The sequence below is a fragment of the Lactuca virosa genome, chromosome 9, assembly GCF_052849685.1.
Source record: "Lactuca virosa cultivar CGN04683 chromosome 9, Lactuca_virosa_CGN04683_v6, whole genome shotgun sequence".
Lineage (NCBI taxonomy): Eukaryota > Viridiplantae > Streptophyta > Magnoliopsida > Asterales > Asteraceae > Lactuca > Lactuca virosa.
In genome coordinates, this window is record NC_136434.1 from 284,679,338 (window position 1) to 284,751,426 (window position 72,089).

General features: G+C 36.3%; 1 long non-coding RNA gene across 7 annotated transcripts; it reads right to left on the minus strand.

Moving 5' to 3' along the window:
- Window positions 1-12,995: 12,995 nt before the first annotated feature.
- LOC145141284 (uncharacterized) lies at window positions 12,996-39,996 on the minus strand. Of its 7 annotated transcripts, none has more exons than XR_013722572.1 (3): window positions 39,511-39,996; window positions 39,319-39,435; window positions 12,996-13,014 (listed from the first exon to the last, which is right to left on the minus strand). It is a non-coding gene; the product is annotated as an uncharacterized LOC145141284 (long non-coding RNA). The 7 variants fall into 7 exon arrangements; XR_013722568.1 differs by lacking the exon at window positions 12,996-13,014 and adding an exon at window positions 28,383-28,507 and having other exon boundaries at window positions 39,511-39,995; XR_013722569.1 differs by lacking the exon at window positions 12,996-13,014 and adding an exon at window positions 31,658-31,869.
- Window positions 39,997-72,089: the final 32,093 nt, after the last annotated feature.

A 72,089-nucleotide genomic window follows, 5' to 3' on the forward strand; every position in this document is an offset into this window, starting at 1 on the left:
GGTAATCATACAGATTTACTTGTCTATCATATAACTAGCATAACATCATCCAATATACCAGGATAGATAATCCAGTGGGTCGACATTTGTGCCTTCGATCCACAAGTACAGTGAGGAAAACTCACCTGAACTATTCAATAGAAGCCCAACAGCTACCTCAGCAATAGAACATCCAACCCAAGCTTCCTAAAGCCAAACCGAAACCAATCTTTAGCCAAATGCTCAATTCCACTCAAGTTTGACCAAGAGTCAAACTTGTTAAAAATCAATGGTCAAAATCAAAGTTAAAATTGCCAATAAGCAGCCTTCCACGTCGTGGCCTTTCTTGGCCATGTCGCGGGCATAAAATGCCAAAACTGTCGCTAATTCTCCAATCGCCACGTCGTGACAGCCTAAGGCCACATCGTGGGGACTAGTCTGAACAGAGCAAAGGAGCTTAATTCATTTTGTGCAATTTCAAGAGCTCCAAAGCTCACATCTGATCCTTTCCAATGTCTTAGTGGATAAAGTTTCTAACATTATCCATGAGGAAGGTCCAAACCACCAAGATCTAGACTTCAAGTATCAAAGGGACCCAAAAATGTATCTTTCTAAACTTAATCCATTAAGTCAAAGTCTCTAAACTTCATATCTGAATAACCATGATGTATAGATGGATAAAGTTTCCAAAGTTATCCACAATAATGTCTCATGCTCTCAAGATCTAAACTTTATTACCCCAAAATAACCTAAATGGATAAGATAAATTGAATGGATGAAAGGGAAGGCAAAAGATCAAAACTTTCCTAGTCTAAGAGGTCCAAGAAAACATTCTAAACTGATTATAAGGGTGTTCGAGTCCAGATCTGAAACATAAAATACTCTCGGGACCTTGGAGAGTAATAAAGTTGCAAACTTTATTCCTACCTCTCACTAAAAACTCATTAAAATGGACAAAAACACCAAATACACTTAGATCCAAGTTGAATATGCAATAAAGCTTGGAACATTATAACTTAGAAAGGTCTAGAAGGTAGATGAAAGTTGAGATCTCTAATTGCCGAGCTTTAAGGATTAGACTTGCATGAAAACATTTCTCCAAAACCACCAAAAACTCTAAAAATGGATGAGAGATGAGAAGGGAGGCTTAGATCTTGAAAATGGAGGCTAGGATTTCTCCCAAGAGGTTCTAGATACGGTGGAGGCTAAGTAAATACCCAAAAACATGAATCCTTACCTTTAAATACATTAAAACCCCTAAAAACTTTGTGGGCTTTGTGATGCACAGTTCTCATGTCGTGAGAATGTATTCTCACCTCGTCAGTGCTCTCATGTCGTTAGAATTACTTTTTACCTTGTGAGAACAGGTTTTCACCCAATTTCACTCCAACTTCAAACAATCATAACTTCTTCGTTTCAACTCCGTTTTCAGCGATATTTATATCCATGGAAAGGTATTAATGAGCCCTATACCTCCATCTAGTTAATTTTGGCTTAACACATGTCGAACTAAAAACCATAATTCAAGAAAGAAGTGTAAAACATCACTTTTCCCATTTTACTCTTTGACTCCAAGACACAAACCAAGGCTTTAATGACTTATCTAACATTGTCATCATCTACTAAGGTCTGAACCCTATTCCCTTGAAGCCCAAAAACTTTACTTGATCAATTTATTGTCCACAATCCTGAAATAAGAAACTTCTCGAAATAGGATATTATAACTCTCCCCCACTTAAACTGGATTTCGTCCTCGAAATCTGTCTTGGTTAGAATCACTGAATTTAATGTCAACATATTACACAAGCTCTCTCTAAACCATTCGAAATCAAGACATCTATATAGAGAAGTTGACAGATCACTTGGAAACCCACAACTGCTAACAAACAACCCACTAACTTAAAAATACTCAACCGCAACCATAACTATAAGACCCAACTTATAGAAAAAACCACTCATATTGGGAACTCTCAAAACTACAACCAAAAATTAATTCCATCAATATACTTCCCAGAACCAAGAACCCATCAATCTAAACTTTAGAAACCATACCCTAAGACTGATGATCATCCATATATCGTACCTACCCCTAGTCCCTGACTGGGAACACCACCAAATCATGCAGAAAGAATACTTAAAAGACACCGATCATGAATTTCCAACAAATCCTCAAATCCAGAAATTGTGCCCAAAAACCTTAAAATTAGACGAAAACATGTCACACACAACCAACGAATGAGATAGGTGGTTATACTCTTTCTCCAAATCAAAGTCTACTAACCAAATAAGAACCATACCCATAAATTTGGAGCAAGTTTTCTCATGCTATCTTACTCAGTCCGCATACACCCCCAAGGGAAAAACATAACCAACCCTAGATCTACTATATTCCTTCTTCCTCACAACCTTACCTAAAGGGAGAGGTACCAGTATATCTAACCGAAATGATGAACCTCAATCGCTGACAAAAAGGTCCTTATGAATGGCCCAAACAAAGATCCCACACCTTAATTGAACTGAACAGATCCTACCAATACGTAACTAACTCGATAAATCTTCCAAAGTTATCCAGAAATGATGTTAAAACCCCGGGTTTGCTATGAAAAATACTTCCATAATCAATATTTAAGGGTACCCATACCCAAAAATTAAAAGGTATAATGTACAGATTTTAACAATGGTTGACGCATCCATGGACTTTCACTGATACAACTCGAAACTTCTGAATAAACTCAGCTATTGATCATGAACGATTGAACAACGATCGAGAATTCATTGAAAACTAATATGACCCAATACACAACTGAACAGAACCCATGCAGGACTAAACATACCCAACTCTGAAGCTGATTTACCAATCAACAACTACCCCACCTAGACTAAAGATAACAATCTATACAGTGAGCTGACAAATCCCTCGACAACCGATACTCAACTTGAGCGACCCAAATGCCTCTAGCTTTATTCATAAACACTTTTTGAAAGGAACCACATGCTACAATGAGCTCCTTGTCCAATAGCTTCCTGCTACGAAGACAACTCGTTCATTCCTGAGCACGTATATCTGATAGCAACTTGCTCTGCAATCCCGTATTGACCAAATATTTGAACCAAAGACTCCCATACCCGAACCGCAAATTCCTATGACCCATTCTTCTGATACCATAAGTTCGAATAGATCGATGATCCTCCAACCAGAATACCCAATTCTCCCCCACTTAGGGTACAAACTACCACCAATTGCATTGCAAGCAGACCAAAATTAAAACCGGCTCAACTAGATGCATAACATCCCTAACCCTTGGATTATATAACACAGCACAAGATGATCTTCCAGATAAATACCAAGAAAAATCAAAAAGATTCTAAATCTCAGATAGAGACCTCGGAAACTTCCAGTCATAACAACCTCTAACATCAAGAATCTCATACAGATGCACAAGGAATAATTCTGACAGTCCATTCATAGCACCGATTATCTATCTAGAAACAAATGGATTATCACTTACCTCAACCACAAATCCCCAACCATCAATTCATTGTGATGATCATTCATATATACAAGAGGCATCAGTCTCATAGTCGGGATACATCAGAGACAACAAAAATTGTCCTCCCGATTCACTTCCCTGATCACTTGAAACCACCGAACAACACCTGACCTGCCTATATCCAAAGAAAGCATACCCTTGATCTCAAATCAAGGCAACCATACCACAAGAATCCTCTTGTGCATTCCCACACTACCATACAGCCACCAAAAACCGCAACCATTTAGCCACATGTTGGGTCTACATCCTAACTCTGGAAATCACATGTCTAATCTCTCTTTCGTCCAAACCCAGAAGGCTAGAAGAGCATAACCCCCACCATAGATAGTGACATTCCAATCCATCTGCTAATTATTTAGCCTCCGGCTACGATCCACGAGCCGATCATAACAGTTGCTTCTTTGTTGAATCCTACGACTCAACTGGCACTACCTAGAGCAAGGCCCTCAAGACCTCAAGATCAACTAAATCACCTTGGTATGTATCGTTCAAATCTAAACTGACATATCCACTGAGGCCCAAAAAATCACTAGGCCCACCCTCAGCCTGAACAACAATAACCAAAAGATCGATAGATACGAAAACACTGCCACGAATCATGGTATCAAACCATGCTATCTACCCTCAAGCAGCTCCTTAGAATCCTCGTGACTTCCATTGATTTGAGTACGGATCTTGTGGTTCTAGTATTATTTTCCCACTACTACATTCCACACCAATCCATACATTCCTCAAGAATCACCCCGAGTCCTCTAAGTCACCTACTCATAATAATACTCCCAATTCTCGCTAAACAACGCAACACCTGCACTAGAGCACTTCATAGGCTCTACTAGGATCCCTACCTCACCCTACCATCAGCTGCTGAAAAACCCCTAATAATGTTATCTAACCAATTCATGAATACAATTACATGCAACAAAACTTAAATTATCTTTCGACTAAAAGACCCAACACTACAATGGTTAGACTCAGATGAGAGCTGCGTAATAGGGTCGAATCAATCATTCTAAAATTATTTAAACTTTACAGCATGTAAGTTAACATATTCATTTAATAGTTAACTCATATCAATATGAGTCCTACAAAGCACAAAGCAAGCAACATTCGAGCAGTGAAACCGACGGGTCACTAAGACGCCATAAAATGAGGCAGATCCTTACACGCAATTCCTGAAAACTAGGCCCAAGCATCTAGGATACACATACATCCTATTTCTAATCTCTCAAGAGTGGCTAATCATCCCTCAAGTTGTCCTATTACCACCACACATACTCATGGAAGTTCCACCAACCCTGCATCCACTCTTGCATGCTAATAGTACATAACATTGGATTCTATAGACAGTCGAATACTTGATTCTACCCTAAGCTCACAACCAGACTAGGAACAACAAATTAGGCCAAATAAACCTTCTCAAGCTATAAAATCCTAGTTATGTAAATATATGATGCACACACTAAGCAACTACAGTAATGATGTCAGTTCCATCTAACATACAAGAAATTCACCTAGGCTATCAGGCATCACATATCAGGCAACTATATCATGCAATTCCTGAGGATCCCTAGCCTACAAACTAGCATGCAATTCTATCATAATCATCATAAGCAAATAAAAATGTGGGTATCTTAGGGTATAGTTTCTTGCTTCGGCTGATCGTACACATCCTTCTTTGGTTACATTCAAAAACATTTTTGAAAACAATTTTGAAAGCTTTTACAGATCCTAAGTTTGAGTCTGGATTCACACGAATGCTCATCCAATTCACTCAAACCAGGGCTTAGATACCAACTTGTAACATCCCAATAATCAAGGTAAAATTTTCAATTTTAAAACCAACCCAAAAAGCATAAATGTTTACAAAATATAATTCCCAATTTGTCGAAATAAAAAATCAGAGTTTTCCCAAGAAAAAATATCATAAAATCCGAAGGATGTGCATGATCACATCTTCGTCTCTCTCCCATCATCTAATGTACCTGAAACCATGAAACCAAACTGTAAGCCAAAGCTTACTGAGTTCCCCCAAAGTACCACACATAATAATACAAATAACAACATGTATATATGAGCCTTACGCATGACTACACTGCCTCAGCGGGCCTACAGCCTATCTGGACCGCTCTCCAAGCCTTCGACCTAACTTGACCACCTCACAGGGGCTACACCCTACGCGGACCGCTCTCCGGGCTTTCGGTCTGAATTGACTTCCTCACAAGGCCTACAGTCTATGCGGACCGCCTGGGGTATCTTGGTCTTCAGCATAAAGCAAGACTGCCTCAACCCAACAATAACAATAACATGTCGACATATATAGTAACATTCAATGGCCAACAATTGCAGCTAATCACAAATATGTACCAATTTATCACATATCCAGTAAACACAGGTTATCATATAGATCTACCAATCTATCACATATCCAATAAACACAGGTAATCATACAGATCTACCACTCTATCATATGACTAACATAACATCATCTAATATACTAGGATACATAATCCAGTGGGCCGACATTTGCGCCTTCGACCTACAAGTACAATAAGGAAAACTCACATGTATTATTCAATAGAAGCCCAATTACTACCTCAGCAACAGAAAATCCAACCTAAGCTTCCTAAAGCAAAACCGAAACCAATCCTTAGCCACATGCTCTATTCTACTCAAGTTTGACCAAGAGTCAAACTTATAAAAAGTCAAAGGTCAAAGTAAAAGTCAACATTGCCAATCAGCATCCTTCCATGTCGTGGGCACAAAATGCCAAAATAGTCGCTAATTCCCCGGTCACCACTTCATGGCAGCCAAAGACCACGCTGTAGGGACTAGTCTGAATAGATCAAATGAGCTTAATTGATTTTCTTCCAATTTCAAGAGCTCCAAAGCTCAGATCTGATCCTTTCCAAGGTCTTAAAGGATAAAGTTTCTAACTTTATCCATTAGGAAGGTCCAAACCACCAAGATCTAGACTTTAAGTCTCGAAGGGACCCAAAAATGCATCTTTCTCAACTTAATCCATTAAGTCCAAGTCTCCAACCATCATATCTAAATCAACATGATGTATAGATGGATAAAATTTCCAACTTTATCCGTAATAATGTCTCAATCTTTCAAGATCTAAACTTTATTACCCAAAAATAACCTAAATGGCCAAGTTAACTTGCATAGCTGAAAGGGAAGACAAAAGATCAAAACTTTCTTAGTCTAAGAGGTCCAAGAAAACATTCTAAACCGATCAAAAGGGTGTTAGAGTCCAGATCTGAAACGTACAATACTCTTGGGATGTTGGAGAGTAATAAAGTTGCAAACTTTATTCCCAACTCTCACTAAAAATTCATTAAAATGGACCAAAACACCAAATACACTTAGATCCAAGTTGAATATGTAATAAAGCTTGGAACTTTATAACTTACAAAGGTCTAGAAGGTAGATGAAAGTTGAGATCTCCAATTTCCAAGCTTCAAGGATCTATATTGCTTGAAAACATTGCTTCAAAACGACCAAAAACTCTAAAAATTGATGAGAGAGGAGAGGGATGCTTAAATCTTGAAAATGGAGGCTAGGGTTTCTCCCAAGTGGTTCTAGATATGATGTAGGCTAAGAAAATACCCTAAAATATGAATCCTTACCTTTAAATACCTTGAAAATCCTAAAATTTCATGGGCTTTGGGCTGCATAGTTCTCATGTTGTGAGAATATATTCTCACCTCGTGAGCACTCTCACGTCGTGAGAATTACTTCTCACCTCGTGAGAACGGTTTTCACCTAATTTCACTCCAACTTCAAACAATCATAACTTCTTTGTTTCAACTTCGTTTTCGGCGATCTTTATATCTACGGAAAGGTATCGACGAGCCCCATACTTCCATATAGTTAATTTTGGCTTAACACATGTCAAAATAAAAACCATAATTCATGAAAGAAGTCTAAAACATCATTTTTCTCATTTTACCCTTTGACTCCAAGACACTGACCAAGGCTGTAATCACTTATCCAACATTGTCATCATCCAATAAGGTCTAAACCTCATTCCCATAAAGCCCAAGACCTTTACTTGATCCATTTATTCTCCACAATACCGAAATAAGAAACTTCTCGAAACAGGATGTTACACCGGTAATAGAGAGAGAAAGACAAGATGTTAGAGAGAAAATGTGTAGCATCCCTTCTAAGCCTTTTCTACATTATTAAAGTGTGAAATTGACTTTTAGAAGATATTTTGGGAATCAGTCAAATTCAACGTAGTTTTGTGATGTAAATACCATTTCTCGATTCTCGTGTTAATAAATCCCGACAAATAAACTTTTTTTGAAAGTGCCTGCCTATCGTCCTGGTCGCGGTGATTCCAAAAATTCAATCAAAATTCAATTCTGATATACAGAACTCCGGGAAATAGCGTTTAAAGTTTCGTGATTAATTGGATCCGATTCGACATATTTTACGAATTCAATATTACGCGAGATTAAAAATGTCATAAAAATGAAATCAAATAATAGACCATAGTTTGAGTTCAAAAACATGCTCAAAAACAATTTGCAAGGTTCATAGATATTGAAAACGAAGCAGTGCAGAGTTTGTTTCAGGAAAATCAAATAAATACTGATTTTATAACTTGAAAGGGGCATAACTTCCTCATACGATCTTTGTCTTGGGCGTTCTTTATATCCATGGTATCACGTGAACATAATCTATTCAAATTACTTATCAATAGATCTCAAGTATACATAATGCGGAAATTTTATTTTTTGGAATTAATTAATACTTACTTTGTGAATTGTTTTCCAATTGTCAACAACTATCGACTTTGAGAAAATTTTAAGGTATTTCGTATGCAATTTCCATTATAATAACTTCAATTGCACTCAAGAACAAAGAATACTACACAATAGGTCCTTTTACACATGTGTTTGCGGTGGTTTGAGCGACGAACTTTGACCTATTTTTACTAATTGTTACATGTTGTTTATCGGCGCGTAAACACTGTTCACCAAATCGAAAATTAAAAACTTATTTTTTTTCTGTTTTGAGTGTGCATTGGTCACTGTTTGCATAAACAAAAAATTGATAAAGATTTAAATGTTAAACCATAAATAAGAAACGAATTTCTATCACGCAAATAAATGGTTTTTCAAATATTGGTTATCTCTTTATTTCTTATGTTTATTTTTCAATTGAATATGATCTTGTATGACATAATTGTTTAGCTGATCTCTTGCATGTGAGATAATACAAACAGTTGTATGTAAATTTGCTTTCAATTTTTTGGTTATTATCTTTGATTTATAATCTAAAAATTGTAGTCCAAGTTCAAAGTAATTGTTATATTGAATCGCATGGATCCATCAACACCTTGCATCGAATTGACCTATGATGTGTTGAATGTTTGTTTTGGGTTGTAATTTTGTGACTTGCATGTCACTTGGTTTTTCCTATTATGTAATATATATTTTCTTTCAAAATGTATTGTAATAGTTTGCTAGGAAAATGTATTAAAATAATAAAAATTCTAATAAATGAAGACCGAAGACACAAGCTAAGGGTTATTGGGAATTGGAGTCTCGAGGAGTTCAGCTAGGCATCAAGAGTTGGTTACTTAATGAGTGGGATCTTTCAAGTGTCCTTTATTTGTCCTTAGTTTGACCAAGTTTTTCCTATGATGGCTTATGGGAAAACACATAGGATTGAGGCAGGTTTTATCATTATGTGTTTGTTTTAATGTTTCTTTATTTTATGGTTGATTAAAACTGGAAACTCGATATTGTTAAAAGTTAACAAAAGAACAATAAGCTTTTATAAGAGTTTACGAAATTGGCTTTAACTGAATGGTTTTCAAAATAAATTGTTGAAATGTTTTAACTAAACACATGAAAATAAAAAAAACGTTATTATAAACCATAAAGCTCATGTTATTCATGGAACACACACATCTCTTTATTGTATGTCAGCGTGGGTAAGTGTTTGTAGCCAATATATCGATTGGACTGTAGTTGAGGGGACGTGATACTCGCGATAAATCAAGCATAACTTAGTTCATGGATTATGCGTTTTTGCATCTCTTTATCCATTTCATGAACAAAGATGAGCATGGAATGGATTAAACATGATATTAACATAAGTCAATAAATCCCAACAAATCTAAGAGTTTGATAGAGACTGAAACTGCTAAATAATATTTCCTACCTAAATAGCTCATTGGTCTGATTACAACAAACCTATTCACATCTTGGAGTGAAATATGGATCCTAGCCTTAATTAAATAATTTTAAATTGGGTAATTGTATTTTAAGGAATTAATAGAACTAACTAAAACTCTATTTTATTTAGATGGCTCAAAACTCAAATAAAACAACAAACTTCTCTCTGCTCCAAATCCCCATGAGGGATAAGCTGACAAGACCAAACTACTTAAAGGATCCATGCTCTAAGAATCATTATCAGATACAAGAAAAACGAGTATGTCTTGGATGAAGCTCCCCCCGAGGTTATTGCTACTAGATCTTCAAAGGCCGTTAGAGACAACTATGAAAAACATCTGAAAGAGTTAAATAAAGTTACCTGTCTGATGTTTATCTGAAAGAGTTAAATAAATTTTCCTGTCTGATGTTCACAACCATGATTCCATAACTCCAAAAGAGTTTTGAGAATCTTAGGGCATTTTACATAGCGAATCAGCTCAAGGAAATATTCCAAGAGCAAGCCAAATAAGAACGAATTGACACTGTTAAGTCCCTTTTAGGATACAAGTTGCAGGAAGGAACTTATGTTAGTTTTCACGTTCTAAAATGAAGTTGCATATTGACATACTAGAACATCTTGGTGTTCAACTTCCTCAGGAATTGGCTACAAATTTTATCCTTAACTCGTTGAGTAGTTCGTGTCATCAGTTCATCTTGAACTATAATATAAATAATTTGGAAAAATACCACAATAGAGTTGCAATATACGCTAATGACCATCGAGGATAACATCGTTAGGCCTCATAAATCCAATTCTATAGCTCCCTTTTTAGCTATTAGGGATGTTGGTGTTAAAAAAATGAAGGCCAACTATTCCAAGGGAAAAGGAAAGGGTAAAATTGAAATGTCCAACTCTAACCCTAAGAAGAAGGCAGATTTTGGCATAGCAACCACAATTAACCATGACAAGGCCATATTCTTCTACTTCCAACATAAGGTACATTAGAAACATAGCTATCCAAAGTACCTGGAGCCACTTAAGAAGAATAAGGCCAAAGGGTGTGCCACATCAGGTATTTTTTTGATTGAAATTCATATTACTTTTATTTCTACATAAATGTTGATTGAAACACATCCAAAGACATTTTGGATAAATCATTTTGTCGCATTGTATTGTTCTCCATATAAACAAGAAACACATCTCCAAGCTCCCATCAGAAGGGATCTTGGAATCATTCGAATTAAATTCTGATTATGTATGCGAGTTTTGATTACTTGGCAAGATGACAAAGGATTTAGTCACATGAACTTATGAAAGAGACAAAGAATTATTGCACCTCATACATACTAATGTATATAGACCATTCAGATAAGCTTCAAGACATGGTTAAAGATATCTTCTTACATTTATTGATGATTTTAGGATATATGGTTATGTTTATCTAATTAAGCATAAGTTTGAAATCTTTGGGATGTTCAAGACATTCCAAAATGAAGTAGAGAATCAAATGGGTAAAAGGATTAAGATCCTCTGATCTTACAAAGGTGAATAATATCTTAATTAATAATTCTATGATAATCTAAGGAATTGTGAAATTGCTTAACATTTGAATCCTCCTGCGACACCGCATCATAATGGTGTAGCAGAGAGGAGAAATCAAAATTTTTTGATATGATTCGATCCATGATGATTCACGCTACACTTTCGATCAATTTTTGGGGTTACTCCTTAGAGATTTCTACTCATGTCTAAAACCTGTACCAACTAAGAAGGTTTCCGAGACATCTATAAAATTTGAAATGGAATTCCACCTTCATTATGAGATATAAAAGTATAGGACTGTGAGGCTCACTTTCGTTGTGAAGCACTCAAAAATTTTGAACCAATATCAAGAAGTTTTACTTCATTGGGTATACTTATAATTCTTTGGGTATTTGTTATAAACCTTATGATAACAAAGTGTTTGTTACTCGATGGGTAGTCTTCCGAGAAAGGGAGCTGATATCCAAAGAGGCTAGTGAGAGCCAGATTGATCTTGAAGAAATTCAAGATTCAATCAACATGGGACTTGAAGTTGGGACTAGAACTCAACCAAAGGTTGGAAGACCTATGTAGGAATCTAACATACCTCCACCTCATCCTCATAAATCTGGTAGGGAACGTCATGCACCTGAGTTTTATGGTTTACACATTATTAAGGGTGATTACTCAATGGTTGTCGAAGATGAGCCGACCAACTATCAGGAAGCTTCGAAAGGCCCAGAGGCTGATTAATGGAAGGAGGAAATAAGGAGCAAGATTTAGTCCATGCAAGTTAATCTAGTTTGGAACTTGGTTGAAAATACACATGACCTTAAAGTCATTGGCTGTAAATGGGTCTTCAAGAAGAAGACAGATATGGATGGGAATATGCATACATTCAAAGCTTGACTAGTTGCGAAGGGTTATACTTAGAATCAAGGAATTGACTATAGGGAAAACTTCTTTTTAATAACAATGATGAAATCTATTAGGATATTATTTGCCATAGAAACATGATTATGAAATATGGCAAATAGATGTGAAAACCTCTTTCCATAATGGAAAACTCACAAAGGATATGTGTATATCATCAAGGGTTTTGTATGCTCCAAGTATCTAAATTAAGTTTGCAAGCATGATAAGTCCATTTATGGACTTAAACAAGCATCTTCTAGCTAGAACCTTTACTTTAATGAGAAAGTCAAAGAGTTTGGATTTTCAAGAAGCGAATATGAGACATGCATGTATGTTAGAGATAGTGGGAGTGCGAATGTCTTCCTTTTTATCTATGTTGATGGCATAATACTACTAGGAAACAATTTCCCAAATTTGTAATGTGTAAAAGCTTTGCTTGAGAACTGTTTCTCTATGAAATACTTAGGAGAGGGAGCATACATAATAGGTACAAATATCTATAGAGATAGATCTAGGTAACTCATTGGATTGAGCCAGAGTGCATACATGGATAAAGTCTAGAAGAAATTTAAGATGCATGATTCTAATTAAGGGCTCGTGCCTGTGCAACATGGCATGACAATGATTAGGCCTTAAAAGGTTTTGAAAATATCTAATAACATATAGTAGCGAAAGTATATAACAAATTTTCTAGTCAAATGTTCAACTAAACCTACAAGGATCCTACTGTTTATATTGTTTTTGCAACTACTAGATAAAAAACACATACCTCTTTGTTGACCATTGATCTTCTAGCTTGTGATCTTGTTCTTGCCACATTGCTTGGATGCCAAGGATCCAAAGGAGAATCCATGTAATGAAATTGAACCTAAGAAATCCAAATGAGAAAAACAAAAAACCCTAAGATAAGGGAGAGGAAAAACGCCAAAACCACTAACCCTATAAGGGTTAGGTTTTCGTGTAACTTAGGGATAGGTAATGATGCCGAATTTAACTTGGGGAATGAGCAGTTAGGGTTTGATCCAAAAATTTCTATTTATAGGCTCCTAGTTGCTTAATACTAAAGCAACTATCGTATTTTTGAATTCACCCATGGACTGTTTCTATTAACTATAGATTTTAATTAAAAAACATCCAATCCCTATAATTAATTTACATATAATTAATTACAAATTAGCTTCTGATTAATTTATCATAAGATAACAAATTAATAAACTAGTGTCTCTTAAATTCCTTTGGTCATTCAATTGCTCAATTTGGTTTTAGGGGTAACCCAAAAGGACCCTGTTATTATAAGAAATATTACCAATAGTTATTACCTTGGACTCTATCTCTAATAGTTTCCCACTTGGACATGTCATCAACTATACGAGGTCTATGAAATATAGAGAGTGTATCATCCAATGCAACTGTCGAACTCTAATCGAATTAGGAAACAACCCTTAGATAAGAGATAAAATATTCCTTTGTTCTATATGTTATCTATATGAACTTGAGATATGGACAATGTTGGAGTAGACCAATACATAACAAATTTTTAAAGCAAAAATTGCATGTATCCATGTTTGAAGAATACGAGATATTATCTTCTTATAATTACTTATGATTTTATCCATAAAGTAATCGTTAAGTGTGAGTTATTACAATACTTAAATCTCTATTAATTACTCGTGAGTGTTAGTAGCAGTCTTTATGCTATATCCAATCACCACGGACAACCTACTAATACTGTATGACAGTCTTAAATCACTACTTACTTCTAAGAGTATGACCAATTGTGGAGGTTTGAGTAAATTAATGCTCGGGCAGTGGGTTCCAAACATGCAAAATGAAACACAATAATAAATTAATGAAAATGGTAGCAATCCAACATATTATTCAGTCACCACAAAATAGTCACCAAATCAGATACAAATTATATTGTATAAGTTTCAAATTATCAAAGTAACAACTAAAACATTTATGCCATATCACTTGCAAATCCAAAGCCTATCAACCTTTTATTATCACCATGCTTAGTCTGCAACAATGGCGTCGTTAAAGGATTAGCCAAATTATCCTCCAATGATAATCTACTCACTGTGATGTCTCCTTCGTCAACTACCTTTCAAACATAGTGGTACTTTCTGAGTATATGTCTTGAATTCCCATGATCCTTAGGTTCTTTAGTCTAAATGACTACACCCTCGTTATCACAGAAGATTTTATGGGGTTCATTGATGCTAGGAAGAACACCACGATCACCTATGACATTCTTCAACCATGTAGCCTCTTTTGCAGCTTCACTAGTTTCTATATACTCGGATTTTCATGTGGAGTCTACCACCATTTTCTACTTGGAACTTTTCCAATCCACCATTCCTCCATTAATAGAGAACACCCATCCTTATTGTGAACAAAAGTCGTCGTTGTCTATTTGGAAAACCGAATCACTGTAACATGTTACTCTTAGCTCTTATATGCCTCCATAGACTAAGAACATATCTCTTGTTCTCCTTAGATACTTAAGAATGTTATTAAATTCCATCCAATGCCTTTCGTCATGGTTGTGTTGATAAAGACTCACCATGATCAAAGCATATGATACATCAGGTCAAGTACATGTCATGGCATACATGATTGATCCTATAGCACAAACATATGGTACCCGACTCATTCAATCTTGGTCTTCACTAATACCAGGACATTGATATTTACTCAATTTAATTCCATGTTTCATAGGTAGAAACCCTTTCTTGTGGTCATGCATCTTGAATTTCTTGAAAATTTTATACAAGTATGTACTTTGGCTAAGTCCAATTAGATGCTTTGATGTAACATCCCGATTCCCAGGTATGATAATTTTTGTTAAAAAGGCAATTTTCCCTTGGAACTCGTTGAGTTGATGGCCTCAACTCGACGTGTGGAAAGTCTTTGAGTCGCAGATCTTTTTGGACCAACTCGATGAGTTGGTGAGGAAAACTCAACGAGTTGGTGGCTGATTAAGAAACCCTAATTTTTAGGGTGTTGCACCCTATTTAAAGGCCTTAAACCCTTTGGGTGGCCTCCTTACTCGTCTTCCCTGTCCACAAAATCCTAACTCGTGCATTCTCTTCCATATTTGTGTGTGTGTGAGAGCTTGAAGAGTGTTTTCTTGGTGTTATTTTGAAAAAGCTTGAAGGTTGAAGTGGTTTGTGTGGAAAGGAGGCTATAGATCCAGAATCTTCTCTCTTGTTGCAGTCATTTGGAGGTATAAAGTCGACACCTTGCTTATCTATAGCTTAGATCTCATTCCTTGAAAGTTTATTGTCATATTGGCTCATTTTGGGTTTGTTCTTTGTTTGAGCTTGTCATGAAGTTATAACTTCAGATCTGGACGTTTTGTGGCCTCCTTGGACTTAAAGTTGCAAGCTTTATTGAGTTCTAGGCCTCTTTCATGCTTTAGGTCCCTTATTAAGCCTTCTTGGAGTGTTTTAGCATCCTAGTGCCATGCATGGACGTAAAGTTATCAACTTTACGTGGTTTTCCAGCTCTTGGGTATCAGATCTACATTCTTGAGCATTAGAAGGGATGAAAAAGGACTGAATGAGTTAAGCTGGGAAAACTCGACGAGTTGGTTCAGGTTTTCCCGCTTTTCTGGATACTATAGGAACTCGACGAGTTGTCCTGATAACTCGGCGAGTTGGCTCGGGTTTTCCCCGTTTCTCTGAGTAATGTAGTAACTCGACGAGTTGGTATGTGCACTCGACGAGTTGGGTCAACATGGACTGTTGACTTTGACTTTGACCATGGTTGACCAAGTTTGACTTTTAAGGGTATTTTGGGAATTTTGAGGTCTTGATGGGTTGGTCATGATGGTTGTAGGCCTTGATTTGGGAGCTGATATTTGGAGTTAGATCTTATCAGTTCAGCTACTTGTGAGGTGAGTCTTCCTCACTATACTTTCGGGTCGAAGGCACCAAGGTCGGCCCATTAGTTTGATAACCTGATATTGCTGATATTTTGGGTATGTTATAGTTATGCATGGTAGTCTTGCTATGCTAGTCTGGTAGATCTGTAGGACTACCTGTGAATTGCATGTTTATCAGTTTATGATATTATCTGTTATATGTCGACATATTGTGTGGGTTGGGTTGAGGTTATACTGCTTTGTGATGTAGCCAGCAAACCCTGGAGTATGCCAGATATGAACTGAGGGCCAGGGAGGGCATGCCAGACTCATACTGAGGATTCATAAGAATTCCAGATACGGGCTGAGGGCCGGGACGGGCATGCCAGACTTGTACTGAGGGCTTAGCAGTATTCAATCTGTTGATTGGCCAGGCCGAGGAGCAAGCCAGACATAAGCTATGTGCATGTGATGCAATCCATACTTATGTTGTGGGCTCAGGGGTAATCCAGTCTGTAAAGTTGGGGATCCATTGCATGTTGTTATTATATTGTGTTATTTATGTATTGGTATTTTGGGGGAAACTCGCTAAGCTTTGGGCTTACAGTTGTTGGATTATGTTTCAGGTACTTCTGAGGATCGCGGGAAGGTGATGGCGTGATCGTGCACCTCCTCATGTTTTTATGTCACGATTTCGGGATTTCGCTGATATGAATCTTATTTTGGAAATAGTTTGTAAACAATGATGATTTTGAATGTTTTTAAAAGGTTAAATTTTTCCATAATTCTATGGGTGTTACAAGTTGGTACCAGAGCCTTGGTTTGAGTGAATTGGAGGAACACTCGTGTGAATCCAGTCTCAAACTAAGGAAAAGATTTTCAAAATGATTTTCAAAATACTAAAGGAGGATACGATATGTACGATCAGTCGGAGCCAGTAAGTAAACCCCAAAATACCATACTATTGTTTGACATTGTGATATGTTAGAACAACATGCTAGTGATAGGCTAGGTATTTTCAGGAATTGCATGATTGAATTGCCTGATTATATGATGCCTGATAGCCTAGGGCCTTTCTTTTATGAAATTGACGTCATTACTATAGTTGCTTCGTGTATGCATCATGGTTATATATAACTAAGATCTTATAGCCTGAGAATGTTTGTTTTGGCCTTATTTCCTGTTCTTGTTTGATGAAGGGCTTAGGGTAGGATTAGATATTCGAATGTCTATAGGGTCCAGTGTTATGTATGGCTAGCATACACGAGTATTGCAAGGTTGGTGGAAGTTTCATGGATGAGTCATGAGGGGTCAGTCGGCCAATAGTGAGATGTTTAGCTTTTCCTCTAGGAGTGATGACTGCATGTTCGTTTATGCTTATGAGTATTGTTAGGGTGTTGTGATGATCCTTGAGACAAACATGGATAGGTGTGGAAGGTAGTATGGGCCTGTACTACTGAAAGCACAGGACCCGTATACGTAGCAAGGAAGTCACAACCCCTAAGGCTTCGTTGGGAGTTGGTTCCCCGTTATTTATGTGGATTATCTGATATCTTCCTGGTGTATTTTCACTATGGTGAAATACGATGCGAGTTGAGATTGGATCAGAGTCGGGATCAGGGACTGGCAGTCAGATGAGGTCAGAGGAGTTGGACGCCAGGATCAGGAGGATCCTCCACGAGGAGGTTGTGACCATCGTACAGGGTCCGATTCCGGAGATGTTTGGGTATATCAAGACCACTATGATGGAGCTTTTTGAAGAGAGATATGCAACCATTGTCGATATTGTTGCTGTTGCAGCCTCCGCAACTGTAGCCGCTGGAGGTGGTCGACCAGGCCGGGTCTTAATACTTTATGTTGATTTTATCTCATTTAGTGAACAAAAGAAGCTTAATTAGTTTTAAAATTTCATTTTCAGCAATAAAGACATGCTTGGAAGGAAAAGGAAGCGGAATTGGCAATTGGAAGCTTGGATCTTGGATTTTGAAGAAAGAAGGATGTTGCTGGACAGCTTGACCCCTTGTCAGTGTTTCGGCCATATCTCATGAACCGTAACTCCGATTGACGAGATTCAAAGTGTTCTGAAAACTAGACACAATTTCGAACGACTTTTGTGTTTTGACAAAATGCTGATTCCAAACGGAATCGACGAGTTGGCCATAAAATCGACGAGTTGATCAGAAAGTTCACGATTCTCGACGCTGACTTGCCGTACACGAGATTTTAATGACCAACTCGACGAGTTGGGTCACAAACTCGTTGATTTGGCTCTGTTTTCATAATTTATATATAGAAACTCTTCTTATTCGAAACCTAATGAATTGGGGGAAGCTTTAGACGATTTTTGGAGGCCAGAAGGGTTCTTGGAGCTCTGGTTTTTCGAGAATTCAAACTAGAAGTCAAGTTAGAAGAGATCAAAGGCAATAAACACTATACTTTTTCTTAATATTTTGCATAAACTATGTTTACATCATTATTTCATTTTTGGATTGTTAATTGCTGTAGACATGAGCTAAAAACTCTTTGCTTCTGTTTAGGGTAGACAAACTTATAACTATGGTTTGAATTTTATGGCTTGGATTATTTAATTTGGTGAATTTTGTTTTTTTAAGATTGATAAAGATCCTCATGTGTTTACAATAACTATTTTCTGTTAATTATCAAGTCTATTAAGTTGCATGAACATCTCTTAATTGTTTGTCTCATATAATTTATGTGAAAACAATATTATATGCCTAGGAATAGTGAACATGAAACTAGGGGTTAATTAGAAAATAGGTAAGTCAATGTGTGAGCTTGTGTGACGAACAACCATACAAGAAGTTAATTGAATTAGTAATTTAATTAGCTAACTACAAGTCTTACTTAACCCGAATTGAACAACTAGGAAACTCGTTAGTTTAATCAATTGGCCACTAACATATTAATCAATTGAATTAACTAGTTTGCTAAGGATTAGTAATAGTGAACATGAATCTAATCAAATTAGAAATCGGTAGCCAATGACATATTAATCCATAGCATTTTCCATGAAATCAACCATAGGAATAAGTGAGTCGAACCTAAACAGAAGTCTCTTTTATCATTGAATCTAGTTACCTTCTATTCTATTTAGTTGTTTAGTTGTCTTTTGTTTTAGTGTTATTTGCTTACTTAAGTTTTCTAGTCTTGCAAAACTAGAGAGAAACCCCCATTTTAATTAATTGTTTTATTTAGATAATATTAGTATTAATTTTAGCTGTTACCGTTCCCTGTGTTCGATACCCTACTTGCTTAAACTAAACTGCTATCGATAGGTACACTGCATGCGTGTGTTTGTTTTTATTTGAGTTTGTTAGGATTAAAACTAGTTTGTTTAACACACATCAGAGAGATGTTTCGTACTCACTACATTCCTTGGGTTGAGCGTGAGAGGTTGGCTTAGGAGTTTTTGGATTTGAGGCAGAGATCGGAGTCGGTGACAGAGATCACCCGGATGTTTACTGAGAGGGCCATATTTTCCCATGAGTTTGCTTTAGAGTAGGCTCAGATGACTCGTTACTTGAGCATGCTCAAGACGGATATTCGACATTTTGTTTCTATCCAGCGGTGTGATACTTTGTTGGAGTTACAGGAGGTCGCTAGACGGTGTGAGCTTGAGATAGAGCTTCAGTTGAGAGAACAGAGGCAGGCCCCGATGCAGTCGCAGCCTGTGCCAAAGCGGTTTAAGACCGTTGATGACAGATCCGGGAGCCAAAAGGGTCGCACTTGTAGCAAGTGCGACAAGGCGCATGAGGGTACTTGTCGGTCATCTTCTGGGTGCCATAATTATGGCCGACAGGGTCACATGGTGAGGGATTCCCGCCAGCAGGCTCCAGCACTCGGTTCCAGGATTTTCTATCATTGCGACCAAGTTGGCCATGTGAAGGCCAACTATCCATTGCTCGCTGCCAGGCCGGCGCAGGCTCCAACGTCGACTACATTCAGGATCATTGACGGGAGTCAGGGCCGAGGGCTCGAGGTAGCGCTTTCCAGCTTACTGCCGAGGAGGCCAGGGCAGCACTATATGTTGTGACTGGTATGTTTATATCCCTTATCTTATTGATTATGTTTGTTTTATGCTCATATGTTTGTACCTTTGTTCGATACATTCTTAGTGAACTCCTTGCCTGATCTTATGTTGTTCGAGTCGGGTGCGAGTCGGTCCTTTGTCTCCCAGTCTTTTAGTAGAGAGTTTGCTTTTCCCTTAGGGGAGTTGGAGTGTCCGTTGTGAGTTTCTATCGCCAACGAACGCGTGGTTTTAGTTGTTTCGGTTTATCAGGGTTGTATTCTGAAGATTTTTGGAGTATCTTTCCAGATCAATTTTATTCATATTCCTATGGGAGATGTCTGTGTGATAGTGGGTATGGATTAGCTGAGCCATTTCGGTGCCATGATCAACTGCGAGGGTCAGCGGGTGGTAGTTCGAACCCCAAATGGGGGAGAACTAGTTATTTATGGAGAAGGCACCAGGCTGGGTTCAGGGTTTTGTTCGGCAGCCAGGGCTCGGCAGTATATTCAGCATGGGTGTGCAGGTTATTTGGCTTATGTGGTGGATACACGGGTTGGGGATCAGGTATCAGTTATTGATGTTTTGATTGTCAGGGAGTTCGTTGATGTATTCCTGGAGGAGTTACCCGGTGTGCCTCCTGAGAGGCAGGTCGAGTTTAGGATGGACCTTGTGTCAGGTGCGACCCCTATTGCCAAGGCGCCTTACCGATTGGCAACGCCTGAGATGCAGGAGCTGTCATCTCAGCTGCAGGAGCTGCTAGGCAAGCAATTCATCTGTTTGAGCAGTTCCCCGTTGGGAGCTTCAATTTTATTTATCAGGAAGAAGGATGGTTCGCACCGGATGTACATCAATTATAGGGAGCTGAACAAGTTATCGGTGATGAACCGTTATCTCCTTCCGCAGATTAACGATCTCTTTGATCAGTTGCAGGGAGCATCTTGGTTCTCCAAGATAGATCTGAGGTCTGGGTACGATCAGGTCAGGGTGAGGGAGGAAGACGTGTAGAAGACCACGTTTCAGACACGTTATAGGCATTACGAGTTTGTGGTGATTCCGTTTGGGCTCACCAATGCGCCGACACTATTTATGGATTTGATGAATCGGGTATGCAGGCCGATGCTCGATCACTCAGATATTGTGTTCATTGATGATATCTTGGTATATTCCAAGACCAGGGAGCATCATGAGGAGCATTTCGTGAGCTCCTGGGGGTTTTGAAGCGGGAACGGATTTTTGCTAAGTTCTCGAAGTACGAGTTTTGGTTGCGAGAGGTTCAGTTCCTTGGACACCTCGTTAACCAAGATAGGATTTTGGTCGATCTGGACAAAATCGAGGCGGTGATGTAGTGGGAGTTTCCGAAGTCTCCCTCAGATAACAGGAGTTTCCTGGGTTTGGCAGGGTACTACCGGAGATTTATTCAAGATTTCTCCAAGATTGCAGTACCCCTCACTCGTCTGACGAGGAAGGGGTGGATTTTTGGTGGGGCCCTAAACAGCAGTCGGCATTTGAGACCATTCAGCATAGACTTTGCGAGGCCCCAGTCTTGACCCTCCCGGAGGAATTGAGGATTTTGTGGTTTTCTGTGATGCATCCATCACCGGCTTGGGGGCAGTTCTCATGCAGAGAGGAAAAGTGATAGCTTATGCTTTGCGATAGCTGAAGCCGCATGAGACGAGATATCCCACGCATGATCTTGAGTTGGGAGCGGTGGTTATAGCTCTCAAGATTTGGAGGCATTATCTTTATGGGGTCCGCTGTACTATCTATACGCATCACAAGAGTTTGAGGCATATTATGGATCATCCGAACCTGAACATGAGGCAGCACATGTGGCTGGACGTGGTCAAGGATTATGACTGCGAGATCCTTTACCATACGGGTAAAGCGAACGTGGTGGTGGATGCCCTGAGCTGCAAGTCAGCTGGACCTTCTGTTGAGGTGGCATGTATGAGGATATATATGGGTTCTCCACTTGTGGGTTTGATTAGGGATGCTCAGTTTGAGGGTGTTCGAGAGGAGAATTGGAAGATTGATAGGATCAGGGGTGAGATCACCAGATTTGTGCCGGATAGTCGTGGTTTGTTGACCCGTTGCAGTCGAGTGTGGGTTCTTGTGTCTGGTGGGGTCAGACAGATTGTGTTAGAGGAGGCTCATAAGTCTCATTTTTCTATTCACCCGGGGGCCACCAAGATGTATCGGGATCTGAGATTGAGTTACCGGTGTCCGTCCATGAAGAGAGAGATCACTTGGTATGTTGAGAGGTGCTTGACCTGCAGGATGGTCAAGGTCGAGCATTAGAGGCCGCATGGCAAGCTGCAGCCTCTGGAGGTTCCCATGCGGAAATGGGAGAAGATTTCGATGGATTTCATCACTAAGTTTCCGAAGATGGCGAAGGGTTTTGATGTTATTTGGGTCATCGTGGATCGATTGACCAAGAGTGCCCATTTTCTGGCAATTTAGGAGAGCTCGTCGGCCGAGAAGTTGGCTGATGTGTATATTCGCGAGATCGTTGCTCGCCATGGGGTTCTAGTCTCTATTGTTTCAGACAGTGATGTTCGGTTCACCTCTCGTTTCTGGCAGAAGTTCCATGAGGAACAGGGCACGAGGCTGCATTTCAGCACAACATATCATCTGCAGACAAACGGCCAGAGCGAGCAAACCATTCAGACTCTCAAGGATATGTTGCGAGCCTACGTCATTGATTTTGGTGGGAGCTGGGACTCCTACCTACCTCTTGTTGAGTTCTCCTACAACAACAGTTTCCACTCCAGTGTTAGTGCTCTGCCTTTTGAGCTGTTGTATGGGCGGAGGTGTCGTACCCCAGTCTGTTGGACGAGGTTGGCCACAGGGGCATGGGTTGGATCAAGGTGGTTCTGTAGACTACAGAGATGATTCAACAGATCAGGCAGAGATTGCAGACTGCTAAGAGTCGGTAGAAGAGTTATGCCGACCGGCGCCGATCTGAGTTGGAGTTTCAAGTCGGTGACATGGTGTTGCTGAAGGTCTCACCGTGGAAGGGTGTGATTCACTTCAAGAAAAGGGGGAAAGTAGGCCCTCGATATATTGGACCATTCCGGATTATTGCCAGGGTTGGCAAGGTTGCGTATAGATTGGATCTTCCGAAGGAGCTTAGTCAGATTCATAGCACTTTCCACGTTTCGCAGTTGCGAAAGTGCATACTGGACGAGGATGCAGTGGTATCTTTGGATGACATTCAGGTTAATGAGCGTTTGAACTATGTTGAGAGGCCGATGGCTATTTTGGAAAGGAAGTTAAAGGTTTTGCCTAACAAGGAGATACCTTTGGTAAAGGTACAATGGCCGCATCGGAAGGGATCTGAGTGGACCTGGGATCCGGAGGCTGAGATGCGGGAGCATTATCCGGATCTGTTCACCACAGCCGGCTTCTAGGACGACGCTTAGTTCAAGTGGGAGATAGTTGTTACATCCTGATTCCCAGGTATGAGAATTTTTGGTAAAAAGGAATTTTTCCCTTGGAACTCGTCGAGTTGATGGCCTCAACTCGACGTGTTGAAAGTCTTTGGGCCGCGGATCTTTTTGGATCAACTCGACGAGTTGGTGGCTGATTAAGAAACCCTAATTTTTAGGGTGTTGCACCCTATTGAAAGGCCTTAAACCCTTTAGGTGGCCTCGTTAACCGTCTTCCCTGTCCACAAAATCCTAAGTCGTGCATTCTCTTCCATATTTGTATGTGAGAGAGCTTGAATAGTGTTTTCTTGGAGTTGTTTTGAAGAAGCTTGAAGGTTGAAGTGGTTTGTGTGGAAAGGAGGCTATAGATCCAGAATCTTCTCTCTTGTTGTAGTCATTTGGAGGTATAAAGTCGACACCTTGCTTATCTATAGCTTAGATCTCATTCCTTGAAAGTTTATTGTCATATTAGCTCATTTTTAGGTTTGTTCTTGGTTTGAGCATGTCATGAAGTTATAACTTCAGATCTGGACGTTTTATGGCCTCCTTGGACTTAAAGTTGCAAGCTTTATTGAGTTCTAGGCCTCTTTCATGCTTTAGGTCCCTTATTAAGCCTTCTTGGACTGTTTTAGCATCCTAGTGCCATGCATGGACGTAAAGTTATCAACTTTACGTGGTTTTCCAGCTCTTGGGTATCAGATCTACTTTCTTGAGCATTAGAATGGATGAAAACGACTGAATGAGTTAAGCTGGACGAGTTGTCCTGACAACTCAACGAGTTGGTTCGGGTTTTCCCGCTTTTCTGGATACTATAGGAACTAGACGAGTTGTCCTGATAACTCAGCAACTTGGCTTGGGTTTTCCCCATTTCTCTAAGGACTGTAGTAACTCGACGAGTTGGCATGTGCACTCAACGAGTTGGGTTAACATGGACTGTTGACCATGGGCGGAAGCAAGATTTCACAGTTAGGGTTGCACGGGAAAGTTAGGGGTTGCACGATAATAGAAAAAATAAAAATTTTGAAAAATTTTCCACTGCGGTCGGAGAAGTCAGGGGTTGTCGGTGCCACCAGTGACCCCCCCTAAATCCACCCCTGCTGTTGACCTTGAATGTTGACTTTGACTTTGACCATGATTGACCAAGTTTGACTTTTGAGGGTATTTTGGGAATTTTGAGGTCTTGATGGGTTGGTCATGATGGTTGTAGGCCTTGATTCGGGAGCTGAGATTCGGAGTTAGATCTTATCAGTTCAGCTGCTTGTGAGGTGAGTCTTCCTTACTATACTTTCGGGTCGAAGGCACCAAGGCCGACCCATTGGTTTGATATCCTGATATTGCTAATATGTTGAGTATGTTATAGTTATGTATGCTAGTCTTGCTATGCTAGTCTGGTAGATCTGTAGGACTACCTGTGAATTGCTTGTTTATCTGTTTATGATATTATCTGTTATATGTCGACATATTGTGTGGGTTGGGTTGAGGTTGTACTGCTTTGTGTTGTAGCCAACAAACCTTGTAGTATGCCATATATGAGCTGAGGGCCAGGGAGGGCATGCCAGACTCATACCGAGGAATCATGGGCATTCCAGATACAAGCTGAGGGTCGGGTCGGGCATGCCGGACTCGTACTGAGGGCTTAGTGGTATTCAGTATGTTGACTAACCAAGTCGGGGAGCAAGCCAGACATAAGTTGTGGGCCTGTGAGACAATCCAGACTTATGTTATGGGCTCAGAGGTAATCCAGTCTGTAAAGTTGTGGACCTATTGCATGCTGTTATTATATTGTGTTATTTGTTATGTATTGGTATTTTGGGGGAAAGTCACTAAGCTTTGGGCTTATAGTTGTTGGATTGTGTTTCCGGTACTTCTGAGGATCGCGGGAAGGCGAAGGAATGATCATGCACGTCCTCATGTTTTTATTTCATGATTTTGGGATTTTTCTGATATGAATCTTATTTTGGAAACATTTTGTAAACAATGATGATTTTGAATGTTTTTAAAACTTTAAATTTTTCATGAATTGTATGGGTGTACATTTGATCTATCTCTATAGATTCTTATACTATGTATATATGTTGCATCTGTTAACTCCTTCACATAGAAACGTTTCCTTAGTCAAGTATTCATACTTTGCAACACTAGGATACTGTTTCCTATAAATAGTATGTCATCAACATACAAAACTAGGAAGACTACAACACTCCCACTAACTTTGACATATACGCAAGACTCATCTTCGCTTCTTGAAAATCCAAACTCTTTTTCCTTTTTGTGAAAACAAAGATTCTAGTTTCGAGATGCTTGTAGCAAGCCTCCATGTGCTCTCCTGCACTCTTCGCAGAAATACAGGAATCATACGACTTCGCACCATCAGATGAATCATCATTCTCAGAGTTATCTTCTTGATCACCAGACTTTATGCTTCACACCATTAAGCACTTACTCTCATTCACACCCGCATCACAATCATTCACTACAAAACAATTACCATTAGTAGTTCTGAGAACCTCCTCGTCTTCAAAATGGTTGACCAGACCTCAATATTTCCATCATCACTAATGTTTTCTTCAACAACCAATGATTTCCCTTGGATTTTCAACTTTTTCAAAATTTCAATTTTCTAAGCATACTAAGCTTCATCCCTTACTTTCTCATTCTTCTCGTTTTACTGTTGCAACATACATTCTCTCGCAAAGTGATTTTTCCCATTTCAGTAGTTGCAATCGAAGCATGAATCTCCTAATAATGTCGTTTCCTTTTTCTCATCTTCTTGTTTATAGTTCTTGATTTCTTAACTTATTTTTCTTCTCAAAATAAAACTTCCTTCTTTGTATCTGTTCCATCCACTTTCAGTCCTTGCAGAGTTGTTACTTCTAAACTTTGATAAATTCTTTTTGAAAACTTATTTTGATTACTGACCAGTAGAGCTTTCTCTTCACTTGTGAATTCATTATCTGTAGCATCTAAGTCGGAATCATCAACAACTGCCTTTGATTTCTTTCCTTTCACACTTCCTTATTTTTCAACTAATGCCAGAGGTCTTGCATTAGGAATTGATTTCACATCTTCCATGACTTCAGCTTCATGCGACTTCAAAATGTCCATTACTTGATCCATACTATAAATTTTGAATTGTTCACGTGCTTTCTCAATAGAAACTATCATTTTCCATTCTGAACATAAAGCACTCATGAAGGTTACTCTCTTCTCGATCTTCTCTCTTTTCAAACAGTTTTTCAATATGCTGCTCAACAAATGATTGAATCTCTCAACAACTTGATCAATAGATTCTTCAACCTTTTGTTTGCATGATCCAAATTCTAAAATTAAAGTAGCATGAACTGAATAACTCTGATCAACATGACTGCAGTATAGTTCCTTCAATTGTGTCCAAAATCATGTGCTGAATCTAGTGAACTGAGTAGCCTGAACGTGTTTGGAGTTAGGGCAAAACAAAAATATCTTTTTGCTTTGAGATCATTTAGAAGTTATCTTTCTCTTTCTGTGTAACTTCATGTTTTTCAAGTATTTCAATGAGTTTTATTTGATGATAAACATACTCAATTGTTTTTGAAAATTGTTGTGGTCCTCCTGTATTTCCACATGTATGATCCATGTTCTTCAATTCCAGTAATGTAATCTTCAAAATGTAAAGCCCATACCTCGTAGTCTTCTGGAAAGATAATAGGAATTCGAGTAGTAGATCCAATGTTGCTTCGTAAATTAAATGTAATAGTGTGTGAATCGTCTTTTGACATGTTTTCCAATGAAAAATTTGAGTAAGAATCAAATCAATGAGCAAAAACGGATTTCAATTCGAAACGAGTAATCTGAAAAAGAGCTCAGAGAAACACTTGCTCTAATACCACTTGTAGGATCATTAAGAATGTAAAAGATAGAAATCAAGATTGCAAAGACGAAATTGAATGAACACAACAAGGTAAATAAGATTTGGATTTGATTAGAAAGTAAAAGAAGTTTGATTATAGTTTCCATAAGAACCTCTCCAAAAGATACTCTCTATCTAACTAACAACACTTATATATAGGACAATACAAAGGGAGTTGGTTAGGATATGACTAATGAGGTCACGACACCTAACCTAATAGAGACTGTCATAACTAACCGACCAAAGCTAAGAATCCTAAGCATACAAACTACAAAATCAAACTAATACATTTCACATAATGTGAAGACATAAGATATAACATTGCGAGACCTTTCACATACAAACTCAAACACAATATTACAAATTGCGAAACCTAACAGAAAAGGCTTAAAAATCTTCAAAATTTTGATAGTAACACGTTTGGAATATCACAGGAATGATTCTATTTTCTTATATGCCCCCCCCGGCACACACACACACACACACACACACACACACATATATATATATATATATATATATATATATAGGGAAATGATCAAATGAGAACACCTAAAAGGATGAGAACGCGAAAACAGTTGTGAACCAATCATTATATAAAGGCATAAAATGAATTTTACAATATAATTAATTATTGATAATTTATGGATAATTAATTAATTCCTAAAATCGTGGGATTTATCGGATTAATAGATTTTTTACCCAAATATTAGGAATTTATATAATCTATTTTAATTAACAAAATCAATAAAATGATTTTAAAAAACGTTTTTACCATAATTAAAAAAAACGGTTTTTTTTTGTTTTAAGTTTATTTTTACCAACCACATCAAAATTATTGACGAATTAATCATTTTATCCGAATATTTGTAATCATACCTGAATAAAACATATTTGTAATCATATATTGTCACACCTCCAAACCGGAATGGCGGAAACGTTCGGGGGCGGAGGACGTCATGTTTAGTATCACAAGACATGCATCATAGTAATCAAGTAACTAACAACCATTGCATTAATATTTAAAGTGTTTACAAAGTATGTGATTCACATAAGATAGACTCCAAAAGTAAATAACAAAATAAGACATGAAGCTACTATGCTCCATCTTCTGAATCCCAGTGCGCGTACCTGTCTACTAGACTCCTGAGAATACAAGTTATTTTGAAAGAGTAGATCAACATTTAAGCTGGTGAGTTCATAAGTATTTTAGTGATGTAAAGTAAGTTGAAAGTTCTTTTAGAAAAGTTCGTCTGTTCCTCCAGAAGATCCTATATCTTCTGATGTGATGAAAGATAAGTAAAAATGGCTCTACAATCCCTTCTATGAGTAGTAAATGGATACAAGTTATATAAAACCTAGAGTAAACAGACAATCGATTGTGTGAATCTGCCCTAAGCCCACAACCAAACAAGGAACTGGAAATGAGGCGGAAGTCACACATCCCATTGTTTGTTAGATCTTCGTTGTATATAACCCTGGCGCATTCATTTGGTACTCATGGAGTTAACTGTAATAGTTCCTTTATATTTGATGAAAACATTCTTTAAGAAAAACCCTTATTTCCTTTAGTAAAAATGGTAACCACAATAGTTCCTTCTATAATCACTTAGTTTATACTGGCTATATATAATCTAATATCGAACGGATAGTTAATTGTGTGAATCTGCCCTAAGCCCACAACCAAACAAGGAACAGGAACTAAGGAGGAAAGCACACATCCAACTACCTATCATATATTAATTATATATAACCCTGATGTATAAACTAAGGTATTATGGAATTAACCACTAAAGGTCCTTTAAGTTATACCGGTTTAATAAAATGGATTAAACCCTTTATTGGTAAGTTTCTAGTTTAGTTTACTCAATGTTCTATCTGAAAAGTATGTTTTTGTACTAGAAAATGGTGTATTAAATTTGTATATTATAACCTGTTCCATACATGGTACTCCTTATGATTACTTGGTGTATACGGAATATATATATAGCTAAGGTCGATTAGATAGTAGACTGGGTGAATCTGCTCTAAGCCCACAACCAAACAAGGAACAGGAAATGAAGCGGAAAGCACACATTCTACTGTCTACCGGACCCGATTAATATATATCCCTGATGTATCTACCGAGGAATCATAAAGTTAGCATTATAGGCCCCCTTCTAACTGAATGTTCATGTTACTAGCAAGTTATGTAGCGTTGTTCTATTGTTTGGACGATTACTAGGAGTAATGAAATCCTGCACTCTTAACGCCTCAGTCGATACCGTTGTGAGTTTTGTATATATTTACTTGTTTTATTTATTATTGTCCGGTACTTTGTAGAAGTACCCGATATATAACTCCGGTACTTTGTAGATGTACCCCATATATATATATATATATATATATATATATATATATATATATATATATATATATATATATATATATATATATATATATATATAAATCATGGCATTTTGTAGATGCACCATATATATATATATATATATATATATATATATATATATATAACCTTATACCATGTTTATTATCATCTTTTGTTTAGAACAATGAGTTAATGATACGTTACCTTCCTAGGTTACTGGGAATTTATAGTATAAGTATGTAAATCATGATTTGTTCTTCTGTTATAGTTATAGTATGCTCCTCCCTGTACTAGTTATAGTATGTTCCTCCCTGTACTAGTTATAGTATGTTCCTCCCTGTACTAGCTATAGTATGTTCCTCCCTGTACTAGCTATAGTATGAACTGAACCCCTAAACTATACCTATTATAGTTTACTAATATGTTTACTTGAACTGATACTGACTTGAAGAAAAGACTCATTTATCTACTGAGTTATGATTGTACTTTATAAACAGAGTTTTATAAACAACAAAGAGACATAACTTTAAAAGAGTTTTTGAAATGATTTGATTTCTTATAAAAGCATAAGAAATCCTTTAATGTGATGGTTATCACAAATAACATTTACACAATTATCATTGTGTTCAACTTGTATTCCCCCCCTTAAAAGCATTTAAAACATTTAAAAGATTGATTATAGGGGTATGAACTCACCTTATATGGGTGATTCAACTGAAGGTTCGCGTAAGGATGAGAACTTCCACGAATGAATTCCTGAGACACAAACGAGTCCTAAATGACATATAATGGCATGTATAGGCATGTAATTAGTGTTTATAACAACTAACATGCAAGGAAATAACCTTAGGGACTAGGAAACACTTGGAATGAAGTGTTACAATCACATGTGACTGATCAAAGGGAGTTTACGGCCAAAGGAAAGTGTTCACGTCCCATTGGAGTTCACGGCCCAACATGATGAGTTCATGAAGGGTTCACGACCCTATGAAGGGTTCACGGCCGTGAACACCTCAAACTCATGAAGATGGTGATGAATTTATGAAGAATCAAGGCTAGGATCTAGTAGTCTTTCAAGTATAACAAGGTACATGATGAAACACTTACGAGTTGGGATTCCTTGGGAGTTCACGGCCACCAAGAACAAGTGTGTGTTCTTGGTGAAAGATGATGATCTTGAAGATCTAGACAAAAGTGGTGAATTCGTGGATGAATCATAGGGTTGTACTAGATCAAGAAGGATATCAAGGAACAAAAGGAAGAATCACTTACGATTTGGACGAGAAATGGAGTAATTCCTGATGATACTTGAGAGAGAATGGAAGTTTCTGAGTTGGGTTTGTGAAGAATGATGAAGAAATGAGGGAAATCTACACATATGGAGGATAGATCACGGCCAGAAGAGAGTTCACGGCCGTGAACTAGGTTTGCGGCCGTGAACCTCAAGTGTTTGGTTCTCTGGTTCGGGTGCAACCTTCTGATCTCGAGCCAATACTTCCTTACACTCAATCATTAAGTGTACTACGCTTAGAACTCATTAGAATGACCCTTAACAAGGCTAGAAGGCAATGGAATTAAGTCTGACTTTTGGTTGATTGGCTGGATTTACAAGATAAAAAATTTCGGGTTCTCACATATATGAATCTGATAATAATCTTGAATGAATAGATGAATTAAGTTATATTCATAAATGAATAAAACTCAAATAAATGAACACGTCTAAATGTGGATTGCTTATGAATAGAAAACATTGCATACACTTATGAAAACACTCGAATACAAATTTAATCGCCAATGAGTACACTTCAATTAGTAATGAATATACATCTAATCTTATGAAAAAATTTGAATACACATTTAGTCATAAATGAAAATATCTGAATATGAATTGCTTATGAATAGAAAACATTGTTAAGAGATAAAGAACTTCTAATATGGTATCATCAAAGTAAAAATTTAGAATAGTTACACAAAGCCAAATCTATGTTCTTGCTCTTTTGTTGGTCCTGTATGAAATATGAAAGAAAAGACATAGCCAAACTCTATTCAACACAATTTTTTTCATAGAAGCATGAGACATGTGGTAGACTTCTCTTCATTCGATTCTTCAAGAATATTACTCGAAAAAGCCTAATCAGACCTGCATTGATTGAAACAGGTGGAAGGGGGTTGTAATTTTTTTTTTCTATCATAAACCAATAAAGTGGGAAAGCCAACGTGGCATTTGATTTCTTCTAGAATAAACACACAAAATCGAAACGGGTGGCGACATTGGATAAAGAAAGATAGATCAGAGCGGTATTGATTTATTCAACTTGGAGTGCTGCGATTTTTTTTGGGTCATACATACACACATGTAATCCAATGAAAAAAACAACATCCACTCTTTTTCTCCTTCTGTGAAGATAATAACGACCGTGGTATACTTGGATTTTGAAGTAGGAACAAGGAGAGAGTGCTGAATTTTGAATGTTGCTCCTTACTTGGATGAAACAAAATGAGAAATCACCTCCAGAGACTAGTGGTGGTTCAGAAATTCATGGTAGCACGTTGGTGATTGAAGGTTCATCTGGTTCCCCAATACCCACCGACGAGGGTTTTGGTGGGTCTTTTGGAAATGACAATCCTCTACTTCTTAATCTCTTCGGATCCAAGGAAGGGGTACCTTGGGCGGTTAATAAGATTACACTACCAGATTTTTCTGGTTTTGACCCCCAAGGTTGGATCCAGAAAGCTACGACTATGGTATTGGCAAGAGATGGTTATGATGACGCTGAATGATGATGGTGGCGGTGGTGTTGCTGGCGGGTTCGACTATCAAGATGGCAGTGGTGGTGCGTTGTGTCTTGTGTGGCGGCTAGGTTGAAGAAAACTCAAAATGTCGGGAATGGAGAGATGAGAGGGAAGAGGCGTATGTTTTTTAGTGTTGGCTTCCATCGATTAGGGTTTAAAGGAATCGTGAAATAGATGTGTGTGTGTGTGTGTGTGTGAGAGAGAGAGAGAGAGAGAGATTTTAGGAGCTGATAAATATAAGATAAAACCTAATGACTGTATTACCCTTTTAGTTAATTAAGAAGTTACAGTTTAATCCTATAACTTTCAGAATTTATATAAATGGCTTGTTAATATTAACATTTGATTTCAAAATTTATAGAGCTTAGAACTGTTCTCGCGTTCTCTCGCGTTCTCAACCTTTTAGGTGTTCTCATTTGATCATACTCCTATATATTCGGATAAAATGATTAATTCGTCAATATTTTTGATGTGGTTGGTAAAAATAAACTTAAAACAAAAAAAAACGTTTTTTTTTTAATTATGGTAAAAACGGTTTTTTAAAATCTTTTTATTGATTTTGTTAATTAAAATAGATTATATAAATTCCTAATATTTGGGTAAAAAAAATTTATTAATCAGATTAAATCCCATGATTTTTGGAATTAATTAATTAGCCATAAATTATCCACAATTAATTATATTATAAAATTCCTTTTATGCCCTTATATGCTAATTGGTTCACAACTGTTCTCGTGTTCTCAACCTTTTAGGTGTTCTCATTTGATCATTTCCCTATATATATATATATATATATATATATATATATATATATATATATATATATATATAGAGAGAGAGAGAGAGAGAGGGGGGGGGAGGAGTTCAATTGAGAAAAAAAAGTTGAGAATGAGGAAATCATTCTCAGCCAATCATTTAATCTAAGCATAAAAAGACACGGTGGCAAACTTCATCCAGTGTTAATCATTTAATCTAAATTTCTCCTCCAACCTTCAACAATCATCCAAATTTCTTCAATTAAACCATCATCAACGTCATCCAGTGTTAATCAATCATCGATCTTCGTCAATAACACGTTTATTAACACCATTCAATAGTTGACAACAAAAATTCGTTTTTGGTTCTTTTAATCCAACCTTCAATTGTGCTTGAATACGATCATATCTTCAACATCTACGATTAATTATACTCCCAGCATCATTAGATCAACGTCATCGATAATCAACAAAAAATTCACTTCATATCATTCATTCAACATCGATCATCAAATAAAACTTCAAAATTAAGGTTAGAAAAAGATTAAATCGTTTTTTTTTTTTTGAAAAATTTCATATAATTCTCTATCAATCTACTATTTTATAAGATTTAAATTGTCAAAGTATCATGTTTTTAACATTTTTAAAAAGTTAACTTGTATGCACTCCAACTGTTTGATGAAATGCATAAACTAAATTACCATGTTATATTCACATATGAATATGTTTTCTCACCTGAATCAGTATATATGATTATAAAAACACAAAACAAATATGCAAGTCTGTATGTTATTTATATGTGAATAACATATAAAAATTATATATATTTGTGAAAACACTTTGTAATATTCATATGTGAATATATTGTGTAATATTCATAACTGAATATATCATCTAATATTCACAAGTGAATATACTATGTAATATTCACATGTGATATACCATGTAATACTATGTAATATTCACATATGAAAATATCATATAATATTCATAAGTAAATATACCATCTAATATTCACAAGTGAATATACTATGTAATATTCACAAGTGAATGCATCGTCTAATATTTAAATATGAATATACTATGTTTATTATATGCTATATTCATATATGAATGATACTTAAATTTTAAAAAAAAAATAATCATACTTTTTATTCATAAATGAATAACGAATGTACTGTAGTAAAAACCTGATGCATTTTTATTCACTTATTAATAACGATAGCTGGGAATATAAAAAAAATAAATTTTTTATTTTATCTTAAAACTATATCAATATGGATGTCTATTTGTAGAGAATAAAAATTCATTAATTTTGGTATATTTAAAATCATCTTTCGATAAAAATGACTTCTTAAAAATTAAAAAAAAACAAAAAAAACTATGTTTTTGTATATATATTAAGGTAATGATTATCATAGTTTAAGGAAACATATTTTGTTGGAAAACACATGTTTATTCTTTTCTCATTTTCGCTGGTAGAACAGAGGCTTTTGCGGCAAAAATAAATGAGTGACTAAGAATGATTCTCTCAATCTCAATCTCTTTTATTTTCTCAATTGAACTTTTATATATATATATATATATATATATATATATATATATATATATATATATATATATATATATATATATAGAAAAGTTCAATAGAAAACCATTATTAATCAAAGAACCAAGAAACCAATGCGTCAGAATTTAAAGCGATCAACGGCAAAAGGAATGGTTGTAAAATTTTATAATTAACGCACATGTATCGGATTATAACAAAATCCATTTCCTTATTTTCATTTAAAGTTTTTTTTAGGCCAAGTTTTTTATCGAAAAAAAAAACCGAATATACCGTTGTTCACGATTTTCGTCCTCTTTCTATAGAGATCCATGATGATATATAAAAAACGAACTTTTTTTTCGAAAAAAACCCACTTAATTTTCTTAGTTTTTTCAATATTTAAGTTTATTTTTATCAAAAAAGAACTAATTATACCAATAATATTAATTTTTTGTACTCTATTAATAAACATCAACACCGATTAAAAAAAAAACTCGAACAGTGTAGATTCACACTGTGAATCTAAACTGTAAATATTTCAATTTTTAACATTCACAATATGAAAAATCTCGAACAGTTCAGATTCACATTGTGAATCTGAATTACTATTATGCACACTGTGAATCTGAGAATGTTCACAAAAAAAAAAAAAAAAAAAACCTCGATCAGTGTTGATTCATACTGTGAATCTAAACTATAAATATTTCAAATTTTAACATTCACAATGTGAAAAACCTCTGATCAGTTCAGATTCACACTGTGAATCTGACTTATTATTATGCACACTGTGAATCTGAGGAGGTTCACAATGTGAATCTGAACAGGTTCACAATATGAATCTGAACTGAAATATCGTTTTTTTTTTGTTTTTTTTTTAAACATGAATATGAATCTATGTTTAAAAAGTACAAAAAATATTAATTTTGATATATTTATTAATTTTTTTCTATAAAAAATAGAACTTAACTTTTTTCATCAAAGAAAATGAAGTGAGTTTTTTTCGAAAAAAAAAGTTCGTTTTTTATATATCATCATGGATCTCTATGGAAAGAGGATGAAAAATCGTGAACAACTATATATTTCGGTTTTTTTTTTTGATAAAAAACATAACCTAAAAAAAATTTTAAACGAAAAAAAGTGGTGAGTTTTTTTTTGTAAATGGTGGATTTTTTGATATAATACGGTGTGTGTGCGTCCAATGTAAAAGTGTACATCTATTTCCTTGGCCGTTGATCGTTATGATTTCCGACGCTCACGATTGGTTCCTTGGTTCCTTGGTTAATTATGGTTCTCTATTGAACATCACTTTATATATATATATATATATATATATATATATATATATATATATATATATATATATATATATATATATATATATATAGGTTTAGGTTCTATGGAAAACAAAAAACTTTAAAAAAACCCTAAAAATCATAAAAATGCATAAAAAAAATAGTTAGAGATCACAAAACTTTTTTTTTTCAGCGAATTTCTTTAAAAACCTGCGATTTTTTCATAAAAAATGTCAAAAAAAAGTTTTTTGATCTCTAGGTATTTTTTTTATGCATTTTTATGATTTTTAGGGTTTTTTTTGTTTTTCAAATAACCATTCCCTATATATATATATATATATATATATATATATATATATATATATATATATATATATATATATATAACCCTTCCTGTCATATTTTTTATATTTAAATATATTTTACATATGTGATTTCCTTTTGCTTTATTTGGTTCTTATCATTTGAAAAGCTAAAATTTAAAGGTTTAAATTTGTTAGGTGGACACGCTCACACGCATGGGATCCATGTCATGTATTCAATGTATTTAATAAGAAAAATTAAATATCTTTTTTTTTCTTAGCAATGTAAAATAATAATAAATATTTTAAAATACTATTAATTTTATAAAATATGGTATTTGTCAATTGTCATCGTTTTATATTAACTGGAAAATAAGTAATAAGAAAAAGTAAAAAAGTATTTAATTTCTCTTTAACAAAATAAATTACTATTTATGTTTTTTTTTTAAACAGCTATATTTTTATTAATCTGACCCCAGCAAGCAAGGAGCTAAACAGGGGCCACCAAAAACATTACAGTTTATTGAAAGCAATACAATTATAGAGATGTAAGAGGAGAAACATTCAGTTACAGATTCCATTTTTACCCCTTACTTTGCATTACTATTTATGTATGCTTACTATTTTTCATCAATGAATAACGGGCTAAAAATGTTGACTATAAATGAAGAATTTAATATCATACTAAAAAATGATTCGGTGTTATTAAACTATAAATGAATAATTTTTTTTAACGGTAAAAACTAATAACTTCTAAACTACTTCTATTCATCTACATTTGAACCCTCAACCAGGAAAAAAAAAAAAAAAAAAAAAAAAAAAAAAAAAAAAGAACTCAAGGAAGAAATTAACACGTTCATGAATCAATTCGATATGCAAAATCATCGACTATTGTGGTGTGATAATTTTCTTTAAGTATTTTCTACGCATTAACCCATTAACTAATTACGCTCTACATAAATATCAAGGGAAATTAAATAATCTAACCATATTTTAGAGTTTTTTTTTTTTAATAGTAACCATAATTTTTTTTAAACTAATCATTTTCTTCGAAAAGATTAATCCCGAACATATCAAAACGGATAAAGCTCTCCAAATGTTATATATATATATATATATATATATATATATATATATATATATATATATATATATATATATATATATATATATACTAGCCGTTACCCGCGCAAAGCGGCGGACGGCGAATAGTTTTTTTTTTCGGTAATTAGATTCTGAACAATAATTAGTGTCAATTCAACGATTAGTTTGTTTAGGAAACATGTAATATAAAAATAAGACACAATGTATTCATAAACTGCACTGCAACGGGAGGTGAATAGTTTTCTTTTGCAAGCAATCAGAGGATAGCTATTCCATCGTTAGTCGACCCATTCCAGTCTCGCCCCCTTTGAAAATTAGGTTTATCCCCGGTTAGTCCCCAGCTCATCCCCAAGGCTACGATATATAACTACTAAGTTATAGTACATAAGGTTTTATCTTATCTTGATTTTTATAAGTCAATCAAACACTATATAATATTTTTCATTAAGATCTTTGTTTGACCTTTGGGTTAAAATGGAAGTACGTTGTTTTGGGTAACAAATAAAAGTAAGTTGGCGTTTTAGGTTAATACTGAAATAGATAATTATCGACAAACATTATTAATGCAATTGGATTAGCCAACTCTTATTTTGGTTTTTCAGTTGATCACTATATGCTATAAATTAATATGTTTCTTTCATGAGCTCTCTTGTATATTTGGATAAATGAGAGTTAGGATCTTTGTGCAATTCTTATATATTAGATTGAGTAGGAAAAAAAACTCAATTAAACTTTTATTTAGTGTCCTGTTATACACATTAATCTCATATATTTTTATTTTTAGAAATTATTTATATGGCCAATTTTGTCAATTTTGTCATTAATCATATCTTTTATAGTATATCATTTACGGTAGACAAAAACTATTCTTAAAAAAATGCCTCTATTCAATTACTACTTATTTAAAATGTTTAGAAGATTTTTATTATCTGAATATATCTAATAAGGATATATGTTTTATCGAGGTATTGATTTTATTTTTTTGCAAATAAATATGTCCAAATTATAGATGGGAACAACTTGGAATGTTGCTTAGTTTCATATAACATAATTTCTCTTAAATGCCCTCATAGCCATAAGAACAAACCAATTACCCATTTTACTCTTTGATTAATTATTTAACTATAAAACCATTTTAAAGAAGTTTTGAGAGTGGGATCGATGTGTTCTAAAATAAAAGTTTGGAAAAATATATTCATAAGTTTATCAAGATTTGTAAAAAGATTCAAAAAATGATATTTACTTAACATTTATTAAAATTAATTCTTAAAACAAATATAAAAATTCTAAAACATCATTTAACTTACAAAATTATTTCTTTGATTAAATGACTCTCTTGAATTCACGATTTCATCAAATTTGTATTCAGTACCACAAAACTTATCATTTCACCAAAAAATATGTAATCCTTTCAAATTTATGCACATATATTTTATTTGGTACCATGACAACACCAATCACTTGACGACCTATCGTTTCACCAAAAAAATATATAAACCTCTCAATTAACATTCAAATCCAAATTAGCTTTAATAATAAATAATAAATACAAAATCAAGAAAAAGGTCATGAAATTTGCCGGAACATCTTCCTAGACAACTAATAGAGTTTGAGATATTTTGCAGTATATTCTCTAAAATCGTTTTTCTTTTGGTTCATTAGATAAGCGAGAGACAGGTAGTGTGTAAACATGACAAAATCGCATACGATCAGATCCAAAAACTAAAATTAGTTAAAAATAAGTAAAGTAATCATCAGATACACACAAAGTTGGAAATTATTAGCAAAAAGTACCTCATTGGTTTTAAAACCAGTACCAAGAAATCTTGGTCAAATGGCGAGAGAGAACAGGGGTTCGCCTTTTCCTTCAAGCTCGAGAATAGAGATGAAAAGGAAATTTGGTTGTAATTTCTTCAATATAAGAGATGAAAAGGAAATTTAGTTGGAATTTCTTCAATATAAGAGATGAAAATTAAGTTATTTTACCTGAGATTTGTACAGAGAACGGGGGTGGTACGGTGGTTCTTCCAGAGACATATATCGAGTAAGATAGAAAGGAGATATGGTATGCTTCAGTTTGCCCTAAAGAAAAAATAAAAAATCGGTAAATAAACAGACATGGTGAACCAAACGCAAAAATGACTTCTTGTTGATCACGGTGGAGGTTTAGGCGATAATCATGTACAGGCTACAATCACTGATGGAGAGGAGGCCAGGATGAATCCCAAATTCCAGAATCGAGAGTATAGATTAGGGATTTTCGTTCATCGGTTGTGTGTGTGTGTGAGAGAGAGAGAGAGAGAGAGAGAGAGAGAGAGTGGAAGATGTAAATACTAATTTGCAGAAGAAGGACGCCCGAGAATACAAGGGGATGATGAAGGGATTTTCAAAAATATGTAGGGGAATTTGTAGAAAAATAGAAGATCAAGGAAATTTCAAAAATATTCAAAAACGTGTTTTAAGAGACAAATTCAAAACTATTCAAAAACGTGTTTTAAGAGACAAATTCAGCAAGTCGGCCTTTTAATCCCGCATTTTTTGTTGATTTTTTTATTTTGTCGATTTTTTTATTTTGTCGATTTTTTTATTTTGTCGACCAATTATAGAAAGATAAGAATTCAAAGATAAGGTTTGTGTATTAAATAGTTGTATTTACTGTTTAATCTTTTGGACGTCTTAAATTTATTTTTAAAAATAGTAAAGTTTGTATAATAATATAGTAAGATATATATATATATATATATATATATATATATATATATATATATATATATATATAGATCCGGTAAGAAATTTTTTTTGGTAGGAAGGTAAGAAGTTTTTTTTCTACATATTTTTTTGACGAATAAAATAAATGAAACACTAGATGATTCATTTGTAAGATGATTCACAAGAAAAAATTTCCAAAAAAACATCTTTTTCATTCATTTTTAAGTAAATTAAGAAAAAATTCACTTTTATGACAATTTTAGTGAATAACAACAAAATCATTGTATAAATGAATCATCAAGATGTTTTTTTGAAATTTTTTTCTTGTGAATCATCTTACAAATGAATCATCTAATGATTCATTTTGTTTGTTCGCGAAAAAAATATGTAGAAAAAAAACTTTTTACCTTCCTACCAAAAATTTCCTTCTTATTTGATCTTGACTATATATATATATATATATATATATATATATATATATATATATATATATATATATATATATATATATATATATATATATATATATATATATATATATATATATATATATAGGGTGAGGTTCAATAGAGAACCATAATTAACCAAGGAACCAATTTTTTTTTTCAACTTTTAGAACTTATTTTTTATCAAAAAAAAAAAACTAAAAATATAAAAATTCATTACTTTTTATCCTTTTTCCAATGATATCAAATTCGAATTTTTTTTTTACGTCAAATTCACAATGTGAATCTTTGAAAATTCACAATGTGAATCCGGATTCACACGGTGATTCTGAAAAATATTTTTCACATTCACAATGTTAATATATGAATTTAGATATTTTTAGATTTTTTTTTTCGATAAAGAATGAGCTCTGGAAATTGAAAAAAAGATTTGGTTCCTTGAAGAACCAATAATTATGGTTTTCTATTGAACTTTTCCCTATATATATATATATATATATATATATATATATATATATATATATATATATATATATATATATATATATAGGAGTGGGATCAAATAAGAACACCTAAAATGTTGAGAACGCGAGAACAGATCTAAGCTCTCTAAATTTTAAAATCAAAGGTTAATATTAACAAACCATTTATATAAATTCTGAAAGTTATAGGATTAAACTGTAACTTCTAAATTAACTAAAAGGGTACTATAGTCATTAGGTTTTATCCTATATTTATCAGCTCCTAAAATCTCTCTCTCTCACATCTATTTCACGTTTCCTTTAAACCCGAATCGATGGAAGCCAACACTAAAAACACATACGCCTCTTCCCTCTCACCTCCCCACTGCCGACATTTTGAGTTTTCTTCAACCTAGTCGCCACACAAGACACAATACACCACCACTGCCATCTTGATAGTCGAACCCGCCAGTAACACCACCGCCACCATCATCATTCAACGCCATCATAACCATCTTTTGCCATTACCATAGCCGTAGCTTTTTGGATCCAACCTTGGGGGTCAAAACCAGAAAACTCTAGTAGTGTAATCTTCTTAACCGCCCAAGGTACCCCTTCCTTGGAGCCGAAGAGATTAAGAGGTGGAGGATTGTCGTTTTCAGAAGACCCACCAAAACCATCGCCGGTGGGTAATGGGGAACCAGATGAACCTTCAATCACCAACGAGCTACCACAAATTCATGAACCACCGCTAGTCTTTGGAGGTGATTTCCTATTTTGTTTCATCCATGTAAGGACCATCTTTCAAAATTCAGCACTCTCTCCTTGTTCCTACTTCAAAATCCAATAATACCATGGTCGTTATTATCTTCACAGAAGGAGAAAAATAGTGGATGCTATTTTTTTCATTGGATTACATATGTGTATGCATGACCCAAAAAAATTGCAACACTCCAAGTTGAATAAATCAATACCGCTCTGATCTATCTTTCTTTATGCAATGCCGCCACCCGTTTCGATTTTGTGTGTTGATTCTCGAAGAAATCAAATGACAAGTTGGCTTTCCCACTTTGTTGGTTTATGATAGCAAAAAAAAATTACAGCCCCCTTCCACGTGATTCAATCAATACATGTTTGATTAGGCTTTTTTTTCGAGTAATATTCTTGAAGAACCGAATGAAGAGAAGTCTACCACTTGTCTCATGCTTCTATGAAAAAATGGTGTTGAATAGAGTTTGGCTATGTCTTTGCTTTCCATATTTCACACAGGACCAACAAAAGAGCAAGAACATAGATTTGGCCTTGTGTAAGTATTCTAAATTTGTACTTTGATGGTACCATATTAGAAGTTCTTTATCTCTTAACAATGTTTTCTATTCATAAGCAATTCATATTCAGATGTTTTCATTTATGACTAAATGTGTATTCAAATGTTTTCATAAGATTAGATGTATATTCATTACTAATTGAAGTGTACTCAATGGTGATTAAATCTGTATTCAAGTGTTTTCATAAGTGTATGCAATGTTTTCTAATCAGAAGCAATCCACATTTAGACGTGTTCTTTCATTTGTGTTTTATTCATTTATGAATACAACTTAATTCATCTGTTCATTCAAGATTATTATCGGATTCATATATGATTACAAATATGTTTTATATATGTATGATTACAAATATTCAGATAAAATGATTAATTTGTCAATATTTTTGATGTGGTTGGTAATAATAAACTTAAAAAAAACGTTTTTTTTAATTATGGTAAAAACCTTTTTAAAATCATTTTATAGATTTTGTTAATTAAAATAGATTATATAAATTCCTAATATTTGGGTAAAAAATCTATTAATCAGATTAAATCCCATGATTTTAGGAATTCATTAATTACCCATAAATTATCCATAATTAATTATATTGTAAAATTCCTTTTATGCCCTTAGATAATGATTGGTTCACAATTGTTCTCCCGTTCTCAACCTTTTAGGTGTTCTCATTTTATCTTTTCCCTAGGAGTATGATCAAATGAGAACACCTAAAAGGTTGAGAACCTGAGAACAGATCTAATTAAGCTCTCTAAATTTTAAAATCAAAGGTTAATAATAACAAGCCATTTATATAAATTCTGAAAGTTATAGGATTAAACTGTAACTTCTTAATTAACTAAAAGGGTAGTATAGTCATTAGGTTTTATCCTATATTTATCAGCTCCTAAAATCTCCCTTTCTCTCTCTCTCTCTCTCCCACTCTCATCTATTTCACGTTTCCTTTAAACCCTAATCGATGGAAGCCAACACTAAAATAACATATGCCTCTTCCTTCTCATCTCTCCATTGCCGACATTTTGAGTTTTCTTCAACCTAGCCACCACACAAGACATAATACACCACCACCACTGCCATCTTGATAGTCGAACCCGCCAGCAATACCACCGCCACCATCTTCATTCAGCGCCATCATAACCATCTCTTGCCATTACCATAGCCGTAGCTTTCTGGATCCAACCTTGGGGGTCAAAACCAGAAAACTCTGGTAGTGTAATTCTTAAACGCCCAAGGTACCCCTTCCTTGGATCCGAAGAGATTAAGAAGTGGAGGATTGTCGTTTCCAGAAGACCCACCAAAACCCTCGCCGGTGGGTATTGGGGAACCAGATGAACCTTCAATCACCAACGAGCTACCACGAATTCCTAAACCACCGTTAGTCTCTGGAGGTGATTTCCCATTTTGTTTTATCCAAGTAAGGACCAGCTTTCAAAATTTAGCACTCTCTCCTTGTTCCTACTTCAAAATTCAAGTATACCACGGTCGTTATTATCTTCACAGAAGGAGAAAAAGCGTGGATGTAGTTTTTTTCATTGGATTAAATGTGTGTATTTATGACCCCAAAAAAAATCGCAACACTCCAAGTTGAATAAATCAATACCGCTATGATCTATCTTTCTTTATCCAATGCCGCCACCCGTTTCGATTTTGTGTGTTGATTGTTGAAGAAATCAAATGACACGTTGGCTTTCCCACTTTGTTGGTTTATGATAGCAAAAAAAAAATTATAGCCCCCTTCCATATTTCACACAAGACCAACAAAAGAGCAAGAACATAGATTTGGCTTTGTATAACTAATCTAAATTTTTACTTTGATGGCACCATATTAGAAATTCTTTATCTCTTAACAATGTTTTCTATTCATAAGAAACTTATATTCAGATGTTTTCATTTATGACTAAATGTGTATTCAAATGTTTTCATAAGATTAGATGTATATTCATTACTGATTGAAGTGTACTAAGTGGTGATTAAATCTGTATTCAAGTGTTTTCATAAGTGTATGCAATGTTTTCTATTCAGAAGCAATCCACATTTAGACGTGTTCATTCATTTGTGTTTTATTCATTTATGAATATAACTTAATTCATCTATTCATTCAAGATTATTATCGGATTCATATATGATTACAAATATGTTTTATTCAGGTATGATTGCAAGTATTCAGATAAAATGATTAATTCGTCAATCTTTTTGATGTAGTTCGTAAAAAAACGCTTTTTTAGTTATGGTAAAAACCTTTTTTAAAATCATTTTATTGATTTTGTTAATTAAAATAGATTATATAAATTCCTAATATTTTGGGTAAAAAAATCTATTAATCAGATTAAATCCCATGATTTTAGGAATTATTTAATTACCCATAAATTATCCATAATTAATTATATTGTAAAATTCCTTTTATGCCCTTATATAATGATTGGTTCACAACGGTTCTCGCATTCTCAACATTTTAAGTGTTCTCATTTTATCATTTTCCTAGGAGTAGGATCAAATGAGAACACCTAAAAGGTTGAGAACGCGAGAACAGATCTAAGCTCTCTAAATTTTAAAATCAAAGGTAATACTAACAAACCATTTATATAAATTATGAAAGTTATAGAATTAAGCTGTAACTTCTTAATTAACTAAAAGGGTACTATAGTTATTAGGTTTTTGATGAATCGTGGAATCAAGTATTAATCAAAATCAGAGTTAAACGAATGCAGATTGAACAAACTATGTAAATAAGATCTGGTTTCTGCTCATTTACTCTTTCAACTTTTACAGAGAAAATAGACAGGTTCTGTAAAGGACTCTTATCTAACTCTAGTAAAGTTCCATATTTATAGGAACAGTGAAAGCATACAAAAAATACTAAGGCATTGACAATTAAGCATCGTACGAAATACACCTTAGTAAATAAACATTACAAAACATACGAAGGGTAAAACAGACTTCGACATATTACAATATAATTCGACCCTAACAATCTCCCCCTTTGCAATAATGTCGACCTTCGTCAGTTCAAGAGTATCTGTATAGCATACAGCATAACTCTTCGAATCTCAGTGTACCAAGAGATTATCTTCTTTAGCTCCTTCTTGTCTCCTTCATTAGTCTTCTTGCAGCTATTCATACGAACAATGAAATTCGTATATTGGGATGTTGTATATCTTTCCACTTCGGAAGCTTGAAACAAAAATATTTTCGCCTTCCCATTTTTATCTTTCCCAGCAAATACCATACCAAATGGTTTTAAACATATTTCTTCGTCAACATACTTCTTCAACTCAGGTTGAGTTAAAGGAAGTTCCATTGGCACTTTTACAGTCAATCCCTTTGTTGTAGCTAACTCAACATCAGTAAGTGCTAAACACTCATAATAGTTGTTAAGGAAAATCTTGATGTGAACCAACCCAAGTCGAAAAACTTCAGGATCGGTTTCTCGAAGATACGAAGCGTCTTTATCCTTTAGTAACAATGCAACTTGTATCAGATCATACAAGTTCATTAAGGGAAAATCAGCTACCGAAAAATCACACACTTGCCCATTCGCCCTTGAAACAATAAAGCGAAGATTCTGCATCATATTTTCGAACAATACATCTCGCTTTATGCTTATCACCTTCTTTATCTTCACCAGAGACCAAATTTCCTTTGGAAGTTTTCCAAGTACAACATGAAATCTGATCTTCATGTATGTGTACTCATCATCATTGTCAAATTTCTCAGCAATTTTGTACTGAGCCATGATGAACATCATTTCATTGATGGGAAAATCCAATTGACTCATATCAGTGTTGAGAACAACATAGCTTCTCTTTGGCTTCTTTTCGAAAGCATACATATGATTATATGCAACTTTCGACTCTATTGTCTCATAATTGTAATGCTTTGAAGGATCACCCTTGTTCATCCCACGTGGATCATTTGCACGAAGTCACATAATACTTTGTACAATTCGGAGCTTTTCAACCTCAGCCTCCGCTTCAGCTTCCTTTTCTTCCTTTGACTTTTCGACCATAACAGTTTTGCCTTTGTCTTTTACAGAGGAATTATCAACACTTTCCTTAGGCTTCGAACTGCTGCCTCCTTCTCCAATCACAATTCCTTTGGAAATTGATTTTGAAATTGGCTTCGTTGTCACTGGCATTGTTGTTACAACAGTCGAAATAACTGGCTCAGCAGTAGACGAAAATGGTTTTGTTATTGGAATCTTTGTGGAGAACACCTTTCCAACAACCTTTGCATCTACATGCAAATCTTTACCACTAGCCTTCGTACTACCATCCTCCTTTTCTCCCCTTTGCACCCCTGTGAAAACAGGTGGGGCATTCTTCAGAAGAAGGCTAGAAATATGAGAAAGTGGAGCAAGTTGTTTTTGCAAGATCGCTTCAAAATGAACGAACTTTTGAGAAAAAAAGTCCGGAGTGATTAATGGAGATGAAACTGATTTAACAGTTAACTCTTTAAGCTCCTTCAGTGAATTAAGCACTTCCACAAAGCTTTGATTTTTCCGTGGTCGACAATTGAGTAAGTTGAGGAAGCAAATCTTCGTACAGTTTGACATATTTGGTAACAGCATCACAAATAATGTCAACTTTCTGATTGATCGAAGCATAATCACGTTGTACGATTGAGATTTCTTTTTGCATATCCTGTCGAAGTTCTTGGATTTTCAAATTTACATCTTCCCTCACCTTCTTGATATCTTGAACGAATAGTACATGTCGTTATTTTATCAAATGATTGAATTCTTTCACTTCTCCTCTGAACATCGAATTGAGAGAATTGACCCGTAATTCATCATTTTGATCATTGTGATCAATCTTTTCCAACAGACGAATCTCTGAATCTCGGACCATTCCAGAGACTTTACTTACCACTTTTCCTTCGAATGTTTTCAGCATATTATCAACGTCCACATGAGATACAGACGAATTATTCCCCAAATCTGCTTGTGATTGAAGAATAGAATTCAACTTTTGGTTAAGAATCTTGAATTGTTTCATCGTCATCAACATATGATTAGGGAAGTGATCTTCTTCATCATCAAACTGTAAATCTTCAAAGGCACATCCAAAACCTTCATTATCAGTATCAGCTTCAACAACAGGTGAAGGTTGAACTAGTGAATTAATTTTGAGAGAATCAGTAGTTTGAGATGGAAAAAGAGTGGTAAAGGGTTGATGAAGAATGGTTTCAAAAGTTGGAGAATTTGTAGTATTTGGAATAAGAAAAGGAGGTAAGGACATGAAAGTATCTGCCTTTGAAGATACAGGAATACCTTGAGTAGTAGCCTTAACTTCTTTGTTCGACTCTCCCTCACCCATGTTGACATTTACATCCGTATCAGATACGTGTGTAGAAATGCCTGAAGTTCGAACCTCCTCAGTATTTGATTCAGTTAACGAGACTTCGGGTGGTATGACTATTGTCTTCTCAGGAGTAGATACAGATTGTGAAACAACTGGTTCTGGTGTTTCAGGAACAATTTCTTCTTCAGAAGATGCCTCTTGAATAACCAACTTTCTTTGTCTTTTCTTCTTCTTCGAAATATGTTTGGCCACATCTTCAGCTCTTCGTTTCTTGGATAGAGGCGAGACTGGAGCTGGAACCTCTCGAAAAATAACTCTTTGATGAGAGAGTTGTGGTTTACGAACATTAGAAGGAGAAACTTTTGATCCAACATCAGAAGATTTTCTGGAACACCTAGACCTTTTCTTCAAACGACGAAAAACACTAGATTTAGAAGGAATTTTCTCTGCCAATATAGTATCATCAACAGGTTCCACTGGTTTAATGACAAAAGTCGATACATTCATTTCAGCCGTCTCAGACTTCTTTGGAGACTTCGTAGAGTCATGCACAATCTTCTCAGGAGACTTCTTTGATTCGTGCACTAGCTTCTCTGGTGTAGCTTTTGCATCCTTTTTAGAACTTTTAGACTTCTTGGAAGGACCAGCTTCTTCTTTCGACAATAATTTTCCAGTCTCAACATCTGGATTAATGGTTTTCAAGTACTCAACCAACACTGAATTTGTTGGCTCAACCCTTTTTAACATTGCATCAGGAATCCGAGCAATGTGTGTGAATACCTCCATATCATCCGAAACTTCCTTTGGGAATTGATACTTCAGAAACTCAACCTTTTCTTCATCAGCAGGGACAACAATTCCTTCTTTATCATAGAAATAACCAAGGATTAAGCTCCAATACCTAGCACACGAAATGCCTTGAACCACATTCGTGTTTTCGACACTCTTTTGGAATTCCTTCCATAGTTGAGTAGAGTAGTCGACAGAGATATCATAATACAATCCTGCCACCATCGCATAAACCTCCATGCGACCTTTGTCTAAGGCAACACTTCGACCTGTCAAGCATCAAAGAAAAATTCCAAACAAGAAATTCCAAACGATTGGCAGGGCTGATTTCTTGAAATCACCGATCTTTGTGAGTGGGGGTTGATGACCCATCTCATTAAACATATGAATAACTGACAAAAGATCTTCTTGGACAAGTTGAGAATTAGGAATATCCAGAATCTGACAAAAGATCTTCTTGGACAAACGGATTTTCTTGTCATTCACCAGTTGAAAGGTGATGATATCCATTGCTTTGCTATTAGTAGCAGTGGATCCTGCCTGAGAAAGCCATGAGAGAGGAACTGAGAAAGAATTGAACATCGCCTTGGAAAGAACAAAACTCTTCAATGCGACAATTAGCATCTTCAATTCTTCTGGATACAAAGACACATCTGCTTCCACTTGATAATTGGTGCTTTGAATCTTCATGATCGGTTGAGAAGTGATGTCTTTAGTTGTTCGAGAAGTAGAATCAACGCCGGCCATGATTAGGGTTTAGAAGCTTTGAAGAACAGAGAGAATTTGGGTATTTGAGTTCTTTTGTGTGCGTAAAAAGATAAAGAACCTGTAAATGTCCTTTTTATATGTAACCCTTAATTTGAATTGAACGCGGGATAAGCATTGAATGAGATCTGACGTGGCACCTTAAAAGTCGCACCAGTCTGCCAATAAAGTTGCCATGCGTCAAAAAGTAACTGTCACATCGCCTTGAAACCAGGAAACGTCTCCTTACACAGTCTGTTCGTGTCTCGTCAAGGAATAGTAACCGTCAGCAACCTTCATGTTGGGTATTATTGTGTTGCGTCATGGGCTTGTTTTGTATATCCATATTGGGCCTGTCCATCCGTGATTATCTAGTAGGGTTATACTATAAATAGTGCATGCATGTATGCATTAGAGAAGGTCGTGATTATTGTTGATTATTGTTTTGTAACCCTAAGCACCTCTATAGTCGAAGTTCTTAATCGAGCTCTTCTAAGGTGTTGAAGTTTTAATCATACGACATATTCAAAGCCATTCTTGTGTTCATAATTACGTTCTTAATTGTTTTGCCTGCATAGAATCTATCGATCCTAATAGAACTTTGTTCTAACAATTGGTATCAGAGCAGGAGACTGTGTGATCAATACACATTCCTTCTGTTTTAAGAATTCTTTAGGGTTTCCGCTTTTATCGAATATAAAAGAAGTCGTCTTCTTCCTGTCGACGGTAACTCTGTTTCTGATAAAATCCTAATCTCTAGTTTACAGGTCTGATTCTAGCGGCTCACCATGTCTCACGAAGATTCTCAGACAAATCCCATCAACATCTCTAACAGCATTGGATCCACTACCAGGATTCCCATTCTTTACACTCAAGACTATGAAGTATGGGCGCATCACTTTGAAGATTATGTGGTCGGATCTGAAGATAATGGTTATCTCATCTGGGAAGCCATCACGCTTGGGCCGTTTGTTAATTCTGGAACGAACACGACTGTTAAGAACCAAAAAGAGTATAACAAGCTGGTGGCGGACGTAGACAAGATGCCACAAGATGAGAAGGACAAGTTGTTGTGTAATGTGAAAGCCATGAGAATGATCAGATTCGCCTTGCAATCTGACACTTTTCAGTTAGTTGGTTCATGCACGACGGCCAAAGAAATCTGGGATAGGTTGAAAGAACTTTACTCAACCGATGAAGATCTAGAACACTCTATTCAAACCTTGCTGCTCTCAGAATTTGGAGTTTTCGAACAGAAACCAGAAGAAAAACTGATACAAACCTTCGATCGGTTCAATCATCTCCTAAGTAAGATGATCAAACATGGAATAGAAAGAAAGCTGATCGAGCAGAAGGTAACCTTCATGAACGGTCTGAGACCAGAATGAATGGCTATGGTTTCAACAGTGAAAGCACATGAACAGTTTAAATCTTACTCACTAGCGAAACTTGTGGGAATACTTAAGTCCCATGAAAATGTGGTAACCAAGGAGGCGAAGGTAGTTTTGGGTGTAGGATCGTTGGCCCTTGTCTCAAAAGGAAAAAGTACTGCAGAAGAAGAAGAGGAGTCGGATATGTCTGAGTGTGACCTTACAAGCGAAGAATATGCTACGATGGTCACCAATCCAAAGAAGTTTGCACGAAGAAAATTTCCTGTCAATAAGAACCGAAACTGGCTGGGAAGTTACAGTTCTGAGAAGGTGAAGGATGAAGCGAAGAATTCTTCTCAAAAGGATGAAGAAAAAAAGGAGAGCAAGCTTGCAGGAGACTCAGGGTTCGACTGCAGTTATTGTCACGGCAAGAACCACTTTGCCAAAGATTGCATGCTGAGGAAGATGGCTGAGAAAAGAGATGGTGAAGATGATGAGGGGTACTACATGCGCAAGTTGGAAGAGATCAAGAAAAAGAAGGCAACTAACAGTTCTATGAATGCCTTGATTGTGCAGGAGAATGCAGATGAAGATGAGTTCGGTGGAGTTGAAGTTTGGTCAACCGATTATGAGGATGAAGAGGTGAGAAAGCCAACTCATGGAAGAGCGTATGTGGCAAAGGAAGCAGGTTCAGCTGGAAGATGTTTGATGGTCACAGCAGGTGGATCAACCGAAAGTGCCAGTAAGGAACCGAACCTAACTGAGGACAAATGCTTTGCAGCCAAGCCCGTGAGCGAGAAGATCAACGAATGTGATCGACTGATCAAAAAGGTACAATCCATCCTTGAATCAATTAAAGTTTCGGTAACAGATTATGAAGAAGAATTAAATGAATTAAAATTTAAATTTTCTAACTTAAGTGGAAGTCTTATGCAAACTCGCTTAGCGAATTCTAACCTAACTGACCAACTCAGCAGGGTGTCTTCAAAGAGTGAGGAGAGAAGGATGTGGATTGAGCTGAAGGAGTCGGAGTTAAATAGGGCTAGGGATGAAAGTATTTATTTGTAACGAGACAATTTAAATTTTTTGAAACAAAGGAATGTTTTTTGTTTAATTGCAAAATGCTTATATACTAATATTACTCAATTGCATTTAAATTGTGAAATAGGGAAAAAGATTCATAAAATGATTTTACCCTTCCTTGAATTTAAGGAGGATGAAGTCATTGCTGAATGTGAATCAATTGTGTCCTCAGAAGAGACATCCATCCATTACAAAATCGGACTGGAAAAAATAGAGACCTTCATTGACTCTAAGGAACATAAATGTATGCTCAAAAAGCTTTTAGACGAAAATGATAGGTTAAAAATTAAGTCCGAAACCATTCAATCATTCGACTCATCGAACGTTAAATTATTTTCAGAAAATAAAATGAACTTAGAAAATACGTCTGAACTTGATGAGGAAAGTGAGATGAGCGAAATCTCAGTAGAAGATGTAGTTGATTGCTCTGAGTTTATGAAGAGCGAAACCCAGGATGAGAAACCTCTCATATCTGAAAATCCGGTTGAATTCGCTCGCCTGTCGAAAGCCAAGCCACAGAAACTCAAAGAGAAAGTTATGGTTTATCAAAAGGTTCAAATTGTGTCGAATCAGGTCTATGCTGTTACAGGAGTCACTGCAAGACAAACAACAGAATTGAAAATCCTGGTCGACGAAGACAATGCTGAAGGATGCGATGATTACTTCTGGTCAGCCCCTATTGACAATGCAGACGAAACCATAGGCTTATCTGAGCAAACTTCATGGAGGGTTAAAGGAAGATACGTGGCTGAACCCATCAACAAACCCTCGAGTTTCGACAAACCAAGTACAAGTGGAACAAAAGAAATCCCTGAAGAACCAATGAAAGAACCGATTGTTCCAACTAAGACAACCGAAACTCAAAAGGAGAAGCCAAAGGCTAGCTTCAATATCCACAAATCTCAGAAGGAGTTAGCCGAACAGAAACGCCAAAGAAATCAAAGATACATGAAAAATCTGAATGAGCGAAAACGTCATTGGCAGTCTCAAAATCCCAACTACGTACCTTATAAGAAAGAATCAATTGACAAAGGAAAGGAACAGCTAAAAGGAAAAGAAAATTTCAGTCCAAATTCCTACTATTCCAAAACTAGCGCGCAGAACCGAACGTCTACTTTCGGTCCAAACGTCAAGACTAACAACCGAACGTCTACTTTCGGTTCCGACACCGACATTCAGAACCGAAAGTCAAGTTTCGGTCCCAATACTGGTTTCGGTCCTTCCCACTCACAAAGCAAATCAAATTCAGTGAAGGACATCAAAGGACAGGGAAAGCTTGATTTTGATTCTAATTTCAATGATAAGAAAAAGTCAGCTAACCCTAGGATTCATAAGAAAACACCAAAAATTAAACAAGATAAAACTAAAATCAGGGTGTACACCATCAAAAGAAAAGATCAATCAACTCTAATAAAAAGAACTTATTTGGTTGATATTTCTACTGCAATTCCTTTTTCTGTGAAAGACTCACCAGGACCCAAGAACCTTTGGGTTCCTAAATCTGCTTGAATTTGCAGGTGATAAGTGATGAGCAGTTCGATGATGAATGGTATATAGACAATGGCTGCTCGCGTCACATGACAGGAAGGAAGGAAGAGCTGAGGAAGTTTCGGTCCCTAAAGGATGGTGGATGTGTGAAGTATGGCAATAACTCATATGACACAATCAAAGGATATGGAATGATAAACAATGGAGACTTCTCGATTCGAAAAGTAGCGTATGTGGAGGGATTGCAGCATAACCTCATCAGTGTGTCACAATTAGTTGTGGGAACAAGTTTGAAGGTTTCATTTGATGATGAGGGCTCAGAAATAATTGAGAAGCAATCTAAAAAGGTTCTGTTGAAGTCTGAACGCAAGGGAGAGATGTATCCTTTAAATCTCAACGCAATTCGAGGAAAACCAGCAATATGTCTGCTATCAAAGGCGAACACTGATGAAAGCTGGTTGTGGCATCGACGTCTATCGCACCTGAACTTCAAAGACATTAATAAGTTGGTGCTTGGTGATCATGTTTGAGGCCTTCCTCTTCACAAATTTGATAAGGAACATCTATGTGCAGCGTGTGAGATGGGCAAACAAAGCAGAAAGAGCCATCCCACACGAATCAATACAAAGATTGTTGAAGCTCTTGAACTTCTGCACATTGACTTATGTGGACCTTCGGCTATCGAAAGCTTCGGTGGTAGTAAGTTCATTCTTGTCATAGTAGATGATTTTTCACGCTTCACCTGGGGTTTCTTTCTTAAACAGAAATCAGATGCAACTCCCAAGTTGAAGACGTTCATCAAGCAAGTGGAAGTCCAGCTGCGAAAGACAGTGAGGAATATCAGAAGTGATAATGGGCTGGAATTCAAGAATAAAGATTTTGAGGATTTTCTGGCTGACAAGGGGATATCTCACAACTTTTCGGCCCCTTATACTCCACAACAGAATGGGATTGTTGAAAGACGAAACCGTTCTTTATGTGAAGCAGCCAGGACCATGCTAAGCTTCGCTTCTCTTCCACTGTACTTCTGGGATGATGCTGTTGCAACCGCTTGTTACACTCAGAACCGATCCTTGCTCAACAAAAGATTTTCAATCACTCCATATGAGATCTTGAACAATCGAAAGCCTAACGTCAAATTTTTCCACGTGTTTGGTTCCAGGTGTTTCATCTTTAATTCAAAAGAGAACCGAAACAAGTTTGACGTCAAAGCAGATAAGGGAATTTTTCTTGGTTATTCACTCACTTCAAAAGTATACAGAGTTTTGAACAAACGCTCCAAACGAATTGAAGAAACATATTATGTAACCTTTGACGATAATTACAAGAAGAAAGTTCAAAGGAGCGAAAGTGCCTTAGGAGAAATATTTCCTGAATCAGGACAAGTCTCGGTTCCAATATCCAACTTGTTTGAAGAGTACATTCGGCTATTTGATGAACCAGAGAAAGCAGCACACTCAGAGGCGAAAGCAGCAGACAACAAAATCGACAATCTCAAAAAGATCATAGATGAAGCTGCCAAAGAAATGGAACGTGAACCTCCTAAACCGACAGGTGGTCAACCCTCCACTGACTCTCCAAACAACGACTCAATGTTTAAGGGGAGAGTTCATCAGCACCTAAGACAACTGAAATGTCTTTCGAGGGGGAGAATCCAATTCCATCCCCAACTCATAAAGGTCCGGGCGAGGGGGAGCATACAACTCCAAACCCACCCAATAATAGTCAAATCGAGGGGGAGAATCCGACTCCCACAGAGGATGAAAACTCTGATCCTGACACAGGTTACACTTCGCCAGTCGAGGGGGAGAAAGAGAATACAACTGACGAAGGTGATCAATCAGAACTTGAAGAGGAAGTAAATGCAGAGTTGGATCCAGCCTATGACCCAAATTATCCTCTTTTAGTGAAATGGACCAAGGATCATCCCAAAGCACAAATTATTGGTGAATCATCTGAGAAAGTTCTCACTCGTTCTCAATTGAAAGCGAAACAAACTGCATTATTCTCTAAAGTTGAATTCTGTATGTTTAATTCGTTTGTCTCCAAAGTCGAACCGAAAACAGTTAATGCTGCACTTGATCATTCTTATTGGGTACAAGCAATGCAAGATGAGCTCCATGAGTTCGAACGCAATTGAGTTTGGAGGCCGATTCCCACACCAAAGGATGCTTCAGTGGTTGGCTTGAAATGGGTCTTCAGGAATAAATTTAACAAAGAGGGGAACGTTATTAGAAACCAGGCTCGGTTGGTAGTAAAAGGATATTGCCAAGAGGAAGGGATAGACTATGAGGAAACCTTCGCTCCTGTAGCAAGGTTGGAATCTGTTAGAATTTTTCTGGCATATGCTGCTCGTAAAAACATCGAAGTTTTCCAAATTGACGTAAAATGCGCTTTCTTGAATGGAGAACTAGAATAAACGGTGTATGTTGAGCAACCACCCGGGTTCGTGAACGAGAAGTTCCCTGATCATTGCTATGTGCTGGATAAAGCTGTATATGGTTTGAAGCAAGCACCAAGGGACTGGTATGAAACTTTAACTCGCTTTCTGAAAATGTCGAAATTTAAGCAAGGTTCGGTTGACCCAACCTTCTTCCGAAAGAAAGAAGGCGAACATCTAATGATAGTTCAGATTTATGTTGATGACATCATCTTCGGCTCCACGAATCCTAGCTTAACGGCTGAATTCAGGAAGTTGGTGGAGACTAAATTTGAAATGAGCGCAATGGGTCCGACTAATTTTTTCCTTGCTTTGAATATTAGACAGGGACCAGAAGGTATATTTATCAACCAGGAGGCCTACACAAAGAACTTGCTGGAAAAATTCGGTATGACGGGAGATTCGAAAGTGAAGGTTCCTATGGCATTTGGCACTAAGTTAACACCTTCTCTAGAAAAACCTGCTGTTGACATAACACTATATCGACAAATGATAGGGTCCCTTATGTATCTTACAGCTAGTAGACCGGCCATTATGTTTTCTGTTTGTTATTGTGCCAGGTTTCAAGCTAATCCAAGAGAACCTCACATAGTGGCAGTGAAAAATATTTTCCGTTACCTGAAGTGAACCTCATCTCTCGGTCTCTGGTACTCTGCTAGATCTGGATTCTTTATTCAAGCTTTTTCTGATGCTGATCTTGGAGGATGTGGTCTGGACCGAAAGAGCACTACAGGTGGATGCCAATTCCTTGACGGTAAACTTGTTGGCTGGCAGTCCAAGAAGCAAACCTGTGTGTCACTTTCAACAGCTGAGGCTGAGTATATAGCTGCAGCATCTTGTACTTCTCAAGTAATTTGGATTCAAAGTCAACTAAGAGATTATGGGCTAAGTATGAAGAAGATTCCTCTCTATTGTGACTCAGAAAGTGCAATAAGAATATGTCACAATCCAGTGCAACACTCAAAAACTAAGCATATTGCACTTAGATATCATTTTATCAAGGACCATGTAGAAGATGGGAACGTGGAAGTACATTTCGTTCGGTCCTCTGATCAACTGGCTGACATATTCACTAAAGCCTTACCTGAAGCGAGTTTCAATAAAATTTTACAAGGCTTGGGAATGATGGAAGCAGAGTCGGTACCAAATCCTCAAATCTCTCACTAAAAATTAGACAAGCGAAATAGAGCGAACGCTTGGTCTATTTCGGTTCCAGATTTTTCGGGAACCGAAATGAACCGAACGCTCGGTCTATTTCGGCTCCATAATTTTCGGGAACCGAAATAAACCGAACGCTCGGTCAATTTCAGCTCTGGAATTTGAAGGAACCGAAATGAACCGAACGCTTGGCTTATTTCGCTTCATTCTTTTAAGATAAGGTTCGGTTGTACATTTAGTTTTTTTTTTAGTTTTTTTTTGGCTTTGAATATGTCGTATGATTAAAACTTCAACACCTCAGAAGAGCTCGATTAAGAACTTCGACTGTAGAGGTGCTTAGGGTTACAAAACAATAATCAACAATAATCACGTCCTTCTCTAATGCATACATGCATGCACTATTTATAGTATAACCCTACTAGATAATCACGGATGGACAGGCCCAATCCGAATATACAAAACAAGCCCATGACGCGACACAATAATATCCAACAATCTCCCCCTTTGCGTCAATGGAGCCGAAAGCTCACATCGGTTGAGCTGCAGAAGACTTCTTGATTGTCTTGAACACCTTCGGTATGATGGCCAATAGATGATGACGAAACGTAATGTACCACCGAAGTATGTCCGTGAATTTCTTCTTATCTGCTTCTGAATTCTGCTTGCACCGATTGATGATATTGATAATGTGCTCCAAGCAGTCAGTTGAGAATAAATGTTTATCAACAAGAGCGAACAAAAAACGATTGGCTTCGCCTCTTGTAAACATTACAGTAAGATGTGTAGAATCGATTTGGCCCATCTTCATTTTGTTCACATCTCCTGGTTTCGGTGTTGGCTTGACAGTCGGTTTCTTGTTCATCACTTTCGCTATCTCCTGATCCATAACAGCAACCTCATGGATGTAAGAAGCCAACATCCTCTTCAAATGATCCAGTATCGGCTCATATTCTTTCGGATTGGTGAGCAGAATGTTAAACAATAGGATCCAGTCATGAGGATTTAAATTCGGAAGGTCTGCCAGGGAAATAATCGACACCGAGTTTGCTGATCCTCGTGTGATTTTAAAATTAACATTTATGAACTTCCCACCAGGCGAAGGTTTTAATACCTTGACAGTAATTATCTTATGTGCGCTCCATGTCAAGTACTGTGGTTGACCATACTTCAGATAAAAGTCAATAAGCTCACGATCAACTTTTGGATGAGGGAAAGGAACTTCAACAGTCGAATCAAAACAATGAAACGTGAATGCCTTCCGTGTTATCGGCATATCGAACTGTGAATCCTTTGAATTATCACAATCAAAAGAAGCGACAGGTTCCAGCCAGTAGACGCTTGGAAACTCTATTGCCTCATTGATAAGTGTCTCTTTTGTCCAGAGGGGAAACAAGGCCTTCTTGCAGTTTAAGGCTTCTTCTTCTTCCTTGTTCCTCCTTTCCCTTTCCTCGGCTTCCCTCGCAACCCTCAAGGTTTCATCCAACTCTCTGTCCCTCTTCTTTCGTTTAAGGGCCTCAACAATAGTCTCTTCTTCTTCGTCATCACTATCATCATCAATCCCTTTCTTCTTAGCTTGAGAACCAGAACCCGAAGCTTCATTATCCTTCGGTTCGGTTGTAACTTTGACTTTCGGTTGGGCAGATTCAGTTTCAGTTTTCACAGTAACCTTCGATTTTTCAGATTTGACAGATTAAGTGTGTTTTGTGCTACTTTATTTTTGTTTTTTTATTTTTTTATTTTTCAGATCCAAAAATATTTTATCTTTCTGTTTTTATTATTTTTTCAGAAAATTTCAAAGCTCCAAAAGTATTTTTCTAATCGTTTTTTTTATTTTTTTTGGTTTGTTTGTTTTGTTTGTGTGGTGTGTTTGTTTGCTTGTTCTTCTAATTAGGTCCCAAGTATACCCGTACAACAGATTTTGGAGCTTAGGCAGGTATGATTCTTTCAATATGAAATAGTTAAGGGTCCCTAGAAGCATGTTGCTGCATGTTGACCGAAGCCTCTACGACTAAGAGCAAAGCCTTAATGATTCGATCTATACCTATCGTTTCTTCTCAATCAGGCTGTTAAAATCAACTCAAGTCAAGAGATACCTTACTCTCCTCAAATGAGTTAAGAGTTTTTCTGCTTTGTCATGTTTTTATAACAGAAGGTACTTTCGATTCTTTAACCACCCTCCTTACATTCTCCATCAACTTTCGGTTCACCACTGTAACCCTTGAGACTCTCGGTCTTTACCACTGAGGTTTATGGTTGCATAAAATCTGTGTTTGTGATCTTAGATACGTACACCACGTGCTGAGTGAAACCCAAAAATCAACACCTACAATGAATTGACGGTGAATCATTATATTCAAGATCTTTCTTGTTACCTAATGAAATATCATTTTATTTTTTGAGTGGTCTTTTATGAAATTGTCAAACACCAAGGCCTTTCTTCCCTAAAAGATCCAGTTTGTTTTTGTTTTTGAGATTTCTATCATATCTTAAGTCACTATAAATTATATCCAACCTACTTGTTCAACAGATCACAATGGTCTCACAAGTACTTCTTCCAACGTTCGGTCTTATGTTAAGAATCGACGTTAGGTTGAAGATAAGCTACCCTTAGCCTATAATTTAAAAGAAGCCTTTCAATGTTTCTCTACAAACACTTGATCGTATCTTCTCGGGAATCCACACAAGCACTTCAAGTCTCTCTTGACTTTGAAGGAAGCGATTCTTGCCCGGAATCATCTGCTTTATGACTTTTAATAGACATCACTCACATCCAATACACATTTTTCTTTATTTCTTTATCTTTTGTCACCCTATTGCATGAAAATTTTTATTTTCCAACATTCTGGTTGCTGTTGGTTCGATTTTTGTTTACCTTTTAGAGCAACAGGGGTTATCCTAAATTTTGAAGTGAAGCTGAATTTCAAACGACGAATAAAGGATAAGCTTTTGGGCGCGTGAATTTGAACGGTCTCTAAATCCACGCGTGCTGACGTATACCTGGGAGAAACCACCCTGTCACATCGCGCTTTTTCAGGCGACGTTTTAGTGATCGCGTCATTATCATGATGATTTTTCTCTCTCCTGGCAATGGTATATAAAGGGCTTCTAATCTTATTTGTCTTTTACCAGCAACAAATTCTCTCAAACTACAAGGTGATTTGCAACTGTTCATCTTCTTTCTTAACTCAACAATGGCGACTTCTTCATCGGCTCACGATCAAACTGCATCGTCCACATTGCTCTCGATCAAGCCAAACCAGAACATGATCATTGAACTCAACCCTTTTCTGTACGATTCGTATATGATATACGTGGTTGAGTGTTTGAAGTATTCACCTCTGGTTTTAGCCCTAACACAGGTAGAATCCGTCCTAATGTCCCTCCTATCGCAAGTCTATACCACCGCTTCGTATGATAAGAACAAGGAGAGGATCTACTTCCAAATCTTCTCTCACAAGGCTTCGATATCAAAAGGGAGATTTTGTTCATCTTTGCAACTTGTTGTGGATTCGTCTGTGATCTCACCAGACTTCATCACCAATACTCAACTGTTCTCAATGCTCTACGAGATGGGCTACACTGATGTGCTTACCACGGTTACGAAGGTTAAGAAGTTGTGCTTACCGCCCCAATGGAATGGATTGCTTACTCTTCTCATCAAGAGTTTAGCGGAGAGGAGTAGTGGGTCTGATGGTACCAGTAAGGGTTTCCTGACCCTTCTATATGGTCTTTACAATGGTATAAATCTCGACTATGGGTCGATTATCTGGTCACAAGTGGTGCAAAGCCTCAACACTTCAACGAGGCACTCTGAAATTTCGTGTGGTCGATTCTGGACTCTCATTACACGAAGGGCGATTAATTCTTTGCAGATTCCGGTAATGAAGGATGCCCTAGTCGTGTCTGTGGCTACGTTTCACACCAAGAAAATCATCATTTCTGATCCTGCAAAGTTCCCTCACAATGGCTCTATACCTGAGACTATGTACAGGTGTGTCTCAGCTGAGAGTAAGGTCATGGCTGAATATCGCAAGATTCCTCCCAAGGACTCGAGAGTCTTATCTCCTGAACAGCAGGCTGCCTTGGATGCTGTGGAGAAGCCTGGAAACCAAGGAAAAAGGGCTACTACCAAGAAAGGGACAACCGAGGATGATAAGTCTAAGTCTGCTAAGTCAAGGAAGCGAAAGTCTGAGAAAGGGGATTCTTCTAAGCCAAAGAAGATTAAGAAAATGGCGAAGAAATCCAAGAGTCTCTCTCCTTCCAGTTCAGAAAACGATGAGGAAGATGAAGAAGAGGAAATTCATCATGAATCACCGAGAGGTAACACCCCTCCCCGATCCCCCACTCCAACCGAATCTCTTCATGACAAACTTCCAACACCACCTCCATCACCGAAACAGACAGTTTCTATTTCGGTTGCTCCTGTTCCACCACCTACCACCTCTCAAACAACGACTTCTACACCATCACCACCACCAGTTACTACCATTACTATTTCTATAACTCCAATCCCTCCTCCTATTATTTCCCAATCAACTTCCACCACTATCCCATAACCGACAGTACGAGTCAACGTATCTGATACGGGGGCGACTACTGAAACCGAACCACCAGTTACTTCCAAACCACTTTCACCCTCACCTTCAACCGATTCCGGTGCTACTCTCGGTGGTGCTAATGATGAGTTTGATTCAACATACTACAGTCCCTATCGGGTTCCTACAGATGATGATGATGAAGCTCCTGTCACGAGACAACAACTGAAGAGCATTGATGAGAAACTTGATAAATTGTTTGATGACAACAAGTCATACAGTGGTGTTGTGCTCAAAGCTTTCATGGATACAACTCTTGAGCAATATACTGAGTCAATTGACAAATCCACAAAGGCTGTTAATGAGTCTACTTCTTCTTGCAAAAAGGCCACTACTGATGTTGCCGAAATTGTTCACAGTACTCAGATCTTTCTCGAGTCACTCAAAGGGCATGCTGATACCAATGCCGCCAAGGTAAATGCTTCTGTGGATTCCTTATCCAAGTCATTTCAAGAGGAGCACACTAAGTTTGAGGCTGTTCGTTCTTCGATGCAAGCAGAGAACACTTCACTTATCAGTTCTGTGAATTCTCGGCTTGAATCTCTTCATGCTGATTTAGTAAAAGAGAGCGCTCTGAAGGAAGATCTTACCCGCCAGGCCTCGACTATTGAAGTTCAGAAGGTGCAGCTTGCTCAAGCTGAAAAGGAAATTTCTTTGTTGAAGACTGAAAGAGCTGTTTTTCGAAGCTGTGTTGGGGATGTCAAGGATATGCTTACCAATCTTCTTGGTGCTCATGATCCTATCCTTACTCTCACTATCAGAAATCATCTGACATCAAAACTTCATCCTGCCCTTGCACTGTTGCATGAGATGAAGGGTGTTTCGGAGAGATTCATACCTCCAAAACAAGGGGGAGAAGGTGCTCAACCGAAGGTTACTGTCAAATTTGAAAAACCAAAGGTTACTCTGAAAACTGAAACTGAATCTGCCCAACCGAAAGTCAAAGTTACAACCAAACCGAAGGATAATGAAGCTTCGGGTTCTGGTTCTCAAGATAAGAAGAAGGGGATTGATGATGATAGTGATGACGAAGAAGAAGAGACTATTGCTGAGGCCCTTAAACGAAAGAAGAGGGACAGAGAGTTGGATGAAACCTTGAGGGTTGCGAGGGAAGCTGAGGAAAGGGAAAGGAGGAACAAGGAAGAAGAAGAAGCCTTAAACTGCAAGAAGGCCTTGTTTCCCCTCTGGACAAAAGAGACACTTATCAATGAGGCAATAGAGTTTCCAAGCGTCTACTGGCTGGAACCTGTCGCTTCTTTTGATTGTGATAATTCAAAGGATTCACAGTTCGATATGCCGATAACACGGAAGGCATTCACGTTTCATTGTTTTGATTCGACTGTTGAAGTTCCTTTCCCTCATCCAAAAGTTGATCGTGAGCTTATTGACTTTTATCTGAAGTATGGTCAACCACAGTACTTGACATGGAGCGCACATAAGATAATTACTGTCAAGGTATTAAAACCTTCGCCTGGTGGGAAGTTCATAAATGTTAATTTTAAAATCACACGAGGATCAGCAAACTCGGTGTCGATTATTTCCCTGGCAGACCTTCTGAATTTAAATCCTCATGACTGGATCCTATTGTTTAACATTCTGCTCACCAATCCGAAAGAATATGAGCCGATACTGGATCATTTGAAGAGGATGTTGGCTTCTTACATCCATGAGGTTGCTGTTATGGATCAGGAGATAGCGAAAGTGATGAACAAGAAACCGACTGTCAAGCCAACACCGAAACCAGGAGATGTGAACAAAATGAAGATGGGCCAAATCGATTCTACACATCTTACTGTAATGTTTACAAGAGGCGAAGCCAATCGTTTTTTGTTCGCTCTTGTTGATAAACATTTATTCTCAACTGACTGCTTGGAGCACATTATCAATATCATCAATCGGTGCAAGCAGAATTCAGAAGCAGATAAGAAGAAATTCACGGACATGCTTCGGTGGTACATTACGTTTCGTCATCATCTATTGGCCATCATACCGAAGGTGTTCAAGACAATCAAGAAGTCTTCTGCAGCTTAACCGATGTGAGCTTTCGGCTCCATTGACGCAAAGGGGGAGATTGTTGGGTATTATTCTGTCGCGTCATGGGCTTGTTTTGTATATCCGGATTGGGCCTCTCCATTCGTGATTATCTATTAGGGTTATACTATAAATAGTGCATGCATGTATGCATTAGAGAAGGTCGTGATTATTGTTGATTATTGTTTTGTAACCCTAAGCACCTCTACAGTCGAAGTTCTTAATCGAGCTCTTCTGAGGTGTTGAAGTTTTAATCATACGACATATTCAAAGCCATTCTTGTGTTCATAATTACGTTCTTAATTGTTTTGCCTGCATAGAATCTATCGATCCTAATAGAACTTTGTTCTAACATTTCGGATGGAGGTTAAGCTCTTTCGTCTTTGGGTTTAGAGACGAAGTCATTTGCTAGACTGTCGAAATCATCAGCCTGAGTTGGTATTACTCAGAACCTCAAGGATTTCGTGTGTGCTGTGTGCCAAAGAAAAGATAATAAACAAATTAACAAAAATTTGGATCTGTGATGTCAAAAATTTCGACACAAAAGCAGAGAAACCCCTGGCAAAGGTTACTTCATTAATTATCAAGAGAGATAATCAACTGCTTGTATATGTTCCCGTGAATTACAATCGAATACTTGTAAAGAAGTATCGAAGGGCTTCTTTTGTTATGCTTATTGGGTGGTTTAAAATTTCGTTACATATCATCCTAAACATAAGGTGAGTAATTGTAACAGAAATTACTTGTATGACCAGTGTAGTCAGCGACAAGTATGCTTTGACATATGTTGATAGTAACTTTGAAAGCAAATGAAACTCATACATAAATCATATTCATAAAAAAATATTTGTTCTGGATCCTGTTGGGTAACAAACATCGTGGGTTTCGATAGTTTGATCAAGATCACGCATAAGAATAGAATATGATTTTGAGTTTCGAAAAATGGTACTGAAACAAATGTTTCATCAAATCTGGAACATAGTTCCCCGTCAATTCCTTATTAATATATGAAGTTGGGTTTCACTTTCATCACGACCTCATGATTTTAGATCACTAACACAGAATTTTGATATATCAAAATCTTGATGGGTTGAATCAAAGACCTCTTGGATATATGTCTTCGTGTGTGCAAGTGTAAAAAATTTTGCGATGAAAAAGAGTGGTTATGAAGAACGAATTGTACCTCTGTTATTTTCGGACAAAACATATAACTCTTAACTCATGTGAGAAGAATAAGGTAGCTCAATCGACTAATGTGAATATAAGCCTGACTTGGGAAGAAATTTTCGTATGAAAATTTTCATTAAGGCTTTCGTAAACACACATAAAGTCTACAGAGGCTTGAGTCAACATGCTGCAACATGCTTCTAGGGACAACCTAACTAGTACATAGTTGACGAAAGTTTACCTTCCCATAGAAACATAAGCATGACCCTTGAAAAAATGTTCGTGTTATCTGCACAATGAAAAAGAAACAAAGAGAATAACAAAAATCTTTTTGATTTTTCAAAAAAATATTTTGAGTTTTTGTGAATGTTTTCGAAAAATGAAACAATTAACAAAAGAAAATCTTTTTGTAGTTTTTGATTTTTCGAAAAGATAACAACAAAACGAAAAGAAAATCTTTTTGTAGTTTTTGATTTTTCGAAAAGAAAACTAAGATACAAACGTACGAAAAACATTTTTACAAACAAACAAAAATTTGTAAACAAACTACAATTCGCCACTCTTACGAAAATTTGACAAACTAACGAAAATTTGTACCACACCACCATCATGCAAATTGTCGAATTCGAAGCGTGTCGAAGCGTTGACTATGAACAGTAACTGCTGAATGGCGTCTTATTGCCTCTGAATCGACACATTTATATAACACGCCTTTGCTATACATTCGAAATCCGTCCTGGAACTGAACTCGCTTCAATCATTCCCAAACCTGTCAAAATTCGAACAAACGATTTTTCATCCAAAGCTTTTGTAAAAATATCAGCAAGCTGATCAGTTGTTTTTACAAAATGAACTTCAATGTTTCCATCTTCCACATGATCTTTGATAAAGTGATAACGAAGAGCTATATGTTTAGTTTTCGAATGTTGTACTGGATTATGACAAATGCGTATAGCACTTTGAGAATCACAGTACAATGGAATCTTTTTCATATTCACGGCATAATCCCTCAACTGACTTTGAATCCAAATAATTTGTGATGTACAAGCAGCAGCTGCTACATATTCGGCTTCAGCAGTAGAAATCGAAACACACGTTTGCTTCTTCGACTGCCAACTAACCAACTTTCCATCCAAAAATTGACAACCACCGCTTGTACTTTTTCGATCTAATGTACACCTTCCGAGATCTGCATCTGAAAATGCCTGAATGAAAAATCCTGTTTTCGAAGGATACCACAATCCTAACGAAATTGTTCCCTTGAGATAACGAAAGATATTCTTCACAGCTGTTAAATGTGGTTCTCAAGGATTTGCTTGATACCTAGCACAATTACATATAGAAATCATGATATCAGGTCTACTTGCAGTAAGATAAAGTAATGAACCTATCATGCTTCTGTATAAAGTAAGATCAACCGCAGGTGATTCTAACAAAGGTGTTAGCCTTGTGCCAACAACCATTGGTACTCTTAACTTCGTGCTATTTGTCATTCCAAACTTTTCGAGTAAATTCCTTGTATATTTCTCTTGATTGATGAATATGCCTTCTCTGTTTTGACATATGTTTAATCCAAGAAAATTATTGATTTTACCCATCATGCTCATTTCGAATTGGCTTTTCATCAAGTTTTTGAATTCTCTAGACAAAGCAGGGTCAGTAGAGCCAAAAATAATATCGTCAACATAAATTTGAACAAGCATCAGATGACATCCAACTTTCTTTCGAAATAATGTGGGGTCAACTGATCCTTGCTTAAATTTCGACTGTTTTAAGAAACTGGTTAGAGTTGCATACCATGCTCTTGGTGCTTGTTTTAAGCCATATACAGCTTTATCTAAAATATATACGTGATCAAGATGTATTTCATTTACGAAACCTGGAGGTTGTTCTACGTAAACAGTTTCTTCGAGTTCTCCATTGAGAAAGGCACATTTCACATCCATTGGATAGACATCAAAATCCTTATGAGCTGCATATGCTAAGAATATTCGAACACCCTCGAGTCTCGCAACAGAGGCAAATGTTTCTTCATAATCAATTCCTTCTTGTTGCGACTATCCTTTTACAACTAAACGTGCTTTATTTCGTACAATATTTCCATCTTTGTCGGTTTTGTTTTTAAAAATCCATTTTAACCCGACAATCGAAACATTTTCAGGTTTAGGAATTAATCTCCAAACCTTGTTTCTTTCAAATTCAGCCAGTTCTGATTGCATTGCAATAACCCAATCTCAGTGTTCCATTGCCATTTTAACTGTCTTTGGTTCAATTTTAGATATGAAAACATTGAACATGCAAAATTCTTGATGAGTATTTAATACCTCATTCTTCGCACAAATTTGAGCTCTTGTTAATACTCCATCTTGAGGATTTCCAATGACTTGATCTATTGGATGAGTCTTTGTCCATTTCTCTAACGATGGATAAGCCGGATCAAATTCCAAAGGTGCATCTTCGTACATCTCTTCATTTTCAGATCCTACAACAGAAACATTATCATTTAGATCATGAAAATCATCATTTGGATTAAAATTTATTGTATCATTATCCTCCTCAACACTATTATCATTTTGATGCTCCCCCTCAACAACATCATCCATTCTCCCATTCTCCCCCTCAAAAGAATGCTCCCCCTCAACCAGAGTATTCGAATCCAAGTGCTCTACTTCGACTGGATTATCAAGCATACTTTCACCAAGTCCAAGAGAATTCGTTGTTGAATTAACATCTACAATGTTTTGAGGAATTTCCAAGTCATCACTATGCTTCAAAGATTCAGAGTGATGATTATCATTGGCATGAACTTCAGCATCCACAGCCCTGTCAGGAATACCAAAAATTAAATCATAATCAAAATCAGATAAATTTGATTCATCAGTTTCATCAGATGATTCATTAATAATTGGTTTTTGTTTAAATTGCTTTTCAACTTGTTTGACATAATAATCATCGAAAGTAAGATTGAAAGTTTCTTCAACTTTTCGTGTTCGCTTATTTAACACTCTGTATGCAACCGAATTGTGCGAATATCCCAAAAATATGCCTTCGTCAGCTTTAGCTTGAAATTTTGAAAGGTTATCTTTGAGATTCATGATAAAACACCTGCAGCCAAAAACATGAAGGAATTTGACATTAGGTTTTCGATTATTGATAATTTCATACGGAGTGATATTGAATCGAAGATGAATGAAAGATCGATTTTGAGTGAAACAAGCTGTCGAAACTTCTTCAGCGCAAAGATATTGAGGAAGATTCGCATATGTCAACATTGTTCTTGCTGCTTCACAAAGTGACCTATTTCTTCTTTCAACCACACCATTTTCCTGCGGTGTATAAGGCAAAGAGAAATTATGCGAAATTCCTTTTTCTGTTAAGTATGAATCCAACACATTGTTCTTAAATTCAGATCCATTATCACTTTTGATCTTTCGCACATTTTTCTTCAGACTCATCTCAATCTTCTTAATAAACTCGATCATTGTTTGAGCAACTTCATATTTTAACCTGAGAAAGTATACCCAAGTGAATCGTGAAAAATCATCAACAATAACCAAAATGTACCGTTTCTTGTTGAGAGTTTCAACAGTCGATGGTCCACAAAGGTCAATGTGTAGAAGTTCCAATGGTTCGACAATTTTCGAATCTATCTAATTGGATGGCCTTTCCTGTGTTGTTTCCCTTGTTCACAAGCTGTACACAATGTATCATTGTCAAATTTTAGTACAGGTAAACCACGAACAAGATCATCAACAACCAATTTATTTAAGTTTCGAAAGTTTAAATGCGATAAACGTCGATGCCATAACCAACTGATATCAGAGGAAGCTTTCGAAAGTAAGCACACTGAGGGTTTGCCGATGATTGGTTTGATATCAAGAGTAAACATGTCACCATGTCATTTGGATTTGAGCAAAACTTCGTTAGTTTCAACATTTGAAATGATGCTACCTTCTTCGTTAAACATCACTTGATTGCCAGTGCCCACAACAAGTTGGGAAACACTTATCAAGTTATGTTGAAGACCTTCGACATAAGCAACGCGATTAACGGTGATTTTTCCATTCGTGACTTTACCATAGTCTTTCACTTGACATTTGTGATTATTGCCAAACTTCACAACTCCTGCATTCTCCAAGCTACGAAAATCTCTCAGCTTTTCCTTTCGTCCAGTCATGTGACGTGAGCAACCACTATCAATATACCAATTTTCATCATATTGCTCGTCACATAAAACCTGCGATCAATGAAAGAATTTAGGTACCCAAGGCTGTTTGGGTCCTTGGAAATTAGTTTCAAACACAGAATGAAATGAAGAACTTTTAACCCAATCACAAACTTTAGTTTTGAGACTATCAATTAAGTCCACATCATTATTTAAAGAAACAGAAACATAAGTTTTAGTTAGTTTGGGATTGTCACTGACACATGCCTTCGTCTTTTTAGATTGAGTATGATCAAGCTTGTCTTTCGAAACCGGTTGCCAAGTTTTAACCGAAACATTCGAATCTTTTGATGACGAGCTTTTAGTTGATGAAGAATTCACATAATTCTCATAAGCTTCGTGAATTTGTTGTTTGAGAATATTTCCTTGATTGATATTTTCGACCTTTTCCTTCAAGCCAATGATCGATGTTTTTGTCACGAGACAACCCTTTTGTGTACGAAACTTTTAAATTTTGTTTTCCTGTAGGATTTGGAAAATTCGGTTTTTGTGGAAAGAAATCAACATTTGATTTAGGTCGAAATGCCATAGCGTATCGACTTCCAGCATTGTTGCAAACACTTCGATTTTGAAAAAATCGATTTGGAGATTTTTGTTTTTGAGAAAACATTGTTTGTTGATTAGAAGAAAATCGTTGATGTGATGATTGATTTTGAACATTCTTTGATGTATTTTTGTTATCTCTTGAAAATGATGAGTTTGAAACTTTCGAAAAATTTGTTTTTGGTTGAAATTCAGATTTAGATTTATTTGTTTGAGCGGGATTTTGCTTAAGATCTGAATAAATTTCTGAATGAAAAGACTTGTTTTCAACAGATTTAGTCTTTTTGTTTTCAGTTGTTTTCGAATTTAATCCATTTTGTTGTTTTCGAAGTTGCATTGTTTGCCAAAAAATCGTTTTGCGAGCTTGTCTTTTTGAAATTGCATTTTCTTTTGACAACTTTTCAATTTGTTCTTTAAATTCTTTGGAATTTAATTTGATAATAGTATCTTTTTCCACAACAACTTCTGTTGAAACTTCTTTCACAAGTTTTGATTTTTCAACCCATTTGGGTTGTGGTTTTTGTCTTTGAAAAACATACGAATTCTTTGTTAAGGTATTTTCGATTGTGCTTTGATTCGAAAAGAATCCTTCATTCGTTGTCTTCTTGTTGTCATCTTCGACCATTTTGGTGAATTCTGGTTTAATGTTTTCAACATTTCCATTTGTAACAAACACTTGAGTTGGAAAGACAACATCATCAGTACACTTGAAATTAGGATACACCACTTGATTTGTTTCCAAATAATGGGCTCCTTTTTCAGACAACACTTTGTCGAAATTTTCAGTGTCTCCAAATACTTGATCAACAACAACATGAGGAATTTCTTTTTCTATCGAATCTTTGTTTGTAGAGACCTTTTTGTCCGATTCGTCATCATCATATTCATCATCACTGCTATCCGTTTGACTATCTCGGATATCCACAAACTCAGAATCACAATCTTTTGAAGTTGAAGGTTTGTTAGTGACAATCTTAACTACCAAATCCTTAAGTTTTTCTTTTCCTTTAGATTTTGATGCAAAATTAATGACAGACAACTGAGAACAATCAACATCCTCAATATCACTAATTTCGCTAATATTGTCAGAGTTATCTTCAATATCGGCAAAATTAGATTGAGAATCAGATGTCGAATTCTCAGTCTTTTTCAAAATTTTGATTTGTTCTGATTTTGTCAAAGTATCATTCACAATGTTAACCAATTCATTTGTATCAAGACATTCATCCATTTTGACAATTCCATAAGCATATCTATCATTAGGAATTTTGTCAAACTCAGCAATGTTTTTCTCACAATCATATGAAATATTATCTACCTTCGCTCTTTCGTATGCTAGAAAAGGTAATAATTTCCTACGTTGTTCCTTGCTAATATCACACGAATGATGCAATGCAGTTAATTTCGCATATAGACGTTTAGCAGAATTGCAGTAGATATTTCGTTGAGCTAACAAAAGTTTTACATCACTAGATAACGAATCACGATCACACATAATGTTTGTTATTTGCAATTCTAAACATTCTATCTTGACCACTTTCGAATCTAACTTCTTCTATGTCTCTAACAACTGATTGCTTAATTTCTTAGCTTCATTACTAGTAGAAACAACCAAATTATCGAAATAAGCAACAGTATCATCAAAAGAAACAATTTCAGAATCATATGCACTCAAAGGAATATTGAAAGATTGAAGAATGTTACGTACCTTTGTTGTCATTGGAGACTTATCAGCAGATTTTGACACAAAGCAACGGCCCTTGACCTCTTCGTCTGAATCTTCCTCCAGCTTCGCATACATTGCCCCATGTGTAGGATTACGCATTTCCTCATCATCGGAGCCCGAAGACCAGATTTGATATGTGCCATCATTCTCATGTTCACCTTGAGCCACCAAAGACAGATTTTTCGCCTTCGTACGTACTTCTTCCAACCTCTCCACATAATATGCCTCATCCTTCACTCTATTCTTCTTCTCATCTTTCTTTCGAAGCATACAATCATTTGTTAAATGATTGGCTCCATTGCAATAGTGACAATCCATACCAGAATCTCCTTTCAATTTCTTCTCTTTCTTTTCCTCAGCACCCTTCGCATCATTCTTCTCATACTTCTTCTTCTCTTCTCATGCAGCTTTGTTCACGAAACTTCCTTTTCCTTCACTTTGCTTGAAATCCTTCAATTCAATCAAACATTGCTTAACTGAATTGATTTTCGTGTTCTCGCTGCCTTGAAACTTTTCTTTGAGATTATTCCAGATTTCCTTTGCAGTTGTACAACTTCTGACATAGTTATACACCACCGGAGGCAATGCACCACGCAACTCCCTTATGCATCGTTTTTCAAGTTTCTTCATACGATCATTTTGATTTTCCAAACTCGTAGTACTGGATGAAGATCCAATTGGTTGAAGGTTCGTTGGAAGAGTAACATTCCCTGAGATGCAAGTCCAAAGCTCTTCATCGATTCCATTCAAGTAATCATGCATACGATCAGACCACTGATCATAGAATTCAGGAATGAGCATAGGTATCTTAGTTGAAGATCCTAGCAGATGAGAGTATGAAGTCATTGAGTTGAGATTGAAGTTCGCCATTGATGTACGGAAGAAAATTTTTGAGAATTTATGAGAAATCAAAGAGAATTTGAAAGCAAATTGCTGAATTGATCAGAAAAACAAAGTAGAATACTCGA